Source organism: Panicum hallii, chromosome 7 (genome assembly GCF_002211085.1).
Source record: "Panicum hallii strain FIL2 chromosome 7, PHallii_v3.1, whole genome shotgun sequence".
Lineage (NCBI taxonomy): Eukaryota > Viridiplantae > Streptophyta > Magnoliopsida > Poales > Poaceae > Panicum > Panicum hallii.
In genome coordinates, this window is record NC_038048.1 from 12,862,054 (window position 1) to 12,934,142 (window position 72,089).

The window sequence follows — 72,089 nt, forward strand, 5'->3', positions numbered from 1 at the left end:
ACCGACGGGTCCCCAGCACAAATTGAAGGACCCAGCCCACATGGCAGAGCCAGGACCGTCCAGAGGCCGGTCTACTACGTCAGTGAGGTCCTTCATGAGGCAAAGGCCAGGTATCCTGAGACGCATAAACTCCTTTATGCTATACTTGTCGCGTCCAGGAAGCTCCGCCATTACTTTCAGGCCCACAAGATCGTGGTAGTGACCTCCTATCCATTGAGGGGCATCCTTCACAACTCCAACGCCACAGGCAACATCGCCAAGTGGGCGGCAGAGCTCGCTGGCTTCCAACTCGGCTTCCAGCCGCGTCATGCCATTAAGAGCCAGATTCTTGCTGACTTCATCGCGGAATGGACGCCTGCACCAGGTGCCCTCGGGGGACCGGACCAAGGGACGGACCCCCCATGTCCAGAGGTCAGGGCTCCGGTCTTCACCGGGCCTCACTGGACCCTCTTCTTTGACGGGTCCGCCCGTAGCAAGGGGGCCGGCGCAGGCGTGGTCCTCATCGACCCACGTGGCGAACAGTTAAAATACATGGTGCGCCTCGAATTTGAGGCCACCAACAACATGGCGGAGTATGAGGCCTTAGTCTTTGGGCTCACGGCGGCTCTGTCCCTAGGGGTCCGGGAGCTCCTGGTCAAAGGGGACTCCCAACTCATCATCAAGCAAGTCCGGGGGGAGTGTTGCTGCAACAACCCCCAGCTCGCAGCCTACCTCATTCATGTGAAGAGGCTGGAGAAGGACTTTGATGTGCTGGAACTGCAACACGTTCCACGCGAAGGCAACACAGCAGCTGATGCGCTCTCCGCGAGCGCATCGACTCGGGCACCCGTGCCTGAGGGTGTCTTCCTGAGACGTCTGCTGAAGCCTTCCGCCCAGTCTGCCGACCTGGGCGAAGGGGGTCGGACTAGCACCTCGACGCTAGCGGTCCCGGCGGCAATCCATCTGTGGTGCCCGCCAAGGGCTGTGTGCTCCCTTGAGGGTCCCGGAGATCCCAGGGCGCCGCACCCAGTTTTTCAGGAAGGTCCCGATGCATGGATCTCTAAGGTCCGGGACTACCTGAAAGATAATTACCTTCCTGAAGATCAAGCATCTGCTGAGCGCATTGTCCGGATGGCTAAGCGATACACAGTGGTAGAAGGGGATCTCTACCGCCGTGGCGCCAACGGCGTCCTCATGCGGTGCATCACCCAGGAAGAGGGCCGCGACTTGCTTGCGGAGATCCATGGAGGCGAGTGCGGAAGTCATTCTTCATCCCGCACGCTGGTTGGTAAAGCTTTCCGGCATGGCTTTTACTGGCCGACAGCACTCCAGGATGCAGCCGAGTTGGTAAGGTCCTGCAAAGCGTGTCAGTTCCACGCAAAGCAAATACACACTCCAGCTCAGGCTCTGCAGATGATTCCTCCCTCTTGGCCCTTTGCGGTATGGGGGTTGGATATCTTGGGACCTTTCCCTAGGGCCGTTGGCGGGTACCGGTACCTCTATGTTGCCATTGACAAATTCACTAAGTGGCCGGAGGCAACCCCAGTGGTCAACATCACCAAGGCGTCAGCAACTGCTTTTCTCAGGTCAATTGTGTGCCGGTTCGGGGTCCCGAACCGGGTCATCACTGACAATGGGACCCAGTTCACGAGCCAGTACTTCCAGGAGTACTGTGAGGATATGGGCATCCAGCTCTGTTTTGCCTCAGTGGCGCACCCCAGGAGCAATGGCCAAGCTGAGCGGGCCAATGCCGAAATCCTCAGGGGGCTCAAGATCCGGACCTACTGTGACCTAGAGAAGCATGGCGCAAGGTGGATTGAAGAGCTCCCAAGTGTGTTATGGGGGAACCGGACCACGCCCAGCCGGGCAACAGGGGAAGCCCCTTTCTTCTTGGTTTACGGGGCCGAAGCGTGCCTTCCCCCAGAAATCACCATGGGTTCTCTGCGGGTCCGGTCTTTTGATGAGGAAATGCAGGAACAGGAGCGCCGCCAGGATGTGGACCTTGTCGACGAACACAGATGGCGAGCAGCAGTCCGAAACGCATGGTACAACCAAGCGCTTCAGCGCTACCACCAACGGTTTGTGCGCAGTAGGGAGCTTCGGGTCGGGGACCTAGTCTTAAGGCGGATCCTGAACCGAGAAGGTATGCACAAGCTCTCCCCCAGCTGGGAGGGGCCCTTCAAGGTGACAAAGGTGTGCCGACCCGGATCTGTTCGTTTGGCTGCGGAGGATGGAATGCAACTACCCAATCCATGGAACATTGAGCACCTCCGTAAGTTTTATCCCTAGGACCCGGTTGAGAGGAAATTTTTCCTTTGTAGTTGGTAGCATTCCCGTGCGGATCAGGGCGGTAGAGGTCCGCCCTCATAAACCCGGCCCCTGGCGTACATCGCACAACTCTACTGTACCAATTCGTTAAGGAAAAATTTGTTCTCAAATGCGTCCTTGAAGTCTATGTGACCCTGTATTTTTTCGCTCCTTATTACGCTAACCCCCCACGTGTTCTTCACGTCTGTGCTTTGCCTAAGGCCTCCTCTAAGTTGCTACGCAACGTCTCTGCCCGGGACCTCTGTTTCACAGGAAAAAAGGAACCGGACCCCTGTGAACTGGCTTCAGGGAAACGCGCTCGTCCTATGCTGGGGTCCAGGGTTGTGTAGCCGCTTAGCCTGGTTCCGTACCCTAAGCCTACACGCCCTGCCCCCCTAGGGTGAGCGCCGTTGTACCTCAAACCATGCTCCAAGGGACCGGGACCCCTTTTAATCCTCGAATGTAGGTCCTAGTGCTCTGGCTTGCTACGTAACTTAGGCGGACTCCGCTGGCCAGACCGGGAACCTGTGGGGACGTCTACTAAGCGTCGATCCTAAGTCATGTGCTGGACCTCGGTTTTATGGCAGCTAGTCCCATCCTATCGCGACTACCTCCCAGGGGGCCACGGGACCTCGGTGTGCCCAAAAGTACTTTGGCACTGCACTTTGCAGATCGACAACCAGGAAAACAGTTAAGTTTTTCGCAAAAAGTAGACATATGGAATACTTAAATGCATCACTGATAATGTACACAACATTACATAAGTTATATTACAAAAGAAATAACAAAAAGATGCTGGCACTACTGCTCTGGTGGTCCCGAGGCACCTCCACTTCCCGTAGGTTCGGGGCGTCGCCGGAGGCGGGCCGCGACCATGTCCACCGCCTCCTGGACCCCTTCCCGCGCGGCGGCCGCTGTCGCCCGGAGGGGTCCGACCAGGACGGGAGTCAGTTGGACGGCGGGGTCATGGCTCCGGAAGCTGGTGAGGATGTACTCCGCCATCCCTCGAGCAACCGCTCGTCCCTCTGTCTCCAGGAGGTCCTGTATGCCGCCCTCCACGTCCTGTAGCCGCCTGGCGGTGGAGTCCAGTAGCTGGAGTGCGGCGCCGAACGGTGAAGGCGCCTCCGGTACCCAGATGGGGTTGGCTCCGAGTGCCTCTAGCAGAGGATTCACTGCACCAACCCATCTTGTTAACCGGTCGATGCCGGCGCGCTGCTCCGCCAGGAGCCCCTCCACCTTGGCATCCCTCTCCCGTAGGGCCGCCTCACGCTCCTGGAGCCTTCGGGTCCCGGCGGCCAGCTCCTCCTCCACGGCTTCTTCTCGCCTTTGGAGCTCTTGGAGCCGGGCCGCCTCCTCTGCTTCTCGGGCGGCCAGCCCCTCTTCTCTCTTTTCTACCGTCGCCGCCAGATCCGCAAGGGTGGCTTTTTCCGCCTCGACCGCCGCAGACGCTTTCCTGGCCTGTGCCACCAGCTCCCGGGCAGTCCGTTCTCTGTCTGCCACCGCCTGCTTCATCTCCTCCACAGCAATCAGCCCCTCCAAGGCTTCCGCTTCCCGCCGCGTGGCTGCCTTCTCCCGCTGGAGCGCTGCTGCCTCTCGGACGCGCGCCTCCTCCTGCCTCTCCTGAAGGATTTCGCGCTCCAACTCAAGTTGGGCGCGCTCCTTGGCGTGCCAGGCGGAGGCGGTGTTGATGCGGTCCCCCAGGCGGACCTCCCAGTCGGAGAGCCGCTGGCGCTCCGCCTCCAGCTTCTCCCACTCCCGGCGCATGCCAGCCTCTAGCTCCAGTTGAGCTTGTTGGCATTTGGCTATAAGCCGGGGGAGTGGGACCTCCGCTGTGCTCGGGAGGAGATACCTTCCCAATACCACCTCCGGTTCCTCCCCCTCTGCTGGTGGTCCGGCGCTACTGGCGACTTCGGGGGCCTCCGGAGCCGCAGCCTCTGCAACCTCCGGAGACGCCACCTCCGCTGCCTCCGGAGTCGCCACCTCCGCCGCCTCTGGTGCCGCCGTCGCCGCTGCCTCTGGCCTGGAAGCCTCCGCTGTGGCAGCGACCCCCTCAGCTGCCGGTTCGGCTGGGGAAGGCCCGACCTCGGCGCCCGGCGCTGTTGCCGGGGCCTCTGCCACCGCAGTGGGCCTGATCGCCTCCTCTTGGGGGGCGGCTTCCGGACGTGGCGGCATGGTAGCCTCCAGCTCCGGACCACTGGGTCCGGAGGCTTCTGAGGCTGCTTCTGGCGGAGGCCCTGCTGGAGCCGATGCTGAGGGCTCCGGCGCTGGCTGGGGGCCGGGTCCCCCAGTTGGTGCATTTGAAGGTTGCGCCCTGCCATACCACCTGTTTGATTAAGCACCTGAAGCCGAGAAATGAAATGGGAAACCCTGACAAAGCCACTTACGGGAAGTCGTACCACTCCCATCTGCCCCGGGCTGCGGGGGGGATTTTCCTCTCAGCCGAGGACCCCCCGGACCTTTGGTGGGTGTCCCTGGCCGCCGGGGCTTCTGGTGGCGGTGAGGGGGGTCCTGGATAGGCCTCGGGCGGTGGAGGCGGTGTCGCCGGACGTCGCCCTGGAGGCGGTGGCGGAGGAGACTGTCGTGTCCCCTCTCGCCCCCTCTCCGGTTGACGGTGTTGTGGCGCAGGAGGTGGAGTTCTTCTCTGCTCCTCCGCCGCTGCCGTCTTCTGGCGCTTCGGCGCCGGTTCCCCAACAAAGGAACCGTCGCCGCGCTGGAGCCTCCGGGACCTGCTCCCTTCGGCCTGGCTGTGCCACTCAGGTGCCGTCCCCTGAGCCTCACCGCACCTCTGGGCCGGGGCAGCACCTACACTTCCTTCTTGCCGGCGCTCTGGCGCCGACGTTTTCTCTTTTCCTTTTCCGCCGGGGGCCGGACCTCGCGGTCCCGGCTCCCCGGCACCTTCACTGGGGCGTTGCTGGCGACCCGGAGAGGCACCTGGGATCTGGAGCCCACGGTTAGGGTCTCCTCCCAGCTGCCGGACCGCCAGGCCGCCCTCGTCCAGGGTCGGCATCGACGCCAGGACCGATGACCGCAGTGCCTGGTCCTCGCACAGGGCCTTCACCCCGCTCGGGAGGACCAGGGACTCTGGAACGAACACCTCGCCGGTCATCGCCCGGACCGCCGCCTCCAGCTCCGCCCTGGTGAAGTCGCCGCCGGGCCCGCGCGCGATCCTGCAGCAGTCATTTAGTCCCGTGTACACATAGGCCATCCGGGATCGCTGCTGCAGGGGGGCGATTCGCCGCTTCAAGAAGTCGCCCAGCACCATCATGGAGGACAGGCCGCTCCTCGCCAGCTTCTTGATCCGGTTCAGTACTGGGTCGAGTTCTGCTGGTATTGTTGGCCTGGCCTTCCAGGTGCTCCGGTCGCTTTGGGGGGCCCCCGATGGCAGCTCCAGGCGGTCGTGAGGCTCGTCAGCCACGATGACCCAGCCTTCACGCCAGTCCTCCCACTTGGAGCTGGAGAAGGCGGCGATGTAGGCACCGGCCATCCCGTGCCGGAGCTGGAAGTAGTAAGCGCCGATCTCGCCGCGCTTCTTCCCGGTCCCGACCAAGGAGTAGAAATGTTTGAAGATGGTGGTGCAGGGGCGCACCCCCACGAACATCTCCATGAAGTGGGCGAAGACCGCCGCAAGGAGGACGGAATGGGGGGTGAGATGATGAAGTTGGAGGCCAAACTCCTCCAGGAGCAGGAGGAAGAAGGAGGAGATTGGAGGAACCAACCCGCACATAATGTACGAGTTGAAGAGGACGAACTCCCCCGCGGCAAGGTCGCGGAGGGGAACCGCACCGGCCCTGACCCTCCCAGCATTCGCCGGCGCGGTCCACCCCAGAAGGCGCCGCACCGCGTCCAGCTGATCCCGGGTCTGGAAGCGGCGCGGGCTAGGAAGTGAAGCCATGGAGATTGATGGGGACGGATCGCAAGGGAGCAGGAAGGAGAAAGAATGCCGAGCGCAAGGAAGCTGGATGCAAATGTGCGTGCGGAGACGATGGGGCGCTACGGCGTTTGTTGTTGGCAAGGGCGAAAAGGTAGCCGATCCCTTCGGAGCATTCCCTTTATGCAAAAGCTGTTGCCCTCTCGAGTTCCGCGGCGACCAAGGAGAAGTCGAACGGTTGCCTACACCGGGCCCCTCCTCTCACACCCAATGACTGGTGGGCCCGGGCCCGCCAGTCAACGGCGTGGCTGCTGGAGGAAGGGGAGAAAGGCGGAATCCGAACCGCCCGAGCCGCACGGCGGGCTCGAATAAGACAAGAATCTGAACCGTCTGACGCGCACGGTGCGCGCGGAGGACGGGCCCTTCGGGAATCCCGCGATGGGCAAAAGGACATCCATGCCCTCACCTGGCGGGAACGAGCTGTCCACCCGGCGCGATGCTGGGATTAGGCCCCACCTGCGGTTTCATTCCTCTCCCGAGGTGGGCCCGGGGGCCACTGTCGGTACATACTGATAGGGGTACCTCCTGCTAGGGTGTCCAGGCCCTTGGCTTCTCATAATTCACGCTCCCCCTCGTCTCTGAGACACGCGGCATACGACCTCTGGGCCTGACAGCTGGGGCCGCGGTCTCCGGACCCTCCCCCCGAGCTCTGTGAGGTCCGGGGTCTACCGCACGCCTAGGTGGACGGGGAGCCCTCGGATAGCCCCTGCGGACCCGGTCTCCCCTGGGAGGTCCGGGGCCGCCACGTGTGATGGCCAGGCCCATCACAGGCCAGCCCGCTTCAACCGGCCCCGGGAGCCCCGGACCCCCCTTTCCCCCGGGAAGGGGTCCGGTGCCACCATGTGCTGCCCAGCGGGAGGAGCGGGGCTGGCCCCGCCGCGTGCCTGCGGCCGGAGGCCTCTTACGGGTCTCCTCCTCACCTACCCGCATTCAATGCGGTAGCTGGGCCGGGCGCGCCAAAGTCAAAAGGTGCGGCCTGCCACTGACACACGGGGCAGGTAAGCTGACACCGCGGTAAGCCCGCCCGTTCTGGAGGCGGCGCGTCGTATCATCGCGCACAGTGCGCGGACTGTGTGCAGTCCCGTCACGGCCCTGCGCGCGTGATGATGGCCTGTAATAGGCGAGCCAAGGCGTGCGCTGTAACAGTGCGCGCGCCACTGGACGGCCCCGTGTCGCCCACTGACCAAAGGTCCCATCCCAACAGTGACAGCACGGCTTCACTGTTGGGTAACGCTGACGCTGGTCACTGTACAAGACAAGGCTGTGCACGGCCATATCCTGGCTGTGGATACGCACATCAACTTCTCGATTGAGAGGACTACGGAGAGGAGCTGGAGATGGAGGACTCTATATCTCTCGAAGAACAGCCCCTGCAGGCCGGACCCACATGTCGGGGTCCCGCGCAGTGTAAGCACTCCCCTTGGACTATAAAGGGGAGAGTGCACTCGTTAGAACGGGGGTTCAGACACACGAACACAAGACCAGGCTAGGTTCCATCCAGGGCTTGCACAATCAATACAGCTCCAAAGTGGACGTAGGGTATTACGCTCCGGCGGCCCGAACCACTCTAAATCCTCGTGTCCTTCCTGCGTTCATCTGTCCACCGACCGAGCGCTCCTAGTCTCCTCCAAACCCATCCTTAACTAGGATTAGGCGGGTGCTTTCCGCCACCCGGCTGGAGAATTCCTCCGACAATATATTTAATCGAATAAATAGTACTATGGAAATACATGATGCATAGTTTCTGTTTTGAATAGGGATGCAAGTCCTAATCATTTTGGGTCATTGGGTCGAACTAAAAAATTAATAAAATAAATAAGAATGGCATTTCACATAATCAGTCAATTATTAAAAGGAAAATTATCTAGATCGTAAGTCGTAACTAATCAGTTGGCTAAAAAGATACCATTGGGTAACCAGCCACTTGCATCCTTAGTTATTGTCACTGGTGTTTAAGTAACTAATGCATAATATACAAAACGTACTAATGCAGGTGAGTAATTCTCTAAAAATCTTTAAAAAACATATTAAGTTACAAATATTGTTTTGACTATCTCTTCATATGAAGTTGCAGAAAACAAACTCTATAGCAGAATAAAAGTGTTGCTTTGGTGGTATCTCAAGTTGATCGGCGCTTTTCTCGAACATCTCTAAAACCTTGGTCATTGTTGGCGAGAAATAGGACACACATGTATACACCACAAGTCAATCGAGGCCATCTTCCTTGTCATCTCTTCTGTTTCTCCTGCCATATCAAATGAGTGCAAGCTTCCTCCTTCAGCCAAATGGCTATAGATCAAGTCTGGAAAATATATCTCTCTAGAATTATCAACACTTGCTTTCAGATCCTTCCTTCCTCCCACCATCTCAAGAAGCATCATTCCGTATCTGTAGACATCTGATTTAGTAGAAACTACTCCAAATCTCCTTGCAAAAACTTCTGGGGCAATGAACCCAATTGTCCCTCGCATGCCCGCCATTGATAGGTAACTCTCCTTCGGATTGCATAATTTAGCCAATCCAAAATCAGCAATCTTGGGAACAAAATCATCAGCAAGAAAGATATTATGTGGTTTAATGTCAAAATGTATGATGCGTGTATTGCAGCCGCGGTGCAAATACTCTTGCAATACATATTGCTATACCATAGAGCCTATCCCATCCAAGAGTTGCTTTTGAATTCTCATCATAAATGAATTTGTCCAATGACCCATTAGGCATACACTCATAAATAAGAGCTCGTTTTAATCCCTCTAAACAAAAACCAAGCAGGGTAACAATATTAACGTGAGATGTCCTTCTCATTGATAAATTCTTCTCCATTTCTTGTGAAGTCGTGGAGGAACTTCACTGCAACAAACATGCCACTTGGTAACGTACCTTTATATACCATGCCATAGCCACCTTCAAGTTTTTCGCTAAAACATCATGTTATTTCCTTTAGTTGTGAATATTTATATCTCTTTGGAGCCAAGGAACCATAGCTTTCTAGTAGTTCCTCAATGTTCTCTTCAGGAATGGAATTCACTCCAATGATTGATTGAAACTTTCCACTCTTATGGATCTTGATGGCAAAAGCAACACAAACCATGACCAAGAGAATGCCCGCAATAGTTGAAACTAGTACAAAGAAAGTGTGTGACCAATTAGAAACAAACTTTATACCTTTCCAAATTAATATTATTTTATAACATAACAACAACCTACCATGAGAAAATGGATGCAATTATCATGAAACCATTAATATTTATCTTTGTTGAATAATCAACTTTAACTATCATGTTGAATATCTATCACAGAGTACTTAATTATTTCTCCTAACTAATAAAGCAACTGCGTGACTACAGTAATGCTTCTAGCATGGTAAGTCACTGCAATATGAATATATCATTACAGCAAATTTTCAACTTAGCAAATTAATATATGCATTATATTATCCTTACCAATATGTTAAATGCTGATCTCACACATGACCAACGGTATGTTTTATTTTCTTATATAAATTTCTTGCACTTACTTCCATCAAAAATATGTAAAAACGAATTGCTTTGACATCATGTTTAATAGTATGCTAATAAGTCATCAGAAGATTATGAGTAAATACCCACAATGCCGTCCTTGAGCGAAACTTTCTGAGCTTGGCTTCTGCAAAATGAAATATGTACACACAATATTAAACATTAAAATTATAGAGCCTGCCCATATATTTGAACTTCACGGCATAATGTGCAGGTGAGTAGGTGACTGTGTATACAACTAGGATTTTGTGGTGGCTAGGGTTTTAGCGTTGTAGGCATGTCTTGCCCTCAGCCACAACTCTCTTGGTGTATGCTCATTGATCCCTTATTAAAAAACTGTTAGGACCTTAAATTGTCATATATATTAGCGTCGTCCAAGATAACCTGGCTAGCTGAGTATCCAATCTAATAAGATCTTCAAAATTGTTAATTGTGTGATTCATGTGCCCATGTTTATTCACAATATTCAGGAAGAGAGATGACATCTTGACTCTTCACGCACTAGGGAATAACATAATCAATGTAAGGCATGATGTTGTCTTTTATATATTGCTGTTGCCAGCATTCCATTTGCCCACATGAAAGCATCTAGGCCTCTAATTTGGATTGTGGTAACTAATACTACTAGAAAACCCCTCATCCATCCACCACAAATATACCGGTTATATTTATGATGGATGGAAGGTCCCAAAGGCCTTTAAATATCAGATGGTAACACCAACCAGTATCAATGGACATGGTTTTCATGGCGTCACCTAGGCGACAAGGCACTCCCCTTATTTTGGGCTAAGGTGTCGCCTTAACCTGCCTAGGCAGCTGGGCTGTGGTGACTCTCCACGCCTCACCTTACCGCCATAAGAACCATGTTAATAGACCCACATAGTACTGGTACTAATGCCTATACTCACATTAGCACCAACCGCTACTAATGTGGACCCTTTAGTACTTGTTGTTGTTGCAACAAGTACTAAAGAATCCTTCACAGTTTAATTCAAAAGAAAAGCATCTCTCCTTTAGTTAGATGTATTGTGTAGGTGAGACGGTAAGAAAAGTACACGTGAGATAAGAGGTCCCAAGTTCGAAAATCACATGACTTCTTTTGAAAATCACGGATCTTTCCTAGATTTGAAATATTTGTTTTGGAAATTTTTAGGCGTCTTGTCCTTTTAGTACCGGTTGGTAACAACATTGGATACTAAAGGTTGAGACTTCTATTCTTGGCTGCCTAGTACAAGTTAGGATTCCAGCATTAAAGGGCGTTCCCAACCAGTACTAGGGCTGTTTTCTAGCAGTGTAATGACAACATTTGTAGACTAATAATTTTATTTATGATATAAGTATTGGTTAGTCCTGGAGATGAACCAAGCTTCAATGGACTATATATAGTGATATCTTGGATAACACCATCATGAAAAGCTCATGCTAAAGGTAAAGGTATATGATAGGCCTTTTTCTATTTCACGGATCAAGAGGTGATTGGAGCCCATATTCATTTGCTTGATGGTTCTATAGTGTCACTACTATGGGTTAGTGGCATTTGAAAAGGTTCAAAGAATGGCATTCAAAATGCTTTTGAAGATGGCTAACTAAGCAAGAATGGTGGATGGTCTAATTGTGCAACGACACCTTCTTATGACTTCACCAGTGCATACATCATGCCTGGCCGTGGTTGAGGTCTCATGGCTCTTTAAGAAGTTTTCTTGACATACTTCAGTCATCTTTCTTCTCTCTCTCACTTTGCTTTTGACATGGCATCTTCTGAGATTGAGAGCATGCTAATTACATTGCATATAAAGTTTGAGCTTTATGGTACTAGCGAGTCTTGAAGCAAGAATCATCGAGTTGTTACTCATAGAGGTTGCCGCATCCTAGATGGTTTGGATGTTGTGGGACCACGTTGCACTTCAGAAAATATTTGAAGGAGCCCCGGTTATTCTTCTGAGAGGTCCTTGTGCTCACATTACCAGAGTGTTGGTAAAGAGCAACACTAGTGGAACCAAGGTGTGGAGGAGTTCTTTGATCCAAGATGGCAAAAAACTCATGTAGTGCATTCATACAGAAGAGATTGGAACATTGAATCCACATTAGCATGAACACCCAACGAGTTATTGATAACATGGGACAAAATTCGTTTATAGGTTTAGTTATTTCATTATCTCAATTCCATTCTTGCAATTTACGTTCCTAGAGATTGAATTTTATGTCATCAACCTAGATTGCAAACCCACTCCAAATCTAGAAACAATAGACATAGGATTTCTCGTGTGATACTAATTCAATTTGCTTAGTGTTGTGAGTTTCTAAGTTAAAATTCCCCCCTAGTCAGTATCCTAAATCTTACACCACCCCGTGCACTGCCACTGCTAGCTCTTTTGCTATTGGGTGCTAGCAGTGCCCTTCTTTATTGCTCTGCCATCTACTCCCTTCGTCCCGAATTACAATTTGTTTTGACTTTTCTAAATACATATATTTTGCTATACACCTAGATGTACACTATATCTAGATATATAATAAAATATATGCATCTAGAGAAGTTAAAATAAATTGTAATTTAGGATGGAGGGAGTACCTCACTCTCCATGTAGGCACTTTTTCTCTCTTGGAGCCTTTTTTCCCTAGTATCATGATTTAGCTTTGCCATCCCCGCTCCCTTATCTTTAGCCCCGCTCCAACATCAAATTAAGTACGACTTTGACCACTTCACTAAGGTCATTCTTTATGGAGTGTTTCATGCATGATTACCTAGAATGCCACATCATCTTTAGAGGTTTAGATTGATGATGAAACCACCTCTCATAATGCATAGTTTTTACTATTTCATATGTTGGGCATAGCATTTAATTGTTGTATAGTGTTGAGCTTAAATGTACCACATGAATTGTGTAACCACTAGCAATTCTACCTAAAGTAATTACAAGCACATTTGGCATGGTCACATAAGATCAAGAAATGTTGTGATGATGAAACTAATTGCTCTCAGTGAGGAATTCATACTAGTTTCATGCTCTTGGTAACTGTGTACACCAAATTTATCCTATGAAACCCAACTCTTCTCTCACTTCATAAATTCTATGCCATATCATCAATTTTATCTATGTAACATGCCATTTAATGAGGGTGAAACTCCTAAAACTTGCATTGAGATTGGCCTAAGGTCTCAATAAGGACACGTCAGCTAGCTCATAGAAATTCAACTCATCATTTTGCTTACATAGAAAAAAGAGAAGGTAAGGAGAGAGAGTGTACTCTCTTCTTTAAGAGCTAGCTCATAGAGAAAAAGTGGGCAGCCCGCTTTATCAATGAGAGAAAAGTTGTGGGACCCAAGTACTTTAAACAATGTACTGTAAGACAAACCAATAGAGAGATAATTTTTTTCTATCTCTTATATGATATGGACAAACTTAGAACTAGTCCACTAGCTCAACAATTGGAGACGACCTCAACCAAACGGTAAGTTGTCCCAACAGCAACACCATCGTCACCAACACCTCATTCTCTCTAATCCCGGGACAGTAACTCCACTCATACCATATATAACTCTAACCTTGAACACTAAACGACTTGAAAACTACTACAAACTCGGTAAATAAGACATCAAGCAAAAGATGAATAGTAGTTTGATTAAAAAAACTGCCTCATCCCTAACCCTGGGAAGGTCTCCGTCCTGGGACAACCGGGACCCATAAAAAATTAAACATTTCTTTCAAAAAAAAAGCATTCTCAGCGTGGACAAAGACTGTAATTCTGATGCTCGCAGAATTGACTAGAGCAGACACGCCCAAAAGAAAAAATGACCGTTCATATGATCTCACAAAATGAAAACGGAAGAAGACAGCCTTGGTCACAATTAAAATCGTACATTCAAGCTCCCATCCGTGCGGTTGTTCATCGGCATCACCATCACCAAAGACTCAACTGGCCGGACCAGACCAGTGCGTCACCAAACAACAATAACAATAGATAACTAGTGAGCTAGAGTAACTGACCTCGGAACTCCACCGCCGTTGGTGCGCCTGGCGACGGCTCTGGAGGCGGCACCGGCACCACGACGATGGTCTGCGTGTTGGGCGGCGTGTAGAACGGCACCACCTCGAAGCGCGTGTAGCAGGTCTGTGAGTAGGCGCGCCCTCCGCTCGTCCATCTGCTTGCGTGCAGACAGCAATGGCGGCTCATCAGCTAGCTCATGGATGACAAATCAATGAAACCATATGTGACAGGTCAACAGTAGGTACGAGTTACATGGGCAATGACGCGGCGATGCGCTGGAGGCAGCGGTGGCAGTCGTCCGGCGACAGGTCCGCCACGCACTGTGCGAACCCGTACAGGCTCTGGTCGCCGGTGATGTTGGTGCGTCCGAAGGCGAAGAACCGCAGCGACGCGGCGGCGGCAGGGGGCAGGCGGTCCATGAGCCGCCGGAGCGCGGCGGCGTAGATGGCGGCGTCTCCAGCGCGCGTCAGGTTGTTGTAGAACGAGAACCTCTGCACCATGTCGGGGCGCGCGAGGAAGCTCGCGTTCGCATACCGGAGCAAGCAGTTGTTGTACTTCATGGCGGCGCCGGTGGAGCACGGGCACGCGAGGGTCACGTTCCCGGCGGCGATGCCGAGGCAGAGCCGGCACACCTCCGGGGGAGCGTCGGCGTAGCAGATGGCAAGACCGTAGGACTGGTCGGAGCCGCCGCCGGCCGTGTCATTCCCGTAGCCTCCGTAGGAGACCGCGACGGTGACCAGGTCCTTGAGCATGCCGCGCAGGTTCGTGTCGTAGGGGCCCCCAGGGGTGAAGTTCACCGGCAAGCACGATGACCAGACCTGCACCGTCTGCCCGAGCGCAAAGGCAGCACTGTGGATGGCGACGGCGAGGAGCAAAAGGAGCAGGGAGCTCACGGCAGCCATGGTAGGTGCAGATGGAGTAAGATCGAGTGACTGGTGACCACGCGGTCGCAGTAAAGACTGCGAAACCTTATCAACCACTACAACAAAACTGGTAACTTCCGACGGCTAAAACAAACTTTCGATGGCCCCGTCGGAAGATAATCCACTTCTGACGGCCGCGCAGAGAACCGTCGGAAGTTATTTAACTTCTGACGACTTCAGATAGAGCCGTCGGAAGTTACTTAACTTTCGATGGCCGAAGACAGAGCCGTAGGAAGTTAAGTAACTTCCAACAGCCTAGGGCGGGCCGTCGGAAGTTGAGCGGCCGCCGCCGTTACCCCCCGGCCGGGCTCATGTTTTCTCAATTCGATCCGTTTTCTTTTCCCCATCACGATCTCCCACCGCGCCGCCGGCCCCAGCCCGCACCGCCGCCTGGCCGCGCCACGTGGCCCCGCCGCCCGGCCGCGCTGCCGCCTCCACCCCCGGGCCGCGCCGCCGCCCGTCCCCGCCACCCGACCCCCCGCCGCTCAGGTTAGTGCAGCACCGTCGGAAGTTAAATAAAATATTGTATTTGATATGCATATTATAGTGATTAAACACTAATCGCTTAAGTTTAGTAACTAAAGCTTTATAATTATGATATATCTAATTTAAAACTAATCCCTCAAGATAACTATATTCTAACTTTGCAATTGTTTAACTTAAAAGTATGGGTGAGGATCAACGATGGATGTACGAAGGTTGGCCTAATTTGTCGGATAAATGGATAGCTAATACGGAGGAATTTGTTAAGCGTGCTTTTGCTATGTCAAAGAATGGAAATGATGTGAGATACCCATGTAGTCGTTGTCGTATTTGCCATTGTCAGACTAGGAAAGTTTTGTCCTCGCATCTGATAAAGTATGGTTTCATGCCTAACTATGAGGTATGGGTGTATCACGGTGAAGCTTTACCTCCTCAGAATGTACCAGAAGTCCCAATACCATTAGAAGTGGCGACTTCACCACAAGTTCTAAGTAATGATAATAGAGAGTATGATAGAATGGATGAGATGCTTCATGATTTAGGGGAAGCTATGGAGCTCCCATCCGAGTCTGAGGATCCACCTACGTCGGAGGCTAAAAAATTTTTCGAGCTCCTTAAAGCTTCAGAAGAGCTGTTGCACGAGCACACAAAAGTGACTGTCCTTACTTTCGTGACTCGACTCATGGCTATTAAGTCCAAATTCACATTATCTTAGAATTGTTACAATATGATCTTGAATTTGATTGGTGATATACTTCCGGCAAATCACAAGATGCCTAAAGATGTCTACCAGTCAAGGAAATTTTGTCTGGGCTTGGTATGACTATAAAAAGATTGATGTTTGTCCAAATAACTGTATGCTTTTTTGGAAAAATGATATAGATTTGAAGAAGTGTCGAAAGTGTCAAGAATCGAGGTTCGTGGAGGTTGTAAATGAAGATGGTGAAAACGTGACTACAGAGATAGCACAAAAGCAACTTCGCTACATGCCTCTTATGCCTCGGTTGAAGCGGTTATTTTTATCAAAGAATACTGCTAAGCACATGAGATGGCACAAAGAGAGGGTGCATGCAAACCCAGAGTTGATGGTGCACCCGTCTGATACTGATGCGTGGAAAGCTTTAGATGATTTTGATCCAAATTTTGCTAGTGATGAGAGAAATGTTCGGCCTGGTTTGGCGATAGATGGTTTCTCACCTTTCAATATGACTGCATCATCATATTCTTGTTGGCCGGTATTTGCTATTCCGTACAACCTTCCACCACATCTTTTCATAAAATATGATTTTATGTTCTTGTGTCTTGTAATTCCTGATCCGGAACATCCTGGAACACAACTTCATGTGATGATGCAACCTTTAATCGATGATCTAGATAAGTTGTGGAAAGGTGTTGAGGCATATGACTGTTACAAGAAACAAAGATTTACCCTTCGAGCTGCATTTCTATGGTCGATCCATGATTTCATGGCATATGGTATATTTGCTGGCTGGAGCTGTCATGGACTTTTAACTTGTCCGATCTGTGGTACAGATATAAATTGTTTCCGCCTTGAGTTCGGTGGTAAGATATGTTACTTTGATTGCCACAGACGCTTTTTGCCAGAGAATCATTCATTCAGATTTTAGAGGAACGCTTTCAGGAAGGATACTATTGTCACGAAGGGGCCACCGAAGCGTATGAGTGGGACAGAGATTCTAGCTATGTTGAAAGATTTAAAGATGAATACAGATGGAAATGGATATGTTGGTTTTGGAACTGAGCACAATTGGACTCATATATGTGGATTATGGGACCTTCCTTATGTCAAAGCACTAATTCTAATGCACAATATCGATTTGATGCACCAGGAACATAATGTTGGTGAAAGCATTATAAGTACATGCATGGAATTCACTGATAGAACGAAAGACAATGTAAAGGCTAGAAAGGACTTGGCACAGATTTGTAATCGACCGTCCCTAGAGTTGATTGAAAGTGGTGGTAAGCCACGGGCTGCTTTTTGTCTGAAATCTAAACAGAAAAAAGAGGTAATGAAGTGGTTGAAGAATTTGAAGTTCCCCGATGGTTACGCGGCAGGTTTTAGGAGGGCTGTGAATTTGAAGATAGGAAAAATAAATGTGTTGAAGAGTCATGATTACCATATAATTATGGAGAGACTTCCTCCTATTATGTTTCGCGGATTTCTATATGATGATGTGTGGAAAGTGTTGGCTGAGTCAAGCTACTTCTATCGGCAACTTTGTGCTAAAGAAATCAAGAAAGAGATGATGGAGAAGTTGCAGAAAGAGATACCAATACTTTTATGCAAGTTGGAAAAAGTTTTTCCTCCAGGCTTTTTCAATCGAATGCAACATCTACTTGTCCACCTTCCATATGAAGCTAAGATAGCTGGTCCGGTGCAGTATAGGTGGATGTATCATATTGAAAGAGCGTTAGAAAAGCTTAGTGCAATGGTTGGCAATAAAGGAAGAGTTGAAGGATGCATTGCGGAAGAATTTAAGTACAAAGAGATATCATCCTTCACAAGTGTATACTTTGCAGAGGAACACAATGTGAATGCACCTAAGTTGCGTTACCATGTAGATGAAGAAGTTCGATGCAGTGATCTTTCAATTTTTGAGTGCAAGGGAAAGACCGTTGGAGCCTCTACAAGATGTGACCCTGATCGTGAGCAACATTTGTCTGCTTTGCTCTACATGTATGCTAATATTGATGAGATGGCTCCATATTTCAAGTAAGATTAATTTTTTACTTAATTTATGTTGTTAGTTATCGTAACCCATATCTCATCCGTTTACTTGACAAACAGGGAATTTGAACTGCAAACTTGGTCATCTAGGCGTAAATTTTCTTCTAAGCAATATGAAAACATGCTTCGATGTGGTAGAGATGGGAAGCCAAATTTTCTTAATTGGTTCCGGCATTATGTAAGAATTTATAATTTTCTGTGATATTTCCTTACTATGTTTCAAATATCTAATAGAGTCATATAATTGACAGTGCGACAGAATGCCCCACATACACAAGGATTTATGTCAGATGTCGCTTGGTATAGTAACTGTTAGAAGCTATGGTCGGTATGATATCAATGGGTTTCGGTTTCGTTTGACAAAATTTGAATCTACTCATCCTTTAGTAGCCACAACAAATACTGGAGTTGTTTGTACGACAAAGGATGATCGAGAAAGGAGGATTAATTATTATGGAATTGTTAAGGACATACTTGTTTACGACTTCACGGGACCGAACAATCTTCAAGTAGTGTTCTTCCAATATGATTGGTTTGATCCCTATCATGGCACTCGAGAAAATCAATTCGGTATGGTAGAAGTACGACATGAGAACATAACACGTGCGTGCAACGAATTTGTGCTTGCTCACCAAGTCGATCAGGTGTATTATATGTCGTACCCATGCAGGGATTTGAAAAGACTGGTGGGTAGTGTACAAGGTCAATCCTCGTGAACGGATACACATCGCTGACGATCCGGTGTATTATCAAAGTAATTTGCAAGAAGGGTTTGAAGAAATTTATCAAGAAGATGAACTCCCGAGCTCTTTGAACATAGATACAGAGTTGTTCTCAGATGCATTAGTGGGAGATCAAAATGATGTAGTAGTTCCTCCAAAAAGAAAACTAGTGCCAAGGAAGAAAAAAGTTACTTGGCGTCCTTCGAAGCGTACAAAACAACTTGATCCTAATTTTGAATATGATTGATAAGTAAATACCTTATGTTTCCTTTATTTTATATGTACTATTAATTATACTTGTATTGATTTACTAACTTCTTTTTTTTAACAGGATGTCAAAAAGGCTAAAAAACCTAGCAAAGAGTTTCGTGAAAAGCACTAAGCTATCAAAGAGACAAGATGACGATCTGTTTGCAGGCACTTCTGTGAGAGCTTCAAGGCGTAGACAATTGCTGGAACACTTACCTCCAGAGATGCAGGGGCAGATTGCATTCCAGAGAGATGAGGTATATATGTAATGTTTATATGTTTATTCTAATTTTGAGATTCAATATAATTACTGAAATATTTTATGTATTTTGTAGAGTGAAGAGGAGACGGACGAGGAGACAAGTAGCAAGGAGTCAGACGAGGCGGGCCGGGAGAATGACTTAGGTGGTTGGGATAGATGGTCTGAAGGATCTGCAGGTGGAGGGTCGGCAGGTCAAGGGTCAAGAGTTGGAGGGTCAAGAGCTGGAGAGACTAGTGCTGGTGATGCGGGGACAGTAGCTGGTGATGAAGGGGCAGGAGCTGGAGAGGCTGGGGCTGGGGCTGGAGGGTCAGAAGCTGGAGGATCTGGAGGGCAGGGTCGGACACGTAGGCGGCGATCGAAGATTGGTTGGATTCAGCCGCCTAAACCTCCACGAGAAGAAGAAAAGTGCATGATCACACTGAATGGAGATGGGTTAGTATGTTTTTTTCTATGTTTTAGTACATAATCCTTATTCGGAATTGATTCTAATTGTTTTATATACTTGTAGGTCTTGGTTTGAGCCTAATTTCCCAGGTGTTGGACATTTAAGATAGGTGAACAAAATTTTAGGTAACATATGCCGTATGCTTTGGCCTGGAATGGTAGAACTTGTATCTGGTGAACGGATCCCTGCTACATCTTGGAATCATTATAGATATGGTGTCAATGTAACGTTCGGCAATACCCAAAAGGCAATTTGGGCTGAGTTTTGGGTATGATTGCTCTTATGTACTGATTTAATTTTCTACATACGATGGCTACTGATTGTGTAAACTTTTTGCAGAAATATTACAAGTTGCCTGAGGAGGGAGCTTATGATGATCATGCCAGATGTGTGTTCCACCATAACGCACACATTATGGTTAGAGATATAATTTCTTATACCAGAATTCAGGTCGTTGCTTCTTATCTGGAATGGACTCAAGGGACAAGATTTGAGAAGAAACGGGATGCTGGAAAATATTACTTGACTGAGGAGCAATACCGCGAGGTAAACTGTTAATAGTGCAATTAGTATGATTCTGTTTGTTACCTGGAAAATATTGTTGTGCAGGAAATGATTCCGTGGATGGCCACACGTGAGGAGGCTTATCATGCCTTATGTCACTATTGGACCACAGATGAGTTCAAAAGCATTTCCCAGAGAAATAGAGGAAATCATGGAACTGAGTCCTATCACACCTACGGAGGTGATGGGCACTTTCAATTGGCCAAACGCATTGTAAGTAAACTCTTTGAAATGAATTCCATTAATTTCATTTATCAATGCATGCTTCTTTAATTTTTTGTTGTATATATAGGAAGTTCGCACAGGTGTAGCGCCGAGTGATATTCAGGTCTACCTCGAAGGTCATAGAGGACGTGATCCTACAAATCCAGATCAGTAATGCTCTCAGGCGGCTACAGAGCCTCTGGTATATCTAAATTTACAAAATTAGCACTATCGAGTTGTCATGAAACAAGTTTATGTAATTGTGTGATTTTGTTCTTTGAAGGCGGCATATGGTGACCAAATGATTGCTCGATATGGAGATGGTTATGACCGGAGAAACGCGCCTATTGATCCTGAGGCCGTTTACAGTAGTGGTGGTGGAAAACCTCATGGCCGGTTAGATTTCTTTAAATTTCAATCTAATTTTATAATTTAAGTAAAAATACATATTTTGAATTTGCTATATTTGGTCAATATTTGTAGGTATCCATTATTTGACAAAGTCATTGACTCGACTCAGGTGCCGTCGCGTCAAAGAGCGGGATCGTCGCGGTCAGCAAGTCGTAGCATAAGTAGTGGCGACGACAACGCGGAGGTTGTAAGGCTGCGTGAAAAAATAAGACAGCAGGAGCGATAGCAGCAGTGGTTCCAAGCTCAACTTGCACAACAGAATGCAATACTGCAGGTAAATCTTAATTGTTACAACATAGGTTAAGTTACATTCTTACTAACAAATTTGATCTTTCAGCAAATAGCGACCCAACAAAATATACAAGTGCCACCACTAGTACCTCCACCTTTTGCACAGGCCGGTTGGCCATCAGCTTCACCTCAGGTACGATAGTCAAGGATTCAAATGTTAGTTCATAGTCATTGCAAAATATGGTCACTCTAAATAAATATTATCCAATTAGTTATCTTTCAAACTAATCTTGTCCATTTATCTTTTATAGCCTTTTCACACCCCACCACCTAATTTAGCGGCACCGGGAGACTCACACGTTGATCCAACTTCGAATTGGGCGGATCAATTCATTGGAAGTGGCGGATCAATTCAACCAGGTGATGGAGGTGGCCAAACTTAAGTGAAACATTATTGTTGTATGAATTTGTTCGATATGATACTTGTATGAAGTTTGTGAACTTTGATTATGAACCTGTGAAGTTTATGTATGTGGATATATGAATTGTGTACTTGCGTGCAATTTCTGATTGTGAATTATAATTGTGGATGAAATTTGATTATATATAATGTTTGTCGTTGGTTCTGGGGTTTCAATTTGGGCTGTTAGTCTGGGAAGCTTAACTTCCGACGGTTGTTGGGCGGCCGTCGGAAGTTTGCGGGGCTTAACTTTCGATGGCCAGGAAACCGTCGGAAGTTAAGAGATGGCCGTCAGTTGCCGTCTGCGCGGGTAACTTCCGACGGTTTTACCCGGCCGTCGGAAGTTAATAAACTTCCGACGGTATTGGTGTGAAGCCGTCGGAAGTTGCAAATTTCCGACGGGTTTGGTCCGACAAGCAAACTTCCGACGGCTTAGCGCTATAACTTCCGACGGTTTAGCCGTAACTTCCGACGGTTTAGCCGTCGGAAGTCACCAGTTTTGTTGTAGTGAACCTGCTACCTCTTGACCATGCAATGCAGTGCAATACGGGTGCGTCTTTCTTTATTTTTGGACCAGTGCCTTGCTAGCCATGTCCAAGGGTCAGATAGATCCTCATAGTGTGTACAATGGGTCCTGTTGTCATAATGATAGATCGTAAAGAAATCATGGTGGGTCTGAATCAATGCAGTCAGTTTACTAATGCGTCAACGTCAAGCTTTCAGAGGTAGGAACCGTGTTGCTGGTCGTCTTTTCTAATCATGTGTTGGCGTGTAGCTGTGGAGTGGGACTGGGCTGCCAAAGGTAAGGTAGGCCGGCATATGAATTGAATGGATGAGAAATTGCAAGTGTAAAGATACATATACAGGTTCACATTTTCTCAGGGACATGCTTTTATGGTCCTTGTAGACAGTTTCTACGAGACTTGTAGGGGGTAGTCAGGAAAATAAGACTCCCTTCGCTACTTTTGCTGACTCCTTATTTTTCAAAAAAAAAAGAACTTTTCCTGACTCCTTATCAGGTGTTCCGATGTAGGCAGCGGTGGAACCGGGGCATGCATGGCACTGCGATAGGCAGCACCACGGCCCCATGAACATTTCTAATATCCAAATTCTTGTTTCTCTCTGAGGGGTTTTCTTATTGAAATTATTGAATCTAGCGGTGTTAAAGCTACAGGAATTGTCGTAGTTAAACCTAGATGAAGGTAGTTGATTTTTTTCCCCAAGAAGAGATATAGGAATCGACGCAGTTTATCACAAAATAATTTGGTTGTTGATTGCATCTTCTTTTAAAAAAATCAATTCGTGAACATTTGTTTTATGATTTCATAGTTTGAACGTGATCAGGCTTATGGTTGTTTATGGCGAAGATGAAATAAAAAAAAGGGTAGTTCGTGCGAATTTTCCTTTTCTATCTTTTGCATTTAGGTATCTCAAAAGTTCAATATTTTTATTATCTAAATCCTTAATAAATACTCCCTCCATCCAAAAAAAATTATTTTAGATATTCAAAGATAAATTAACAAGTAAGGAAATTTTATCTGCTTGTTTATTTACTTGCTCCTATTTTTATGCCATCTTTGGCACTAATCGGTTGCTGCATGTACATGCATATACTAAATGACGTAAAATAATTTATTTTTTAAATTTTTGAATGACTTATTTTTAGGACGAAGAGAGTACATTGGTAATGAAAAATATGGCATATATACAAGAGATTTTGTAATTCACTAAGATCTAATTGTTCGATCTCTACCTCTCTACTACTAATAAAGCCATAGGGCCAATCGCGTCGCTCGGTTATTGGTCCGCCTCCGTCAAATACGGGTTCTCCTGCAATCAGTACCAACAAGTGGGCCTCCTGAATTGCGCCGTCTTCCACTCCCTATCCTGCTCCCCTTCATCCTCTCCGCACTTCCGTCTCACTCCAACATCGCGCTCCCCTTCAAATTGTTTTCGAGTTTGAAGCAGCTCCTCTCTGATGCCTTCTGGGCTCTCTCATGCTTATCTTTTTTTTTAGATAAGGGAGATGTTCCAGCCTCTGCATGCGCACACACTACTCTCATGCTTATCTGACGGAACTGCTAAGGTCAAAGCTGCCAGTGAATCTAGAGTGTTCCCTCGCCTCATGGCACTTGTGATGTAATTGCAATTTTCAGTAGTCAGTTTTCCTTATATCATTCTGATATGGCAGATGATTGAATTCCAAACTCCTACTATTTTTAATTTAGGCACCCTTCGGTCTCAGTGCTCATTCCAGCTCTGCGCACTGTGGGCAATATTGTAACTGGGGATGATTTGCAAACTAAGAGCTAAACTCAGTTGGCGAACCATAGTATATGCAGCTCTGCAGATTTAGGTCACATGGATAATTAGCTGACACCTTGTCTATTGCTGTTCAAGTTTATCTTGATTGGAATGGATATGCATCCTAATTCCAGCCACAGATAGGCAGTGGCACTATGGTTTCCTTTTGCACACCTGGATATACTTTTTTCTTGAAAATGTACATCTGAAGTTCCATTCAGACTGGTGTCATGAAATTTCAATGAGTGATCAAGCAAAGAAAAAAACATTGTATAAATAATTAATAGTGTGTTGACTGAGATTTAATTTCTCTGTTAATGACTGTAGTATCATTTAGTATTGCCCAATGCTTGGATCGGTTCCTGATTTTGATCAAGGTAGCTAAACTGGATCCAGGAATAGCAGATGTTCATATAACCCTTCTTTTTGGTGATTGGTGAAAATCTGGGATTGCACATGCAAAGATCTGGATATCAGATGAAAAGTATCTGTATATAGGGTCAGCAAACAATGATTGGAAATCCTTTATTCAGGTATATCTGACAAAAATGAGTTCTGTTACATTAATTTGCAGTTTAGCACTGAGAAAACAAAGTGGTACATTTGCAGTTCAGGTATATGAGCAATTGGATTAGAGTAAAAGAGAGGCGTACAGGAGGTCAATCAGCTAGCAAGGAATCCCCTTTCTGACTTGTTCACGGTAGACTATGTAGAATTTTTCCTTTTTGCATTATTCTACTTGGCAGTTATGCAAATGTTAGTGACAACGGTTGTTGCACTGAATAATAACACAATGAATATGAAGTGCGAGATTGTTCAAAATCTAGAGTGCAGTAGTGCTGGTTGGTTTTCAAGCAACTGGAAGTCTGGAACTCATTGAAATGGTACAGTACATACCTGCTGTGCTCAATGGCAATGTGGGTGATGCTGAGAGCCTGATGTTCATTTGAGTACTCATTCTAAATGTTCCGTTTGAATTTCTAAACTTTTTTTCGCTTTGTGTGGGTGCAGATCAAGCTCAGAAAGGAGCAGAAATCACTGGTGTGGACGTCCAAGACGCTGGCATGAGACCTTCAGTGAGTATTTGGTCGTGGTTCAGGAACAGAAAGAAACCGCAACAAGTTGGCCCGTTTATCCCTTTTATTGCTTTCCTTGGTAGCCTGGAATTGAACTTCATAAGAACGCATAGCTTTGTGTAGAAAGCAATTTAAGCTATTAATGAAGTTTTATCCGCACGAAAAGAAAGCTATGAATGTTGTATGATCCGAGGAAGTTATAAAAAAAATCCTTGGAAGAGCAACTCGACAGTTAGACCCTTTTGTCAGTTCAGACAAGAAAAAAGAGTCTGCCTTTTCTACCTACATGTCCAGACTGAGACTGTACCCGTCATATGAATCTTGAACAGTGGAGATGCATCCTAAGATGTTAACAGAGGCTAACTGATGAGGACATCACTCCTTTGGATACAAACAATAATCCTCCACGGAATGTTCAAGGTCCAATCACTAGAGCTCGAGCACGACAATTGAATCTAGAGGTGAGCTCGTTCCTAAACTCCTCTTCATATGATTATGAGAATAGATTGCTACCGAATAATTATATTGTGATTAGGAACCATGGAGAAGGCCAAGGAATACTTGGAGAAGGGCTTGGAGGCGTGGAGAACCAGCAAGGACATACAAGTCAAGAGGGAGGCCCAAACCAACTGACCTCGGGTCTGTTTTTGGGCTCCAAGAGCAGTCTGCGCTAAAATGGACGCCCAGGTCACATATGGACTCGGATTTGGGTGATCTTTACATGGATGGAAAGCTAAGAAGATAACCTTTCAAATGGCGCTGGTCCCAGGCCCAAATTCATCAGGAGTCAACGGGAAAATATTCCACAAGTTGATGTCCAGAATCTTTCTCAGTGTTGCGCCACTGTCTTTGGTCCTTTGGGCCGTGTATCTTGTCTTGGCCCACTAGGGTTGCGACCAGGGGGTCTTGGCCGCCCCAAACTCCTCTTATCCAGCCACAACTCCCCTCCTCTAGGGTTGGGTTTTGCTTAGTTCATTTCTGTCAAGAACAGGACGCCGTTCTTCGGTTGTGGAACCCCACTCGTGAGTTGAATCAATTGCTTTCTGTGATTTGGTTGCTTCTCCGTGCACTTGCTTGTGTTCTTCGATTCACAGGCAAGAGTAAGCCTTCTTGGCGAGGTCAATCGAGCAGCAGCTAGGTTGATAACCAGAGGATTCGTGGTGCTAAGATTGCAGGGTTCATTTCTTTGGATTTGAAGCCGGATCGGTGTGTCTCGAATCCGCCCAAATCGATAGTTATCTGAACCTTTCGGAAGATCGGGAATCCAAGTCTTATCATGTGGTAATCAGAGCAAAGGTATACCGTCAGGTTCGCATCGAATCCCTCTAGTTCGAGTATTTTTTTTTCAACCTACAGTCCACAGCCATATTGTTTTTCCCCTTCCTAGAACCTTCCGCGCCATAGCCTCTGCATTTGTTAGTTTCAGAGTTCGTAGTGTTGAATTTGTGTCCTTGTCAAAGTCTTGTTGCTGGTTGGGGTCGTGTTAGAGTCCAGTTTATGTGTTTTCCCCTCCTTTTGCATCAAACCCTAGCTGCCACCACAATTTTTTGTGCACGTTATTTCCTTTCTATCCTCCAATTTGGAGTGTATCTTAAAGCACGAATAAATTTGGTCTTTCACTTGCTGGAGCTCCAGTTTTCTGTGTTACTTCTTGTGTGCTCCTGAATCAAGGAAAAAATATCCAAAAAAAGAAACAAAGAGAAAAAAATAACAGCCCAAAAAAATTGAAAAAAAAGAGGGCAAAAGAGGAACAACATCTGCAGGAGCACATGGAGAAGAGCATAGTGAGCTGTGTTGGTGTGTGATGTCTTGTGCTTTGTTTGTGGCCCTTTTTGATCAACATATTTGTTCTCTACCTTGTTATCACAACTCTGGTACTTGGAACACTTTAGACCAGCAACAAGAACAATAACTTGGGACTATAATTCAGCATTGCTATCGGTTACTAATTTTTGTGCCACATATATATTTATCTCTATGCCTTCCCAAGCTCCACATATTCCTTCAGATCAGTACAGAAAGAGGACCCTTGCAATCTTGGTGTCACCTCCTCACAAGCATCACGAACCAGCCGCCGATTGCACCAACTCTTGTTTTGTGATTGGTAAGAACTTTTGCAAGTGCTTGTGGAGGAGCTGCCATTTTGCATGATTGAGAGGCACCACTACAGCTTGTAGTCTTTTATTAGGGATAACCTTCACTGCTTGCTGCCGTGTTGGTGTTTGTAATGGCAGGGGATGAACAGGCAAACTCTCCCAAAGATTTCAATGAGTGTGTTAGTAGAGCTCAACTTCAAGCTGCCATGGAGGGATGAATGATGCAATCAAGAAGGCTGTCACCGATGCACTAATTGATCTCAAGCTTGGTAGCAGCATAGAGAGGTTGGATAGGCGGATATCTACTTTAACCGATAAGGTTACAGAGTTAGAAAACCATCTACCAAATGAGGAAGATACGGGAGGAAACAACTCGAATGAAGATGCTGTTTTTGATGAGGATGGAAACATAGATGCTGCAGCCACCCGAACAGCGATGCTACGACATCGTCTACGTGAGAACAGGAGAGGTATGGGTGGTCATCGACATCAAGGTCACGCCCAACATGCTCCCGATGATCCTTATGCTAAGGTAAAGTTCACAATTCCATCTTTTTCGGGCCATTATGATGCTGAGGGGTATCTTGATTGGAAGATGACAGTAGAGCAGAAATTTAGTGCCCACCTTGTTCCTGAAAGACATAGAGTTCGACAAGCCTCTAGTGAGTTTAAGGATTTTGCAATCATTTGGTAGAGTGGGTTAGCTGTAGAAAATGCTTTACCGACCATATGGGAACAACTTAAGGTAGCTATGCGTGATCGTTTTGTTCCCCCTTCCTACCATAGAGACTTGCGTAAGAAATTGATGCGCTTAGAGCAAGGAGAGAAATCTGTCCAAGATTACTATGGGGAGCTCCAAAAGGGCGTGATGCGTTGTGGTGTTGTGGAGGGGCCTGAGGATTCTATTTATCATTTTTATTCGGGTCTAAGGCGTGAGATTCAGGACATTGTTGATTATAAGGAATTTAACACTATCAACCGGTTGTTTCAGTTTGCTATACTTGCAGAGAAGGAATTGCAAGGATGTGAGCAGCAAGGCAGGGGCAAGTCCACCACCTCCTACACGCCACGAACAATGACATCAACGGGGCTGAACAAGTCTGCAACTTTCCGGATGCCACCACCACCAGCTAGCAAGCGACCAGCAGCTTCGGGAGTTGCTGCAGTGCCCACACGGTCCTCCGATTTAGGTAAAAATTCTGCGCAGGTACCCGCAAAGAGTTCATCATCCATGGCATCAACGGGGCGCACCTCTGGCATCCAATGCCACCATTGCCATGGGCTTGGCCATGTGCAGAAGGACTGCCCAAGTCAGCAAGCATACATTGCTACAGAGGATGGCTACATCAGCACCTCTGACATTGAAGATGAAGAAGAGAAAGAAAATGATGATGGTGAAGAAGAGATCCTTGGCGGAGAGGATACAACGACCTATAGGAGCGCCATTGTTCAGCGGGTGCTCAACACACAAGTGCAACAGCCCGACCAGCTGCAACGCCACAATCTATTTCAGATTTTCTTCATCATCAACAACCGACGTGTGCGAGTCATTATTGATGGAGGTAGTTGCAATAATTTGGTAAGTTCTGAGTTGATCAAGAAGCTTGGCTTGACCACACGGCCACACCGACATCCATACCATATTCAGTGGCTAAATGATTTGGGAAAGGCTAAGGTAACACAAACTTGCAGAGTTTCTTTTTCCATTGGGTCATATTCAGATTCGGTTGATTGTGATGTGGTACCTATGCAAGCTTGTTCACTTTTGTTGGGTAGGCCTTGGGAACATGATAATGATGCCACACACCATGGTAGAAGTAACAAATACACCTTTGTGCATAAAGGAAAGAAATATACTTTGCTACCTTTGACCCCTGCTGAAATTGTACAAGCTGAGAAAGAGCGAGCTGCTAGTTTGAATGACACAAAATCTGAAAATCAACAAGTAGCAAAATCTACTTTTCCACATAAAAGGGATAAACCTGCACCTAATTCTAAGAATGAGGGCATTAAATTGAAGGGTGGAGTTATGCTTGCAACAAAATGTGACTTTGCTGAAATTTTTGTAGATGATGTTTGCTATGTCTTGCTTTACAAACAAGCTTTGTTTTCACTTGATGATATCTCTAGCTCGATACCTCCTGCTGTCACTAACCTTTTGCAGGAGTACGAGGATGTTTTTCCAGCTGAGGTACCACCGGGGCTGCCACCTGTGAGAGGAATAGAACATCAAATCGACTTGATTCCGGGGGCAACTTTGCCCAACCGAGCAGCCTACCGAACCAACCCCGAGGAGACTAAGGAAATTCAGTGACAAGTCCAAGAACTTTTGAACCGTGGGTATGTACGTGAGAGCCTTAGTCCTTGTGCTATTCCTATGATTTTAGTTCCGAAGAAAGATGGTACTTGGCGTATGTGTGTTGATTGTAGTGCTATCAATAATATTACAATTCGGTACCGTTATCCTATTCCTAGGCTTGATGACATGCTTGATGAGTTGTGCGGTTCTATAATTTTCACAAAGATTAATTTGCGAAGTGGCTACCACCAGATTAGAATGAAACTTGGAGATGAATGGAAAACAGCTTTTAAAACCAAATTTGGGTTGTATGAGTGGTTAGTAATGCCTTTCGGTTTGACTAATGCACCTAGCACTTTCATGCGCTTAATGAATGAGGTTTTGAGGGCTTTCATTGGATGATTTGTGGTAGTTTACTTTGATGATATCTTGATTTATAGCAAGTCTTTGGATGAACACATGGATCACCTACGTGCTGTTTTTAACGCTTTACGTGATGCTTGTTTGTTTGGTAACCTTGAGAAGTGCATCTTTTGCACGGATCGAGTCTCTTTCCTTGGCTATGTTGTTACTCCACAGGGAATTGAGGTGGATGAGTTAAAAATTGAAGCAATCAAGAGCTGGCCGGTTCCCCAAACCATCACGCAGGTGAGGAGTTTTCTTGGTCTTGCAGGATTCTACCGTCGTTTCATCAAAGATTCCAGCACCATTGCAGCCCCCTTGCATGAGTTGACAAAGAAAGGGGTGGTGTTACATTGGGGAAAGGCACATGATGAGTCCTTCAATCCTTTGAAGGGCAAGCTTACACACGCACCATTGCTGCAACTTCCGAACTTTGGTAAGACTTTTGAGCTTGAATGTGATGCTAGCGGAGTTGGCATTGGGGCTGTTTTAATGCAAGATGGTAAACCCGTTGTATACTTTAGTGAAAAACTGCATGGTCCTATTTTAAATTACTCCACGTATGATAAGAAATTGTATGCTCTTGTACGTTTTTTAGAAACGTGGCGTCATTATTTGTGGCCTAAGGAGTTTGTTATCCATTCCGATCATGAATCGCTTAAGTATCTTCGCTCTCAAAATAATCTGAACCGTCGACATGCAAAGTGGGTAGAGCTGATTGAATCTTTCCCTTATGTTATCAAACACAAGAAAGGGAAGGATAATGTGATTGCGGATGCTTTATCTAGGCGATATACCCTGTTGTCCCAACTTGATTGTCGTCTTTTTGGACTTGAATCGATAAAAGAACAATATGCACTTGATCCTGATTTTAAAGATGTGTTGCTGAATTGTAGAGAGGGACGTACATGGAACAAGTTTGTGATCAATGATGGGCTATTGTTTAGAGCTAACCGCCTATGCATTCCAGTTGGTTCCGTTCGTCACTTATTGTTACAGGAAGTGCATGGAGGAGGGCTGATGGGACATTTTGGTGCTAAGAAGACGGAGGATGTTTTAGCCTCACATTTCTTTTGGCCAAAGATGAGAAGAGATATTGAGTGATTCGTGGCGCGTTGCACCACATGTCAAAAAGCTAAGTCACGCTTGAATCCGCATGGTTTATACATGCCTCTTCCCGTTCCTTCTATTCCTTGGACAGAAATTTCAATGGACTTTGTTTTGGGATTGCCTCGAACTAAGAGGGGGAGGGATAGCATCTTTGTGGTGGTGGATCATTTTTCTAAGATGGCACACTTCATACCATGTCATAAGAGTGATGATGCTGTTCATATTGCTGACCTCTTTTTCAAAGAGATTGTTCATTTGCATGGTATGCCTTCAACTATTGTTTCAGATCGCGATGCTAAATTCTTGAGTCACTTTTGGCGCACTCTGTGGAACAAGTTGGGGACAAAGCTGCTGTTCTCTACAACATGTCACCCACAAACCGATGGACAAACAGAGGTGGTGAACCGCACCTTGGGCACCATGTTGAGGGCTGTTTTGAAGAAAAATTTGAAGGTGTGGGAAGAATGTTTGCCTCTAGTGGAGTTTGCATACAATCGGGCAACACATTCTACCACCAAGGTAAGTCCTTTTCAGGTAGTGTATGGTTTCAACCCCCTTACTCCAATTGATATATTGCCTTTACCTGCTAGTGAGAGGATTCATAGTGATGCCAAGAAACGTGATGAATTTATTTTGCAAATGCATGAGACAACTAAGCACAACATTGAGAAGATGAACGAAAAGTATAGAATTACTAGTAGTAAAGGTAAACAAGAAATTAAACTTCAACCAGGAGATTTAGTTTGGTTACACCTTAAAAAGGATAGATTTCCAGAATTGAGAAAGTCTAAGTTGATGCCCAGGGCAGATGGTCCTTTCAAAATAATTGAGAAAATAAATGATAATGCATATAAGCTTGAGTTGCCTCCCGAATTTGGGGTTAGTCCCACCTTTAATATTTCAGATTTAAAGCCATACTTGGGAGAAGAAGATGAGCTTGAGTCGAGGATGACTCCAATTCAAGAGGGAGAGGATGATGAGAACATCACTCCTTGGATACAAACAACAATCCTCCACGGAATGTTCAAGGTCCAATCACTAGAGCTCGAGCACGACAATTGAATCTAGAGGTGAGCTCGTTCCTAAACTCCTCTTCAAATGATTATGAGAATAGATTGCTACCGAATGATTATATTGTGATTAGGAACCATGGAGAAGGCCAAAGAATACTTGGAGAAGGGCTTGGAGGCGTGGAGGACCAGCAAGGACATACAAGTCAAGAGGGAGGCCCAAACCAACTGACCTCGGGTCTGTTTTTCGGCTCCAGGAGCAGTCTGCGCTAAAATGGACGCCCAGGTCACATATGGACTCAGATTTGGGTGATCTTTAGATGGATGGAAAGCTAAGAAGATAACCTTTCAAATGGCGCTGGTCCCAGGCCCAAATTCATCAGGAGTTGACGGGAAAATATTCCACAAGTTGGTGTCCAGAATCTGTCTCAGTGTTGCGCCACTGTCTTTGGTCCTTTGGGCCGTGTATCTTGTCTTGGCCCACTAGGGTTGCGACCAGAGGGTCTTGGCCGCCCCAAACTCCTCTTATCCAGCCGCCACCCCCCTTCTCTAGGGTTGGGTTTTGCTTAGTTCATTTCTATCAAGAATAGGACGCCGTTCTTCGGTTGTGGAACCCCACTCGTGAGTTGAATCAATTGCTTTCTGTGATTTGGTTGCTTCTCCATGCACTTGCTTGTGTTCTTCGATTCGCAGGTAAGAGTAAGCCTTCTTGGCGAGGTCAATCGAGCAGCAGCTAGGTTGATAACCAGAGGATTTGTGGTGCTAAGATTGCAGGGTTCATTTATTTGGATATTTATTTGGATTTGAAGTCCGATCGGTGTGTCTCGAATCCGTCCAAATCGATAGTTATCTGAACCTTTCGGAAGATCGGGAATCCAAATCTTATCACTAACCGTGTCAGATAAGGCAAAAGCATCTCACCTCACATATTCAGGGGCCATATAGTAACTTTCATCATATTCCCCTTGGCCGCATCCTATATTCCCCTTCCATCCAGAAGACATGCTTGACCACATGCTCATCTCCTACCTCTAACTAACCGTGTCAGATAAGGACGAGGACGAAGCATAACGATGAAGCAGCTCCTACATCTAGCACTGCTAGCTCGTGCATCTCTATAGCCACCGCCGCGCCACGCTAGGCCATGCGCCGTGGAGCTGCTGACTGTTGTTGCCGCCCAGCAATAGGACCTGATTGGTTGCCGCCAGCGAGCGACGCACCCGTTCTGTTGCAGTGGAGCACAGCATGTTGGCCTGTAGTCCGGGAGTGATGGACTTCTACACGTCGTAGTCTGTGTCCATGGCCCCCTGCGAGGGGCCTGCAGCCTGCTGGAGTGCAAGGTTGGTGGCGGCGCGGTGACACCGATGGAGGAGAGGCAGAGCATGAATTCTCTCTCACGCATCTAGCTAGCATTCTCATCTCAGTTGCCAGTGAGGCAAAGAAGTACATTTCTATTCTTGGATTTGATTTGTTTTGGATTTGAATTTGGTGTGGTACAATAGCTGAAAATCAATTTGGACAGAAACTTTTTTTCTAGACAGCTAAAAATGAATCTGCCAAAATCTTCCCGCTTGTCTTGCAGGTACAAGTCTGGCAAAAGGATGTCTAAACTAGAAGTCTAGATAAGATATTTCTTTTCCTGGGTTTTCCCCTTTTTCTGATGGTTACCACCCCCTTGTTTTCCCTTCATCCATACTCTAGGCTACAGTAGCAATCTGGAATAGATCGAGATTCTGAAAATCATGAGAAACTTTTACTTCTTATTCTTCTCTTTTTTTGTCTCCTATTCAAAAGTCTAGGAATAGGTCTAGCTCATGTATAGGATTAAATAACAAGCAAATGTGTGAAAATGTTTTACTAAAGTAATAGGTTGTTTTTTGTCCGATTATATGCTGTCAGATCGTGCTGATTCTTTTTCTTTTTGGTCTTGATTTTTGTTTGATTCATTCATATATTTTTCCTTTTGGATTGGAAATTTCGCACAAATGGAAGTGGAGCAATATGATTTGTTATCTTAAATACGTTCTACACTTTCTGACAAATTTTGTTTGGGATTTTTCTAAATTGATGTCTGGATTCGTTATTTCTTGCAATGTGTTGCCATGGCTAAAAGGAAGCTTTCAATCACTTTATGTTGATGTTGTTTTAGCTTGAAACATTATTTTTCAGCTGCATCCAAATTACATTGGAGTGAGGAATCACCTATGGGTTTAACTTACTATAGAAATAATATTTATTTGCTAATTTGGATGGAACGTATTGTCATGGATGTTGGAGATAAGAGAGAGAACATGAGATGGAGATGAACTAGCAACTCCCCTATGCATTCTCTCCGTGAACGGATGCTAACGACACTAGGGGTGGTCACCTGCCGCCGACCCGCTGTATGCACCAATTGTTTTCCGAAAATCAAATCCTAGGTTTCAATAAATTGCACATACAACTCTTAAACTTGACCTAGAATTTTGTACATTAGCATGTTATTATTTTTATCAAATGCATTATTTTTTGGATATTCAGCAAGTAGTATCTTAAACTTTTGGAACAAGATCCATATACTTATATCTTTTGCAAACCTAGCCATGCTCTTCTCTTGTTGCTTTAGGTCTCTCCATTGCCTAGGTCATGATGCATTTTGACCGGGAACCCACGGACATAGACCTAGTAAAGATAATATTTGTTCAGCAACCTCATGTTTATTTCCTGGTTCCACCACTGACTAAGAAGAGGCACCAAACAAACTATAATTGCTCCTCACCATTAAATGCATGATGGGTCCAGGCAAAAAGAAGCTAACCGGACCCGTAAGTTTACTTCGGCAAATTTTGGGGGCAATTAGGTGTCGTAGAGTTCACTTATCGAGATATGTGATAAACAACGAGATAGTTTCACTAGCGAGTAAGGAATCACACCGGGAGTGCTTCAATACACTGCTTCATAACGGTTCATCATAGATGGCTACTAACCCCTCATCCTAGACGGATTAGCTAACATTTGAGATTGAGGGTCTATGATGATCCGTCGGATTTCTCATGGCAAAAAGAACAGTCTGCAACAGTATGTCATGATATCAAGATCATTGACGTGTGTTGCCAATCATCGTCTCTTACTCATCATTATGATATAGGAGTATAGTATATCTGGGGCCAAGCAGGCACAGGAAATTGCTAACAATGACTTACGGATGTACATACTTTGCAAGATTACCATCCTAACCACAATATTCTTGATGCCCTCTTTGATCAGTGAATCTGCATTGGAGTAGTAAAATTTCTCCTTTGTCCAAACAAGCTTCAGATATAATTATGGTCCCAACGAGAAGAAAGAGAGCAATTCATCGCCATTTTTTTTTATAAAAAGCCACTCCCCTCACCCATTAGAACAAGGTTCAACAGCTCACATGTATTCCTTTACTCTATGGTAAACAAAAATCATTTCATCCTCCAGCAAACAGTGTGCAATTAATTTGCGTTTCACCAATCCAGTACATAGGGAAAGAATGCGTCCAAAGAGAGGGAACATGGATCAATAATAGCGCAACGAAGAGGACATGATGGCCAATCACGCAAATAATCACCTGACAAGATTGTTTTATACACTCATTATTGTTTTTATGCTTACAGAAGCACAGTACCGGACCCACACATGTTATAGCACCGGAGATGATAGGATAGCTAGGTAAAGAAGCAGCTAGTGTGATGGCTGTACCGGGATAAGGAGGATCTTCTCCTTCCGGTGCACCGTCACCCCAAATGACTCTGTCATGTCTACATTCATGGATCCAGCAGGTAGCTTCCAGTCGAAGCGGTACATGAGGTTTGCCAGCATGATCTCTATGGTGGAAATTGCAAAGTTCATACCTGGACACATCCTTCGCCCAATTCCAAACGGCAAGAACAAGAAGTCATTTCCATTATAGTCAGCAGTGGCAGTGCTGCTACCTTCCATAAATCTCTCAGGCACAAACTCATCTGCCCTTTCCCAGGAGCTAGCATCCCGGCTAATAGCCCAACCATTAATGAGGACGCGTGTGCCTGCGGGGATTGTGTATCCCTCTGTATCACAGTCGGCCAAGCAAAGATGAGGCACCAAAAGCACAAGGGGTGGGTGTAGCCGGAGCGTCTCTTTGATCATCTTCTGTAACCATGTGGTTTCCACTTGGCACCGTCCTCCTCACCTCAGCTTGTAGCTTTGTCATGAGCCACGGTTTCTGTATCAGCTTAGCCATTGCGAAATCCAGCACTATGGATGATGTGTCCGTGCCAGCTTGAAACATATCCTTCATATACATGAGGATCAGTAGCATCAGGTATACCTTGTATATAATAGGCATTATAATCTTTCATGGATTTTAAATAAACCCTGGATATACTGAATAGATTATAGAATGTATCGAGATGATTTACGGGCATACCACTAATATTGCTTTAATATTGTCTCTGGTGAGTCCATATTCTTGTTCAACTGAGAGCAAAACGTCGATGTAGTCGCTGATCTTGCCATCACCGTGATTCACTAATGACTTGCTAACATGGCCAGCGATGAGCGTATCAAGAAAGTTGCCCCATCTCTTGATCACCTTCTCTGCTTTGGCACAGACCACCCTCCGCACCACGCCCAGCCTCGCCATGCTTGGGAAGTAATCTTCCAGGTTGAACCCTCCTAGGAGCTTGGAGTTTGCATCGGTCAGCTCGCGGAACAGCTTGTTCCGGCCTTCCTCCTTGAATAGCTTGCCCGACACGATGGTGCACATGATATCATTGGTGAAGAAGGGTAATAGCCCACTCAAGTCGACAGCCTTACCTATGGTAGATGTCTCTCCAATTTTTTCCATGACCAGCCGCACCTGCCAATTGATGATCATTATATACCATTCAGTATTTCAGTCTCATTAGTTAAAATTCAGATTCTCTTAAATTTAAGCGAATTCCAATTACACCACTAGGAAACAAAAATTGCTGATATTGATCAGAAAATCCAGTTATAACATGAATTTTCTGTGATGAATAATATAAGTGGAATGCCTTCAAAAGAACCAAGAAAAAGCCTATGGACCAGTGGTTAGCCTCTTGCTTTGCACGGAGGACAATCCTTGGGTTGAAATCTTGCCTCAAACTCGCAACATGACTCTTGGCTGAATAGAGATTATGTAGCCGGTAGGCTCGAGAGGTTGTTTTGTGTGCTTTCAGAAACTGTGCAAATTTAAAATTCATTCAAACTGTTCGACTGGATTTTGTTAACAAAGGTTTGTAATTCACAAATTCTTGATATTCTTCTGACAAAAAATAATGAATAAAATTTTTAAATCTTGATCATGACTACTACAAATACTGACTAAAAACAATATTATATCCAACAAATTTAACATTTAAGGCATGACATCATTTTTTCTGAAGGTGTAGATAGAGTTCTGTTGTTTCTATGTCTAGAGATTCAGGCTAATTCCTATCTTGTCAAGCTTATCAAAAACCCTTTTTTTAGTTATATAAGCTTCGGATTGTGCATTACCTAAAGGTACGGGTTGTACTTTTGATATATGTCCAGAGATCCGGGCCTATTACTATTAGTATGGAAATTTATGGGGAAAATAACAATTTAGATTATGGCCCACAATGTAGAGTTGTAAATTAAGTGGTACCTCGTGCTCACGGATGAAGCGGTAGCTGCGGACCTTCTTCACCGTGAGAAGCTGCGTGGTGACGATCTTCCTGATATTGCGCCAGTGCTCGCCGTAGGGCGAGAAGGCGATGTCCGACGAGCCGTAGAAGAGGATGTCCGTGACGGCGGAGCCCGGCCAGGACGCGAAGACGTGGTCGTGCGTGCGCAGGACGGCCTGCGCGGCGCGAGGGGACGACACGACGAGTGTCGGGACTGAGCCGAGGCGGAGCAGCATGAGGCCGTCGCGGCCGTGCTTGGCGGCCAGGTCCCGGAGCGAGACGTGGGGGAGGGAGCCCACCAGGTGGAGGTGCCCGATGACGGGGAACCTGCTGGGAGGCGACGGGAGCTCCGCGAGCAGCTTCTCGCGAGGCGTTGCTGGTTTGGCCGTGGTCGCGAAGCGCGCGAGCAGGAGGAGGAGAGGGCAGATCACCAAGAGCGGCACGACGAGCGGCGGCACTTGCGAAGACGATGCCGTGCCCGGTTGCTCATGGAGGCCACTCTGCGCTAGCGCTTGAGCCATGACTGATGCCACTGCACGGCTCGTGAAACTAACGGGCCGGCTTCCACGCTGCTTTATTGCTGAAGATCTAGCACGTCCGGTCCATATGTACCGTGTCCTTATGTGGTCAGAGCTCTGTTGAGAGAGCGGGCCAGGTGACAATGACATGCATCCAGCTGTAGTGTAAAGAAAGCGGGATGGGCACTACTGTGGGTGGATATGATTAGCAATCGATCACTGTAGTGTAGTGTGACCAACAGCATATCACATGGCTTTGGATTTCTTAGTCCCGATCGGTAATGTGTCGTGGTGCGTGGTGCCGTGAAGGGAACCGAGACAGGGACAAGCGCCAGAGTCAGCCATGCGGAGCTAGGCGAAGCACGAGGATCGCGCGGTGATGATGAGGGGCCAAAATTAAGTGATCTCCGCAGGCAATTAGCCAACAGGTCCATTGTCAAACATGACCACATGCATGCTTTCGCAAAACATATATATGAACTGGTGGAGAAGTACGTGGCACCGGCATGTAATTTAAAAATCTAATAAATAAGAACTTTGTATTTATTAAAATTAAGTGAATAATAATTTTATATTTATTGAGAAGACAAATTCTAATTAATAATGTACAATTTAGCATTGTCAAACACTTAACCCAGACTACAATTATTTTTATTTAATAATTTAGCACATGATTCATAAAATCTAGGAAACAAAATTTATATTCGTATATAGAAAAACCTTGGGCCTCGTGTATGACGGGGATAACATAGGAACTTTGTAGGATTGAATTACTAAAAAGGAATACTCATGGTCCACATATGTCGTCCATGTACGCTAACATATACATCAAACGTTTTTACTATTGATTATGCAATAATTATTCAGGCAGTAATTATGATGCTAATTGAGTTTCCATACTTGTAGATCCATTATAATAGACATCGGCTGAAAGAGTAATCAGAAATTATAAAGAACAAATATTCCATGCAAGCCCGAAGAATCCGGAAGTTGATGCCATACATACCTGCATCAATCAAATATGAAGCAACAATAATTTTGTACCCTTACCATTTTGGGTCCTGGCTCTTCGTAATAGGACACAAAATAAGTCCTATTAATACCCTCTGACACTGAACCATCCATTTCACTAAATTATCTCATTGTTATTTCTTTCGTAAAATATAGGCAGAACCAAGCAAATAGAAGCTCTTTTTACAACTCTCAACCAATTACCAATTAAAAACATAGAAATTCAGTTACAAGGTCGGTTATCTCATTTTACACCAGAAGACTGTACCATTTGGTTCTTGAATTTCCTAGCAAAATGAATAGAAATAGATAAATCAGGTTGAGGTGCACATTGCCATGACACACCATCCCAAAAAAGGATAAAAGCTTATGTGATGTGTCATCGATCTTGTGCAAATGGTCAGTTCACAAATGCGATCTTGCCAGCACCTCTTGGGTCCACTACCAGCAGATTAGTGATCTCAAGCAAGATATAATCCCCAGCTTTTGTGCCGCCAGCTCGCTCAATGATATTCCCAGGCTTATACCTGCTCATAGACTGAGTTTCTAACAACAACAATAGAGTGAACTTTCTTAGGGACTTATAGTGCATCGCAACACTGTTCCAGTAATTAAATTTGGTGGTTTAGTTGACAAGCCCAGAAATCTCAACAAGTCGTGGTTGGTTGATAAATAGATACAATTCATCCTCGACAGGTTATTTAACTCTGTATAGCAGCAAGTTGACATAATCCATCCATCATGATGAACTCATCCATCTGTCCAAATAGGGAGAAAAGGGGAAATGTAGTACCTTTGCCTTGGGCGCGTCGGTGACACTAACAAATTCATTCAGTTGATGATGTTGTTAGATAACTAGGCAATTTTTGGTATATTTTAATTCCAAATATTACTAGCAATTTTATGGCATAAATGAGTGATAATGTGTGAATAAGATATGTGCATGTGTTCATGTTATTCTTACTAATAATAAGTATGAATAAAAAGTTAAACCAGAATAGGTTTAGAGTGTACCCCAAGGCGGGACCAGTGCTGGAGGCACCGGTTGCGCCGTTACCAGCTGGAATAGACATGCTATTCGACTACCCTTGCCTGAAGTAGCCGAACGATGTCGATGCAGGAAGAGGTTCGCAGTGCAGTCCCACGAACGGTCACTAGGAAGCAGACGAAGTAGTCATTCGTTCACGCCGGGAAGTAGACGAAGTAGTCGATCAGGGAGCGAGCAGTCGCATCAAGACGCTCCCCAAAAACCTGATTGCCCGCGTCCCGTGTAGGACCTTCAGCGAGCAGAGGTTCCGGAGGCCTGCTCTCGCTAGAGCTGTGCGCGCAGCACTAGCGATGGGAATGGCAGAAAGCAGCAGAGGGAGAAGGGAGAGGTCTCCTAAGCAGGAGTACCTGGATCAAGTGCTGAATTGTGTGTATAGATGCGAGGAGGAAGGGGTGGTTTATATAGGCGTGGAGGTGCCTCAGGTTCAACGAACCTGGACGTTGTAAAGAGCTTTGATGAGCGGCAGTTAATGAGGTTCAACGAACCTGGACGTCGTAAAGAGCTTTGATGAGCGGCAGTTACTGGTGTGATTCTCCAGTCATTACTGTCAATATTTATTCTCTGTTTTAATGCTCTTAACGGCAAAATGTTCTTCTCATCTCAGCACATCACGTCGCACCGCACCGCACCTGCACATCACGTCCGGCCGCGCACGCACACTGCACCGCCCGGCCGGCCGCGCCGCGCCTCGCCCACGCCAACGCCCACGGCCTCGGCCCGGCTCAGCGAGGCGAGCAAGCGCGCGCGCGTGGTTCACCGACCTCCTCTTACCGGCTTCACAAGTGGTATACACAAAGTCCACACTTTAAGCCGGTTGAGATCCTCCTCAAATCCCGGTACGGAATTAAGCAATTGATTTCCTAGCATTTAATAGTGGGCTTTAAATTCTTTTATTGTATTGATTAGAATAAATGGACCAAGCCCATAATTCCAACAGATGTCCAGCGTATGATAGCCATGTGGTGATACATCTGAAAAGCAATGATCTAAAAAGAAAATGATAAAACAACTGATCAAAGAAAGTTTCCCTAAAAAAACTGATCAAAGAAAGTAGTGTCAGACCCAGAGCCACGGGACTGGGTACATAACGTAGTTTAAAGAGATCTAAGAGATTAAGTCCATCTCATCTCTTATTCATCTTGTTTATCTCTTATTTATTCCATTTAAATAGGAGATAAGGCTAACCGATACAGGAGGAATCTACTCGAGATATGTTCTGGTACGATTCCTCAGCCGGTGTTGGTTAGTATCTTTGTAACCCTGGCCTCTCGGATATATAAGGGAGGACAGGGACCCCACTCAAAACAGACGATCTCCAGATCATTCTACACCAAAGGAATACAAACCACCATACAGGACGTAGGGTATTACGCACCTTGCGGCCCGAACCTGTCTAAATCTTGTGTTCCTTGCACCTTCGAGTTCCTGATCTCGGCGTCTCCTCACCCAAAACTTACCACCTTGGGTATATCCCTCGGTGGGTAGCCGGTTAAACATAGACAGCTAACGTGCCAGGTAGGGGAGCGCGTCGAAGATCCACCGGCAAGCTCGATGGCATCTTTCAAATTCACCAAGTCAGTTCCCTCTCAGGGTACGACATTTGTTTTTGGCTCGTGGGTCTGCATCGCAGATGGTGTGGGCGATTTTCGACGGTTCCTTGTTGACATGAAGCCAAAGACTTTCGCTGCGGATCCCCGCAGCAGCCTTGACAAGTTCGTCGACGGGCTCGACAACTTGTCGATCCATGCTTCTGCAACAAAGATCAAGGCGGAGACTGCTCCAGGCTCGACTTCATCTAGTGTTGCAGCAATTTCTCTTGGGTTGGATTCGTTCCAATCTAAGAATTCGCGTAACCAATCTCAACCCAGTTCACGCGATGTGGCCACTGATCGTCAGGGGGCCAACATCTCTAGGTCTCTCTACACGCTAGAGAGGGACCTGGACTCTTTGCTCCAAGCTAGAAGGCCTGAAGCCACCGCACGTCGGGGGGCTTCGGGTTGCTTTGGCGCCAGTGATCTGATGATCACCTCCATGCCGGATGGGCACATTGTCCATTGGAGGGGCATGGCGTCCTCCGATCTACTCGAGGTTGAGGGTTGACTTGTGGCCCATCTCGAGCCTTTGCCTTTCCAGGAAGGTAGGCCGTTGGCTACCGTGGCGGAGGAGTCGACAGAACTAGTCGACACGGGCTCCGATGAGCTCGCCTCCTGCCAGGTGCTAATGGCAGAAGAAGGCGAGGACGATGGAAATCTTCCCATCGTTGATTTTGAAGCGGTCTCCGAAGATGAGATCATAGCCAACGCCGGCGATGAGAACGACGCCGATCGTGAGGCGCGAAGGGCCAGGAACAGGGCCCGCACAATCCAGCGAAAGAGGGCCAACGAGCGTAGGCAATCTATGCATCGCGAGCTTGACCCTGAGTTTGCCGCCGTAAGTGAACGGGGTTTCAGGACTCCGGTGGCCAACATTGCCAGGGTGACAGCCATTCTTGAGCGCAGCCGTGATCCGGACGTGCATCAAGCACTTCTTTACACACAGAGGGCCTGGATCCAGCTGGATCAGCACAACTCGGCGTCTACCATTAGGGAGGAGCACGTGGGAGAGAGCCGGAGCCAGGCTCACAGCCGAACGGCTAGCGGTCACCCTCGACATCAACACAGCCACAACAATGACAACGCTCACGGGAGCCAGGCCCCTGGCGGGAGGCAGCAGCCACCTCCAGGGGGTAACCCGCGACAGGTAAATCATCGGCTCCCTACAGTGGACCTGCGCCAGCATATTAATGAAGGCCGTGATGCGCGGACTGTGATCTCCTCCAGGCGCAAGGTCTGCGAAGAAGTCGAAACCGAAGGTACTGACTGTAGCGACCGATTTCCAGCTTTCTCTACACGTTTCAGCAGCTACAAGTACCCAGAGGGCTTCAAGTCGATCGGCATCACCAAGTACGATGGCAAGCAAGCTCCTCAGCAGTGGCTCCGTTGCTATTCCACGGCCATTGAGGTCGCAGGGGGTTCCAACATCACCAAAGTTGTCTACTTCCCGATGGCTTTGGACCCTGCGCCGCTCACGTGGCTGGAGAGCCTCAGCAACAACTCCATCGATTCCTGGGAGCGGCTTAAGAGGGTCTTCATTGACAACTTCCAAGGAGCGGTTGCTCGTGCAGGTACTAGTCACGATCTTGCTCAGTGTAAACAGGAACGTAACGAGCTTCTGCGGTCCTACACGCGTCGCTGCTTCGACGTCCGCACCACCATCGTGAACATTTCGGAGGACGACATCATCGACTGTTTCTACAACAGCATCACCGACCCAGGCATTTACAGGGACTTTGGGCGGAACAGGCCGAAGACTGTTGCGGGCCTTCGTGATATGATGCACGATTGGTCCGAACAAGAGGAGAAGATGCAGGAGCGGTTCCCGCGACGCCAAGATAGCAATCTGAGGCGCCCAAATGACAACCGCAACGACAAAGGCCAGCGGGACTTTTCGGGTCCACCCCGAAAACGCAAGCCAGATGATATCATCGCGGCTATGGATCGTCCTTCGCGGGGCAAGAAGTCGACCACGCAGGAGGAGTTCGAGAAGCTCCTGCAGAAGAAGTGCCCATGGCATCCAGGTGCCAATCATGCTGCCATCGACTGCTACCATCTTCGGAGGACATTCAGCAACTCTGTTGGTGGTAAGAAGAATAAGAAGCCTGCGGACAAAGAACCCGAGGATGATGATCAAGAGGACCACGGGCGCAACCCGAAGTTTCAGGACGCCTCGAAGGTTGTCAACGTCATCTTCGGGGGCGATGAGGATTTTGGCTCCAGGCAGGACCAGAAGCTGCTTTTTCGGGAGATCATGTCCGTCGAGCCGGCGGTACCACGACCACTCCGTTGGTCGGAGGTCCCCATCACGTTCTCCCGCGACGACCAGTGGATGAGCTTTTCGGAGCCCAGAAAGTTCCCCTTGGTCCTGGATCCCGTGGTGGCGGAGATCAAGCTCACCAAGGTCCTCATCGATGGCGGGAGTGGGCTCAACCTCATCTTCGTCAGCACTCTGAAGAAAATGGGCCTGGACTTCAAGGACATGCTGGTTCCCAGCAAGTCCCCCTTCTATGGCATTGTCCCAGGTAATGCGGCACACCCGCTTGGTACGGTAGTTCTCCCAGTCACCTTTGGCACGAGGGAGAACTATCGCACTGAGTTCATCAAATTCGAAGTGGCTACCTTCAAATCCTCCTACCATGCAATATTGGCTCATCCGGCACTCGCCAAGTTTATGGCAGTGCCGCATTACGTTTATCTGCTTCTCAAGATGCCAGGACTCAGTGGAGTACTCACTCTCCATGGTGACTTGAAGAAGTCGTACGACTGCAATCAGGAGGCAATCCAGTACGCTTCGACTATTCGTGTGCCAGATGCTTCGGGGGAAGTACTCGTGGCCGCGCAGCAGCTCTCTCAGTCTGGGCTGGAAATTCCTTCGAGGAAGGCCAACAAGTCGAGCATCCAGTCGACTGATGATGTGGCCCTCAAGACGATCCAGCTCCAGGAGGGAGATTCATCCAAGACCGCTGTTATCGGCGCGGGCTTGGGTGAGAAATAGGAATTCACGCTCGTCAGCTTTCTTTGGGCTAACCGAGACATTTTCGTATGGAAACCAGCGGATATACCAGGGGTGCCCAAGGAGCTGATCGAGCATAGCTTAAATGTACATCCAAAGGCTGTTCCTAAAAAGCAACGCCTGCGAAGGTTTGCTCACGATAAGCATGAGGCCATCAAACGGGAGATAGCTAAACTTCTCGCGGCTGGATTCATTAAAGAAGTGATCCATCCAGAGTGGGTGGCTAATCCTGTCCTTGTACGAAAAAAGAATAATGAATGGAGAATATGTGTTGACTATACTGATCTCAATAAGCATTGCCCAAAAGATCATTTTGGGTTGCCGCGCATTGACCAAGTTGTCGATTCAACGGCTGGTTGTGTCCTTCTTTGTTTTCTCGATTGTTACTCAGGTTATCATCAGATTGCGCTCAAGGAGGAAGACCAAATCAAGACTGCATTCATCACCCAGTACGGGACATACGCCTACAGGACCATGTCCTTCGGGTTGAAGAATGCAGGAGCAACCTATCAGCGTGCGATCCAGATGTGCTTGGCGGATCAGCTACACTGGAATGTTGAAGCCTATGTGGATGATGTGGTCATCAAGACCAGGGATTCCGACAACTTAATCGCAGATTTGGAGGAAACGTTTAGCAGTCTGCGAAGGTTTCGGTGGAAACTCAATCCTACCAAGTGCGTTTTTGGAGTACCTTCAGGGAAATTGCTCGGGTTCATCGTTAGCAACCGGGCATTGAAGCCAACCTTGTAAAGATCACGGCCATCACTAATATGGGGGCTCCGGCCACAATCAAGGATGTGCAGAAACTAACGGGTTGTATGGCAGCCCTGAACAGGTTCATCTCCCGCCTAGGGGAGAGAGGACTACCCTTCTTCAAGCTCCTGAAACATCAAGACAAGTTCCAATGGACGGAGGAGGCCGAGCGGGCTCTACAAGATCTGAAAAGTCACCTTCAGTCTCCCCCAATTCTTACTGCACCATTGCCGGAGGAGGATCTGTTACTTTACATTGCGGCAACAACCCATGTTGTCAGCAGCGCTATTATAGTCGAGCGAGGTGAGGAAGGCCATGCGTTTGGAGTGCAGAGGCCTGTCTACTTCGTCAGCGAGGTCCTCTCCGAATCCAAGGTACGATATCCAGCTATTTAGAAGCTTCCATATGCAATTTTAATCACATCAAGAAAGCTACGCCATTACTTCGACGAGTACAAGATCACTGTGATTATGGACTTCCCGCTGGCGGATATTCTTCATAATCAAGACGCCACGGGATGTATATCTAAGTGGGCAGTGGAACTGGGGGCTTTGTCAATCGACTTCAAGCCACGCACTACAATCAAATCTCAGGCTCTAGTTGATTTTATGGCTGAATGGAGGGAGAATCAAGTCCCAACTCCAGTCGACAAGCCCGAGCACTGGACCATGTATTTTGATGGGTCCCTCAAGCTCAATGGCGGCGGTGCCGGAGTTCTGCTTATCTCTCCACGGGGCGAGCAATTGAAGTATGTCCTTCAGATCCTGTGGGCGGTATCCAACAACGTAGCCGAGTATGAAGCCTTGCTTCACGGGCTTCGTTTGGCGATATCACTAGGGATCAAACGACTACTTGTGTATGGTGATTCTCTCCTTGTCATTCAACAAGTCAACAAAGAGTGGGTCCTTAATAAGGAGACGATGGACGCTTATGTCCAGGAAGTCCGCAAGTTGGAAAGCAAATTCTCCGGCTTGGAGGTTCACCATGTGTTACGGGAGCATAACGTTGGCGCGGATATCTTGTCCAAATTGGGGTCAACACGTGCTCAGGTTCCGCCAGGAGTTTTTGTCCAGGAGCTCAAGCAGCCATCCATCAAGTCTTCCCCGCAGGTAGCCATCGATGCGGGTCCCCAACAACCCGATCGAGAGGTTATGGTGCTGAGGGAGGACTGGCGAGAGGCTTTTATCGATTTCATCCGAGATCAAAGGCTTTCGGCGAGAATTGATGCCAGAGGCACAGAGGCGGCACGCGTCATGCGCAGAAGTAAGGGTTTTATCCTAGTCGACAGCAAGCTCTATCGGCGTGGCGCCCGGTCAGGTGTTCTCATGAAGTGCGTCACAAAGGAAGAAGGCTACGACATACTGCGGGAGATCCACGAAGGTCTCTGCGGTAACCACGCAGCCTCAAGAACGCTGGTGGGGAAAGCATACAGGGCAGGTTTTTGGTGGCCCACGGCAGTATCCGATGCGGAGGATCTCGTGCGCAGGTGCCAAAATTATCAATTCTTCGGCAAGCAGTCTCATGTTCCAACCCACAGTCTCATCACCATACCTCCATCCTGGCCCTTCGCTTGTTGGAGCCTCGATATGATAGGGCCCTTCACAACGGCGCCAGGTGGTTTCACCCATGTGTTGGTGGCTATCGACAAGTTTACCAAGTGGATCGAGTACAAGCCGATCGCCAAGCTCACACCAGATCAGGTTGTTGATTTCATCTCGGATATCTTGCACCGTTTCGGCTTCCCTAACACCATCATCACAGATTTGGGATCCAATTTCACGGCCAATCAGTTCTGGGAATTCTGCGAGAATGCATACATGGAGGTTAAATATGTCTCTATCGCACACCCAAGGGCCAATGGACAAGTCGAACGGGCGAATGGTATGATAATCGGCGGCCTCAAGAAGAGACTTTATGATAAAAATAGCAAGAAGGGAGGCAAATGGTTGCATGAGCTGCCACTTGTCGTCTGGGGGTTTCGGACTCAGCCGTCCAAAGCCATAGGACAAACGCCTTTCTTCCTTGTATACGGATCTGAAGCTATTTTACCAGCCGATATCATGTGGAAGTCTCCAAGGGTCGAAATGTACAACGAAGGCGAGGTGGACGAGGCGAGGAAATTAGAGCTTGATTCCGTTGAAGAGGCTCGCTGCACCGCTCTTGTTCAGTCAGCCCGGTACCTACAGGGGATCCGTCGGTATCATGATCGCAACGTGAAGGAGCGGTCATTTAGCATTGGTGACTTAGTCTTGCGTCGCATTCAGGACGAGTCCGGCTTACACAAGCTCAACTCAAGGTGGGAAGGACCATTCATCGTCAAACAGGTCACAAGACCAGGGTCATATCGACTACAATATCCCGAAGGCCAAGACGTTCCGAACTCTTGGAACATCCAGAACCTCCGCAAGTTCTACCCGTAAGAAGACGCCCGGTGATAGTTGAATCCCCGGGGGCTTAAAAGATCTCTTTTCCTCGAATTAATCTGAAGGCTATGTGCCACAAGATTCGGGTTGTACACCCCCTTACGAACACAAAGAGGCTGCTGTCATGAGCAGTACTTCTATAAATCGACATCTTGTCACAAATTTTACGGAGGCTACGGCCACGTTCATATTTCCTCGACTTCGTGTTTCGACGGAGGCCTCGGCCCCATCCTCCACCTCCATGAATCGATCTCTGCCGCGGCCTTAGATGGTCGCACGCGACAGTAGTCACATTTACTCCAACAAAATCAATCCGTTCGATTGGTTTACACCCGGTTTGTTGGAAGAGCTCGCATAAAAGCTACCTCGACTACCTCCTGAGTATTGCGCTCAGGGTAGTCTCGATTCTTGCCAAAAGCACGGCAGACTCGCAGCAATGCCCACACCTGCTCCTAACAAGTTCGACCCGTCCGTTCGGGTCCTACCTAACTTGCGGAGCACGTTCGCAGGAAGAGCGATTTTCGACTACACTCAGAGTCGGCGTACTCGGGGTAGTTTTGTTTTTCTGCCTTAAGCACGGCAATTCCGCGGTGATGCTCGCGTTCTTTCCTAACAAGCTTAGACCCGCTCAATCGAGTTGTGGCTATTCTGTTAGATGAGTTCCTACTTGGAGCTATGGCTACCTTCAGGGTCGATGCACCCAGGGTAGTGTCCACTACTTAGCCTTTTAAGCCTGGATCCCAATTCAGCTAAGGCACGCAAACAAGTAGAGACATCAAATGCAGTGTTTACATAAGGGAATGATTACTTGTTTCTTACATCCTAATCCTGCAGAACATTGTGTACAATTTGTTCTGCTACAGGTTGGGCCTCTCGAAGGTACTCGTCGAAACGTTCATCCGTGCAGTCCGCTGCCATTCCCTATACAAATATGTCTAGCTGCGCGTTTGGCAAGAAGGATTTCACATACGCGAGGGCATTGCTAACGCATGCGACCGGAGCCTCAGATAGGAATTTGAGCACTTTCTTCGGGGCTTCACGGAGTCGCTCTAGTAGGGGCCGCGGGCTCGTTTCGCCTTCTTCAGGGGGGTCCACCATGTCCAATAGCTCCTGGGCAGCCCCCCTGAGGTCCTCCAGCTCCTTCCGCTGCTGCTCGTCCTTCTCACCTAGCGTCTTGATTCACCGAAGGCAGTCGGTGAACTGTTCTTCAGTATCGACGACTACCTTCTGCAGCCTCTCGACGTCATCTGTACGGTGATATAACATATTCTTCACGTCAGTAAGCAGCTCTTCTTTGTATTTTATGATTTTCCTAAGCTCTGTGGTGAAGATGTTTCAGCAACCAAGGGAAATTACTAAGGAAAAGTACTCGAGGGAAGCGAGGGTCTACCTTGGTGCGCTTTCTTCTCTTCCTTGAGCTGCTCCTGGTACTCTGCCTGTTGCTCCTCGAGCTATTTTTGGAGCTCGGAGTTGGCCTTCTCGAGGTTTTGCAGGTCATTCTTGAGTAGCCAAGTCTCTCGAGTTCTTTCCTGCTTCAGCATGTCAAGCTCCCTCCGCAGATAGCAATTTTTCGTCTTCTCGTCAGAGATGCGCTGGTCAAGGGCAGCTAACTCCTGATGACCACTCACAACCACGCTCAGCTTCTCCGATTTTTTCTGGGAGTGAGTGATCACATGCTGTGCAAAAGGAGGATATTGGGTCAAAACAGCTCATCAATATGTACAAGTGGAACATTACTCAAGTCTTACCATGGAAAAATCGTATAACTCCTTGAAGGTTCTCTTGAAGGTCTTTATATTCTCGGCTGACAGCATGGGGTCATCCACCAGGTTGGTGTTGATGACGTTCTTGTACCCCGACCCGGCCTTCAGTATCTCACGGGGATCCCCAACTGTCCCCGCGATTTCTTCGGTCGGTGGTTGCCGGGCACCTGCAAGTACAAATGTTGTCAATATATTGCGCCCCGGACCCCGGTAGTTAGCCGCAGGCGGTTAGACACTTACCTGTGCCATCAGCAAGAGCGGCATCAGGGGCCTCGACTTGTTCTCCGCCACCAGCTTCGGCTTCGTCTTGTTGGAGCTCGGGAGGCGGCAAGTAGGGGAGCGTCGCATCTGCTTCAGGGGCCAGTTCCATGGGTGCTGGCTCCCCAGGCGCCAACGGCTCGGAGGCTGGAGCGGCTGGGGCTGGTTCCGCGCCGGAAGGTTCAGTTCGGGTTAATGACTCTGGGGCTGCAGTAGCCGTGTCCGGATCCAGCTGGAGCTGCACCGCGCTTGCAGCCCTAATGATGTCGAAGTCATTGGTATACAAGTCGAAAAGAGCAAGATATTTATGTGACCAGAGGTAAACTCACAGTGTAGACTTCTTTTTGACGGCCTTTTTCACCCGCAAGGCCCGTCGTGGAGTCTCTGTTGCTGGCGGCGGGGCTTGGTCAACCGATTGGGCAGTCCCCGCCACGGCAATGGTCACCGCCGCGATGGCGGATGGACCTGTTTCCATCTCTTCGGGTCCGGTCCCGGGTGAAAGAGCAGGAAGACTACAAGTGGACACTGTCAGTACACAATACTATTGATACTTGGCAACTCGTCAAAGCAGCAAACCAGTACCTGGAAGACTCGACTTCTTGCGCCTTTCGTTTGCGCACTACCCGACGACCTTGTGGCACCAGAGGCAGAGCTGTGGCTAACTCCACGGCTAGTCCGGGGGAGTTGTCCCTTCTCACCTCCCCTTCGGTGCCCGTCTCCGCCAGGGGGCTCCCGCCTTCCGTGGACTCGCTGCTGTGCAGGGCTGCAGCTTTTTGAGCCCTCTTCGCTTCGACAGCGGCGCTGGGGAGAAGGTGGTCTGGCCGAGGGATGTCTGGCTGCGGCGGGTAGCTGCGGTACAACTCCGTGTGTCCCTGCAGAAGGTGTTCAGTTAGCATGGGCGAAACGGAACTTGTTCCCAGTATAAAGTAGTCGAACACTTACCAGCTTCGGAGGCTTCTGAGCAATGTAAAGCTGTGGGACGTATGGGACTGCATCCACATCCAGAAGTACTCGACCGACTCGACGGAGTGCGGCTTCATCTGTCAGTTCCTCTGCGCACATACGAGACGGATCTTCAGCGCCTGAGTACTCAAATCCAAGTTTGTGGCGCTGTTGGATCGGTTGGACTCAGCATTTGAAGAAGGAGAACATAACGGACGCGCCGGTCACTCCCATCATCTTGAGTGCTTCTATGACATCTAAAAGCTCCTCAACTTGGTCCAGGTCTCCTCTGGACAGTTCAAGATTCCACTCCGGCCTCACTACAGGTGGTTTATTTGTTTTTCCGGGGAGCTGGGGGGCATGATTTTCAATATAGAACCAATGGTTCTTCCAACCGGGGAGGTTGGAGGGGAATTTGTATGAAAGGTATCTGTCATCGGCCTGCTGACGCAGTTGAATACCGGCATCCCATACAACAGAAAGTTTCTTCGTGGTAGGCTGGGGTTTGACACAGAAGAGGAAGCGGAATAGATCCCAGTGGGGTTCGATTCCGAGAAAGGCTTCGCAGAAATGGATAAAAATGGAAATATGGCAGATGGAATTCGGGTTGAGGTGATGGAGCTCAAGCCCGTAATAATAAAGAAGGCCACGAAAGAAAGAACAAGTGGGGAGGGCCAATCCCCGTTCGGCAAAATGGAGGAATATGATGATTTCGTCAACATTTTCCATGGGGAAAGGTTCACGGTAAGAGGGGCGCCAGTTGACAAGGTTCTTCTCTTGCAGCAACCCCTCGGAAACTAGCTTGTTTAGATCGTTGAGGGAGCACTTACTGTGTGTCCACTCCGCGGTCGACGGCTGCGCTTCCTTCTTCTTCCCCTCGATCTCTGACTTCTTGGGCGCCATCTCCGATTCGCTTGCCACGAGATGCTCGGGGGCTGCGGGGAGAGGGGCGGGGAGATCGGAGTGGGGAGATTTCTTTGGGGGGGTGGCGGCGGCGTTTGGCTCTGATTAGGTATTTTGGTGGTTCTTGGCAAAATGCAGATTGAAAGCACAGTTTTTCTCACTGTTGCCGCGGGGTTAAATAACCAGCAGGGTGGGGAAAAGTTACAGTTCCGAAGTTCAAGAGTCATTTTTTGGGAATATTCCGAAGATGAGGGGTCATTTGGTGGATTGTTTGGATTAAATATTCGATTAATCATTTTTTCAGGGCTAATTAGCCCGAAAAAAGAGGTTTTCCGAATTCATGATCTAATTTCTATCATTTGTATCATCATTTTGGTAATTTCTCAAGTTGTCATTTTTTAGACTGCATGCCACGGTTTTCGGATCCTTATCTCCAAATTTGTGGGATTTGGATCTAAGGCTCGGGGGCTGCGGGATACGTGGCATCGACTACTTATTTTTTAAATTTCTTCGAAGGATAAGGAGGATTACAGACTAATGGGACCCTCAGCCTGATTCTCCGATTCAACCTAAGGCTCGGGGGCTAGTCCATATGGAGTGCGATTTTTCAAATCGCACACCATGACAAAAATAAAATTCGGGGCATGAGCACCTCATAGCTTCAATGTAGCCAAGCAAGTACTCGAACGAGGACTTCAAGATGAAGCTTCAGAAGAAGTCGAAGACTACTTCGAAAGTACTCGATAAGCCTGCAATACTCAGCTACGAAGAGCTCGGGGGCTTGTCAGACCCGGGGCCACGGGACTGGGTACATAACGTAGTTTAAAGAGGTCTAATGGATTAAGTCCGTCTTATCTCTTATTCATCTTGTTTATCTCTTATTTATTCCGTTTAAATAGGAGATAAGGCTAACCGATACAGGGGGAATCTACTCGAGATATGTTCTGGTACGATTGCTCAGCCGGTGTTGGTTAGTATCTTTGTAACCCTGGCCTCTCGGATATATAAGGGAGGACAGGGACCCCTCTCAAAACAGACGATCTCCAGATCATTCTACACCAAAGGAATACAAACCACCATACAGGACGTAGGGTATTACGCACCCTGCGGCCCGAACCTGTCTAAATCTTGTGTTCCTTGCACCTTCGAGTTCCTGATCTCGGCGTCTCCTCACCCAAAACTTACCACCTTGGGTATATCCCTTGGTGGGTAGCCGGTTAAACACCGACAAGTAGATAAAGAAAAAAAATGCAATGATAGCAACTTAAACCAGAAGCTTTTATGCAACTTAAAACACAATCAGTAAAAAGCACTCTTTAATTCATATAGTAAATGTTATCCGACCCAATCTTAAATACCTTAAAACACGTGCATGCACTCTTTAATTCAGTAAAAAGCACTCTTTAATTCGGAACAGTAAACCTGTATCCGGCCGCTGGTTATTTAACCCCCGCAATAACTTAAGGTAAAATCCGTGCTTCCAATCTTCAATCCGCCGAGAAATTTCCGAATCCCCAGTCAGATCTGTGCTCCGCCTTCACCCCCTTTGTCAAGCCCCCAAACTAGCCGAATCCCTCTGCCCCTTCTCTGCAGCCCCCGAGCAACTCGTGGCAAGCAGATCTCGAAATGGCGCCCAAGAGATCCAACGAGAAGGATGGGAAGGGGAAAGAGTCGCAGCCGCCATCTGGGGACTGGACTTACAGTAAATGCTCCAACAACGAACTCATGAATCTTGTTTCCGAGCGTTTGCTTCACGAGAAAAGTCTTGTCAACTGGCACCCCTCTTTTTGCGAACTTCTTCCCACGGAAAATGTGGATGAAATCGTCTCATTTTACCATTTTTCTAAATGGGGTTTGGCTCTCCCCTCTTACTCTTTCTTCCGTGGCCTTCTTTATTTCTACGGGCTTGAGCTCTAGCACTGTAATGCCCCGGTTTTCATCTTCTAATTAAGCGAGGTCAATCAAGATCAGATCAGCTAGTTAATCAACCAGCTAAGCAAGCAAGTAAATAAGAAAAGATGAATGATTTCCCTTGGGCTAGGCCCTTCTGCTCTCTCTCTCCTGCCGACCAGCCTGCTCCGCCTTTCTTTTTCCACAAGCAGCTCGATGCTACTCCATTCATGCGTCGTCTTCTTCCTGGCAACTTTGATGCATGCTGCTGCTTCTGCTACTATCATCATTGCTGGCCTTTCTTCTTTCTTCCTCTCGTAACAGCACAGTGCTGCCCATGTCGCTTTCCTCTTGCTCTACACCGACATCCTTGCTGCTGCTGCAAATCAACGCTGGCTCCTCGCTGTTTGCTGCCTTGCTGCCCTCCATTGCAGTGACTTTCTCCAAGTCCAACACCCTGCTGCAGCACCAAGCAATGCCACTTGACCTGCTGCCGCTCGTCGCCGTTCGCACGGCACGCCAAGGCAAGAATCCCGCTGCTGCCCGTCACTGCTGCATCGCCTCGCTGCCCAGCTCCTCGTGGCCGCCGCCCGTCGTGACGCCGCGTGCGCGTGCCGGTCAGCGACCAAGCCGAGCATCCCGCCGTCACGATTCTCCACGCCGCCGAGCGTCTCGCTGCCCCGCCTAACCCGTCACCTCGCTGCTCCCCGTCTTGTCGCGACGCCGCGTGCACGCGCACCTCGAAGCTACAGCGGCAAGCCGCGCCTTTCGCCGCTCGCCCACGTGCTCGGTGCGCCGCGGGTCCCCGCTACACCGGCGACCAGCGCTGCACGCCGCTGCACTCCCGTCTATACAAGCCGCCGGGAGCTGCCATAGAAACCCCCTGTCGCGCCGTTCTTGTTCGTTCATCTTGCTGGTAAGAGCCGAGCCCTTGTTTCTTTTCTTTCTTCCCCGTTGAGCCACCAAGTGCACCATCGATCTCCCTGCTGGAGCTGCGCCGGCCAGCCCAGCAACCCAGCGAGCCTTCCCTCTAGCCGAGCCACCTGCCCAGCCTGCAGCCGAGCCAAGAGCCCTTCTTCCCCGCGCCCTCCGCGTGTGCCCATGGCGCCGCCCGCGGCGACTCGTCGCTGGCCGACGGCAGCCCCTCCCTGCCTCAGCCGAGCCTCCCCACACGTTCCTTGTGCCCTGCACCACGTCCTAGTGCCGAAATCCCAGCCGGAAACAATCCGAAACACGGACTCCTATGCGCAGCCATTCTGTTCCGACCTTCGGCGGTGAACTGACACTGTTCCGGCCATCTTCCGGCCAGGCCGACCCCACCAATAGCTCCGCATCGTCGATACCTTCCCAAGCATCATGTCCTCTTGACCCCTAGAGCCCCGCGTTCGCCGGCAGCGAGCTTTCCGGCGAACTCCTCTGCTGCCCGACCCACCTCCAGCGATGAGCTGGCACCTCTCCGTTCATCTTCCGGTGATGCCGAACCCACCATAAGATTCGTCTCTTCGAGATCTACACCGGCATGTAGTCCTCCTTGACCCTAGCCCCCGGACCTCGCCGGCAGCGAGGAAATCGGCGAAATACACTGCTGCACAGCCAATCTCTGGTGACCAATCCCCACGCGGTGCACCTGGTCCGCGGTGGACCACCCTCACACCCCCCACGCTGGTCCATGGCCCGTGAACTTAGTCCGCAGCACAGCAGCCTTTCTCTTTTTCTTTTTCGCTTTTCTTTTTCCAGAAACCTTGAGAAATTCATATCTTCTTCATTTTAACTCCCATTTCGACTATTCTTGTTTCTAAATTCATCTAAAATCAAACTCTATCATATGATACCAAATTTGTGCAATTTTGTGATATTTGATTGTATTGTTTGCATGGATTCTCGTGCGCTTGCGTCGACCCGAAGCAGAGCCCGTCCCGGAGCAGGACCAGGGGCCAGGAGACCAGGAGCGCGGCGACGCCGGCGACGATGAGAACGAAGGCAAGTTTCACCGACCCTTTGATCACGTTGAACCCAAGTGAGGCTACCTGTAGAAGCCTGCATTATAGGATCCACATGAGATATTGAGCCGAGTGATTGAGTGAACCCCCTGCATGAGGTTTGCTTGCATATTGCTATGATGTCTTGCATGATCATACGTGGTGCCCTTGGATATTTGATGATGGAATGGTATGGGATGTGAGACCAGGGCAGATGGGTGAGATGGGAGTAAGCGCTACCATGGTGGTAGACTTACGTGCGAGTGCTACCTTGGTGGTGGACTCGAGTTGGTATGTTGAGTTGGAGGCTGCCCTGGTGAGCCTAAGGACCGAGTTGTTTTGACATCTCACCTGACTTATTTTAGTGCGGCCACACGTCCCTGTGTGGGCAGGGTTTAGCTTAATCCCACTAGCTCACCTGACAGTCGTCTAGATGAGGTTGCTTATGATATGGGTGTAGACTGAGCGTGGTCAGGATCCGAGGGATTGGGCGGCTGGGCTGGGGTGATGCTATGGCTGGGTGTCAGCTATGTCGGGCTGTTCGCTAGAGCAGTTCGAGCGTGTGTGTTTGTGCGACCTCTGCAGAGTGTACAATCCATTCGAATGGTCCGTGTCCTCGGTTAGGACAAGTTGTGGTGTGGTCCTAACAACTAGATTGAGCTACCTGAGATGAACTGGTAAGGGAAATATCTCAGGGTGAGGCATTTGGTTTGCATTTTGCATGTTATTTCTTGTGCATTGCATTTATTCTGGCAATCCCCTCCGTGGCGAGGTGGAACTTGTTGAGTACGGTTGTACTCAAATGTTGTTGATACCCTTCAGAGGAGCCCGATCCAGACTACGACCCGGAGGACTACGAGTAGGGCGCGTCCGCACCCAAGGTGGTAGATGGAGCACTCATTGGAGCTAGAGCTGCTGCTACATGTGTTTTTAGTTCTTATTATCATAATGTTGTTAGCTGTCGCGTATATCGTTCGTTTTGCACCGTTGTAATCCCATGAACTATGTAAGCTATGTGTGAACTCTGTCTCCATTTGAGTAATGTATGAGTACTTTGTGTCTATTCGAGTACTCGTACATTGTTAGCACCAATCTTTGGATTGGGGCGCTTCAAGCACCTCAACCTAAATTCGATCTGCCACATTGCTATCTTCATCCATTTTTGTGAAGCTTTCCTTGGAATTAAACTCCATTGGGATCTTTTCCGCTATCTTTTCCAAGTAAAGCCGCAACCCACCTCCAAAAATCCATCCGTTATAGGGGGTGCCGGCATCCAGATTAGACAACAAGCTGGCGGCAGATACCTTTCCTACAAATTCCCCTCCAACATTCTGGGAAACCCCCTGTCGTGAGGCCGGAATGGAACACCGAACTCTCCAGAGGAGACATGGATCAAGTTGACGAGTTGCTAGCCATCATAGCAGCCCCTAAAGAAATAGGAGTGACTGGCACGTCTGTAATGTTTTCTTTCTTCAAACACCGGATCCAGCCAATCCAACAGCGCTATACGCTAGGCTTCGAGTACATAGGTGCTGAACACCCGTCTCGGATGTGCGCAGAGGAGCTGACTGACGATGCCGCGCTCATCCGGGTCAAGCGAGTGCTGCTGGACGTGAACGCAGTTCCCTACATCCCGGAGTTATTTTCTGCACAAAATCATCCAAAGCCGGTAAGTGTTCGACTTCTTTGGAATAAGTTATGTTTTTCTGTAACCGCTGACTTAAAAATCCTCTGCAGGGACACAGAGTTGTACCGGAGTTATCCACCACAACTCGACATCCCCCGACCGGACCACCTTCTTCCCAGTGCAGCGGCTAAAGCGAAAAAAACTCAAGCATCTGATGCTCTGCCCAGCAACAAGACGACCGAAAGCGGGAGCCCCCTGGCGGAAGGGTAACCGAAGGGAAGGCGAAGAAGAATAACTCCCCAGATCATCCGTGGAGTTGGCCGAAGCCTTGCCATTGGTCCCTCGGGGTCGTCAAGTAGTGCGCAGACGTAAAGTGCATGTAGTCGAACCCCCCAGGTATGAAGTTGCTGTCCTGTAGAATTGCCAAAAATTGAAGTTGTTGAATGCTTACACTGTCTATTTTGCAGTCCTTCTGCTTCTCCTCCTGACCCCAAGCGCCAAAAGTTGATCGGGGCCGAATTCGCTGGGGATGATGTTCCAGCAGGTGGTGCTGCAGAAACTGCTAGGACGGACCCATTGACTACATCAACAGGGATTGTAACCATTGCCATGGCGGGTACCTCGCCGTCGGCTGGTGTGACCCCACCACCGGCAACGAGTACCGTGGCTATAAAACCACGGGCCCTGGGACTAAAGAAATCCGCCATGAAGAAATCTTCGCTATAAGTGCACATCCTTTTTGCATAATGCATATCCTGTTCTTTTCGACTTGTTTAATGATATAACTGATTCTGCTTCATTAGGACTAAGTCGGCCTTGGGGTTTAAGCGAGGGCCTGGCTCAGCTACTCCAGCCACGAAGCCGCCAGCCCCCAAGGAGGACACGACACTGCCCGACCCGCCACCGCCCGAGCCCCAACAACCTGAAGCCAGCGCTGGTGGTGATGAACAAGTCGAGGCCACTAATGCCACTCCTGCGGATGGTATAAGTAAGTGCCTGTCCTCCCACGGCTAATTGCCTAGACCGCAGACTTCATGTACTGAATGCATTTCGACTTGCAGGTGCCCCACAACCATCAACTGAAGAAGCTGCGGGTACCTCAAGAAAGCTTGAAGATCTGCTGGTGTCCGGAAGTGGATACAAGAACATCATCACCATAGATCTAGTGGATGATCCTCACCTGACGGTCAACAACATGCGATACTTCCAGAAGACCTCCAAGGAGATGTACCAATTTACCCTGGTAAGGCATGATTACTCTTCTGCCATTATACTTTATCAAGTTGCACCTTGTGTTGCCTCCAGGATACAAACGGCATGCTTGTCTTAATCTTTCCCCTTATGCAGGATGTGGCCAAACTCTCACCAAAAAAAAATCCGAAAAGCTGAAAGCAGTCGTGAGCGGCCTCCAGGAACTCCAAGCAAAGGATCAATGCATATCAGAGGAGCATAAGAAGAACATGTATCTTCAGAGAGAGCTCGATAAGCTGAAGCTAGAGCAGACGCGAGAAACATGGCTCCTCAAGAATGATCTCCGCAACCTTAAGAAGTCCAACTCAGAGCTCCAAGAATAGCTCAAAGAGCAAAAAAAAGTGCACCAAGGCAAGCCCTTTCTTCACTCGAGTACTTTCTCTTAGCAATTTATCTTGAGTTCTGAAAACTGTCTTCACCGTAGAGCTTAGGAAAATCTTAACATATAAAGAAGAGTTGCTTACTGACATGAAGAATATGCTGTATCGCCGCACAGATGACGTCAAGAGGCTGCAGAAGGTGATCACCGACTCGGAACAACAGTTCATCGACTGCCTTTAGCAGATCAAGATGCTGGGCGAAGAAAAGGAGCAGCGCTAGAAAGAGCTGGAGGACCTGAGGAGGGCCGCCCAACAGCTTATTGACATGGTGGATCCGCAGGAAGGTGGCAAAGCAGACGGGCGATCCCAGCTGGAGCGACCCCTCGGAGCACCGCAGAAGGTCCTCAGTTTCATCGCCGAAGCCCCCATCACATGTGTCAGCCACGCGCTTAGTTTTATAAAGTCCTTTTGGCCTCAGGCTCGACTAGAGGTATTCGCACAGGGTGCGGCTGCAGACTGCTCCGAAGAGCAGTTCAGCGAGTACCTCCTGGAAGCCCGGCCTGTAGCTGAAAAAATAGTAGAAAGTGTAATACAGGATTGAGATGTAAAAACAAGTACTCTTCTCCTTGTAATATATCTGTCATTGACGTCTCTACTTGTATTTGCCTTGTGACTTCTGGATTGTCATCCATGTTCATAGGCTAAGTAGTAGACACTACCCCAAGTGCAACGACCCTGGAAGTAGTCGAAGTAGCTCCTCATAGGAACCCGTCCAACAGGTTAGATATAACCCGATCGAGCGGATTTAACCAGTTAGGAAAGAACGCGAGCATCGTCGCGTGACTATCGTGCCTAAGGCAAGAAGTCGAAACTACCCCGAGTGCAATGACTCTGGGTGTAGTCGAAATAGTTCCTCATGTGAGCCCGTCCAACAAGTTAGATAGAATCCGATCGAGCGGATCTAACCTGTTAGGAAAAAATACGATCATCATCGCAACGACTGTCATGCTCCTAGCAAGAAGTCGATTCATATAAAACATGAACGTGGTTGTAGCCTCCATATTTAACGACCGTCAAAGCTCATGGCAAGAAGTCGATTCATATAAAACATGAACGTGGCTATACCCTCCGTATTTTAACAGAAAATTTACATTTCGGATTCTGTGGCACATAGCCTCCAAATTGAATCAGAAGAAAACCGCCTAGGCGCTCGGAGAACAGCTATCCCTGCACGTCTTCTTATGGGTAGAACTTGCGCAGGTTCTGAACGTTCCAAGAATTTAGGACGTCTTGGCCCTCGGGGTATTGTAGTCGATAAGACCCTGGTCTTGTAATCTGCTTGACGACAAACGGTCCCTCCCGTCTTGAGTTGAGCTTGTGTAAGCCGGACTCATCTTGAATGCATTGTAGGACCAAATCACCTATAATGAACGACCTTGCTCTGATGTTGCGATCGTGATATCGCCAGATCCCCTGCAGGTATCGTGCTGACTGGACAAGAGCGGTGCAGCGAGCCTCTTTGATAGAGTCAAGCTCTAGCTGCCTTGCTTCGTCCGCCTCGCCTTCATTGTACATTTCAACCCTTGGGGATTTCCACATGATGTCGGCCGGTAAGATAGCTTCAGAGCCGTAGAAAGGAAGAATGGTGTTTGTCCTAAGGCTTTGGACGGCTAAGTCCGAAGCCCCCAGATGACATGTGGCAACTCGTGTATCCACTTCCCTCCTTTCTTGCTGTTTTTATCATAAAGTCTTTTCTTGAGGCCCTCGATTATCATGCCGTTCGCCCTCTCGAGTTGACCATTGGCCCATGGGTGTGCAATGGAGACGTACTTGACCTCGATGCACGCATTTTCATAGAACTCCTAGAACTGGTTAGCCATGAAATTTGAACCCAGGTCCGTGATGATGGTGTTTGGGAAGCCGAAGCGATACAAGATGTCGGAGATGAAATCAACAACTCTATTTGGCGTGAGCTTGGCTATCGGCTTGTACTCAATCCACTTGGTAAACTTGTCGATAGCCACCAATGCATGGGTGAAACCACCTGGCGCTGTTGTAAAGGGCCCAATCATATCAAGGCTCCAACAAGCAAATGGCCAGGATGGCGGTATGGTTATAAGATTGTGAGCTGGGACGTGAGATTGCTTGCCGAAGAATTGGCAGTTTTGGTATCTCCGCATGAGGTCCTCAGCATCTGATACTGCGGTGGGCCACCAGAAACCAGCTCTGTATGCTTTCCCCACTAGTGTTCTTGAAGCCGCGTGGTTGCCACATACGCCCTCATGTATCTCCTGCTGTATGTCATAACCATCTTCTCCCATGATGCATTTCATGAGCACACCTAAACGTGCGCCACGACGGTAGAGTTTACTGTCGACTAGGATAAAACCTTTGCTTCTGCGCATGACACGAGCTGCCGCTGTGCTTCTTGCATCCACCCCCGCCGGTAGCCTTTGGTCCCGAATGAAGTCGATATAAGTTTCTCTCCAGTCCTCCCCAAGCATCATAACCTCCCGATCGGGCTTTTGAAGGCCAGTATCAGTGGTTATCAGATGTAAGGACTTGATGGATGGCTGCTTCAGCTCCTGGATGAAAACTCCCGCTGGAACCTGTGACCGGGTGGATCCTAGCTTGGACAGTATGTCTGCACCAATATTATGTTCCCGTATCACGTGATGAACCTCCAGGCCAAAAAATTTATTTTCTAGCTTGCGCACTTCTTGTACATAGGCGTCCATTATCTTCTTGTTGCAGTCCTACTCTTTATTGACTTGCTGAATGACCAAAAGTGAATCACCGTATACAAGCAGTCGCTTGATGCCCGGTGATATCGCCAAACGTAGCCCGTGAAGCAAGACTTCATACTCGGCTTCATTATTGGATACCTCCCAAAGGATCTGGAGGACATACTTCAATTGTTCGCCTCTCGGAGAAATAAATAAGACTCCAGCGCCACCGCCGTCGAGCTTAAGAGATCCATCGAAATACATGGTCCAGTGCTCTGGCTTGTCGACTGGGGTTGGAATTTGATTCTCTCTCAATTCAGCCATAAAATCGACTAGAGCTTGAGACTTGATTGTAGTGCGTAGCTTGAAGTCGATTGACAAAGCCCCCAGTTCTACTGCCCCCTTTGATATACGCCATGTGGCGTCTTGATTGTGAAGAATATCCACCAACGGAAAATCCGTAATCACAGTGATCTTGTACTCATCGAAGTAATAGCGCAACTTTCTCGATGTAAACAGTATTGTATATAAAAGTTTCTAAACTGCCGGGTATCATACCTTAGATTTGGAGAGTACCTCGCTGACGCAGTACATGGGCCTCTGCACTCCAAATGCATGGCCCTCCTTGCTGCGCTTGACTACAATGGCACTGCTGACAACATGAGTTGTCGCCGCAATGTAGAGTAGTAGATCTTCTCCCGGTAGTGGTGCTGTAAGGACCGGAGGTGACTGAAGGTGTTGTTTCAGATCTTGCAGGGCCCGCTCAGCCTCCTCCATCCACTGGAACTTGTCTTGGCGTTTCAGGAGCTTGAAGAAGGGTAGTCCTCTCTCCCCGAATCGGGAGATGAACCTGTTCAGGGCTGCCATACATCCTGTTAGCTTCTGCACATCCTTGATTATGGCTGGAGCCCCCATGTCAGTGATGGCCATAATCTTCACAGGATTAACTTCAATTCCTCGATTACTGATGATGAACCCGAGCAATTTCCCTGATGGTACTCCGAAAATGCATTTAGTTGGGTTGAGCTTCCACCGAAACCTGCATAAGCTGCTGAACATCTCTTCCAATTCAGCAATCAGGTCGTCGGGATTCCTGGTCTTGATGACCATGTCATCCATGTGGGCCTCAACATTCCGATGCAGCTGATCAGCGAAGCACATCTGAATTGCGCGTTGATAGGTTGCTCATGTGTTTTTCAACCCGAAAGACATAGTTTTGTAGGCGTATGTCCCGAATGGGGTGATGAACGCGGTTTTTATTTGATCTTCCTCCTTGAGCGCGATCTGGTGATACCCTGAATAGCAATCAAGGAAGCAGAAGAGTACACAACCCGCCATCGAGTCGACAACTTGATCAATGCACGGTAGCCCGAAGTGATCCTTTGGGCAATGCTTGTTGAGATCGGTGTAGTCAACGCACATTCTCCGTTCATTATTCTTTTTCCTTACAAGGATGGGATTAGCTACCCACTCTGGATGGATTACTTCTTTAATGAAACCAGCCGCGAGGAGTTTAGCTATTTCTTATTTAATTGCCTCATGTTTGTCGTGAGCAAACCTTCGAAGGCGTTGCTTTTTGGGCACAGCCTGTGGATTTACATTCAGACTATGCTCGATCAGTTCCCTGGGCACCCCTGGCATATCCGCTGCTCTCCACGCGAAAATGTCTCGGTTAGCCCAAAGAAAACTGACGAGCGTGAATTCCTATTTCTCATCTAAGCCTGCACCGATAACGGCGGTCTTGGATGAGTCGCCGTCCTGGAGCTGGATCATCTTGAGAGTCACGTCGCCGGTCGACTGGATGCTCGACTTGTTGGCCTTTCTTGTAGGGATTTCCAGCCCGGCTTGGGAGAGTTGTTGTGCAGCCACGAGTACTTCTCCTGAAGCATCTGGCACACGCGCAGTTGAAGCATACTGGATCACCTCCTGGTTGCAGTCATACGATTTCTTCAAGTCGCCTCGGAGAGTGAGTACCCCACTTCGTCCTAGCATCTTGAGAAGCAAATAAACATAATGCGGCACTGCCATGAATTTGGCCAGTGCCGGTTTGTCCAGTATGGCATGATAAGAAGATTCGAAATTGGCAACTTCGAATTTGATGAACTCGGTGCGGTAGTTCTCCCTCGTGCCGAAGGTGACTGGAAGAACCACCGTGCTGCATTACCTGGGACAATGCTATAGAAAGGAGACTTGCTTGGAACGAGCATGTCTGTTAAGTCCAAGCCCATCTTTCTCAAAGTGCTGGCGAAGATGAGGTTGAGACCACTTCCTTTGAGTACTCTGGTAAGCCTGACTTCTACCACCACCGAGTCCAGAACCAGGGGGAACTTGCCGGGCTCTGAGAAGCTTGTCCACTGATCGTCGCGTGAGAACGAGATGGGGACCTCCGACCAACGGAGTGGTTGTGGTACCGCCGGCTCGACAGACATGATCTCTCGGAGCAGCAGTTTCTGTTCCCGCCTGGAACTGAAGTCTGAGCTCCCCCGAAGATGACATTGATGGTTTTTGAGGCATCCTGGAACTTCGCGCTGTGCGATTTGTCCCCTTGGTCATCCTCTTCGGGTCCTTTGTCCGCTGGCTTGTTCTTCTTGCCACCACCGGGATTGCTGAATGTCCTCCAGAGGTGGTAGCAATCAATTGCCGCATAATTGGTACCTGGATGCCATGGGCATTTCTTCTGTAGGAGCTTTTCGAACTCCTCCTGCGTTGTTGTCTTCCTGCCTCATGAAGGACGATCCATAGCCGCAATGAGGTCGTCTGGCTTGCGCTTTCGGGATGGACCCGAGTAGTCCCGCTGGCTCTTGTCGGTACGGTTGTCATTTGGGCGCCTCAGGTTGCTGTCATTATGCCTCGGGAACCGCTCCCGCATCTTTTCCTTCTGCTCGAACCAGTCGTGCATCATGTCGTGAAGCTCTGCAACAGTTTTTGGTCTGTTCCACCCAAAGTCTCTGTAGATGCCTGAGTCAGTGATGCCGTTGTAGAAGCAGTCGATGATGTCTTCCTCTGAGATATTCATAATGGTGGCACACACATCAAAGAAACGCGCGTGTATAGGACCGTAGGAGCTCGTTACGTTCATGTTTACATTGAGCAAGATCGTGACGAGTACATGCACGGGTGATCACCCCCTGGAAGTTGTCGATGAAGACTTTCTTGAGCCGCTCCCAGGAGTTGATCAAGTTGTTGTTGAGGCTCTCCAACCACGTGAGCAGCGCAGGGTCCAAAGCCATCGGGAAGTAGACGACCTTGGTGATGTTGGAGCCTCATGCGACTTCAATGGCGGTGGAGTAACAACCTAGCCATTGCTGAGGAGCTTGCTTGCCATCATACTTGGTGATCCCAATCGGCTTGAAGCCCTCAAGGTACTTGTAACTGTTGAACCGTGCGGTGAACGCTGGAAAACGATAGCTGCAGTCTGTACCCTCTGTCTCGGCTACTTCACGCTCTCTACGCCTGGAATCAATTATGGATCGCACATCATGTCCTTCATTAATTCGCTGGCGTAGGTCTTCTGGAGGATTCCGATGATTGGCCTGTCGCGGGTTGCCTCCTGGAGGTGGCTGCTGCCTCCCGCCAGTGGCTTGACTCCCGCGAGCGTTGTCGTTGTTATTGCTATGCTGAGGTCAAGGACGGCCTCCTGCCGTTCGACTGTGAGCCTGGCTGCGGCTTTCGCCCACGTGTTCTTCTCTGACGGTGGACACCGGGTTTTGTTGATCGAGCTGAATCCACGCCCTCTGCGCGTAGCGAAGTGCTTGACGCAGGTTTGGATCGTTACTACGCTCGAGTATAGCGGTTACCCTGGCGATGTTGGCCATGGGAGTTCTGAAGCCCCGCTCGCTCAAGGCGACGAATTCGGCATCTAGCTCACGATGCATAGATCGCATGCGCTCGTTGACCCTCCTTCGCCAGACTGCGCGGGCTCTGTTCCTGGCCCTCCGTGCCTCATGATCGGAGTTGTTTTCGTCGCGGGCGTTGGCTGTGGCCTCATCTTCGGATATCATGTCAAGTGCGTCGTTGGGTGCAATGCCATCATCCTCGCCCTCCTACGCCATCAGCACCTGGTGTGATATGAGCTCATCAGAGCTCGCTTTGACTAGCTTGGTTGACTCCTATGCCACGGTGGCTAATGGCCTGCCCTCCTGAAAAGGCAAGGGCTCAAGGTGTGCCACAAGTCGGTCTTCATCCTCGAGTAGATCAGAGAGTTTCATGCCCTCCCAATGCGCAAAATGGCCCCCTGGAGTGGAGGTGATCATCAGACCGTTGTCACCAAGACAACCCGCAGCCCCCTGTCGTGCGGTGGCTTCGGGCTTTCCGATTCGGAGTAAGTAGTCGAAATCCTTTTCCAATGCGGAGAGGGACTCGGAGTTGTCGGCCTCCTGATATTCAGTAGCCGAATTGCGTAGACCGAGTCGCGATCGGTTACTCAAGTCCTCAGATTGGAGCAGGTCCGATCTGAGGGAGGTTGTTGCAGCGCTGGGCGGAGTCGCATTGACAACAGACTCCTCCACGGTCTTCCTGGCGGAACCATGGGCTGGCAAGTCGTCGAGATTATCGACGAACTCGTCGAGGTCGCTATGAAAACTCGCTATGAGAGTTTTTGGCTTCATGCCGATGAAAATTGCCCGCACCATTTGCAACGCAAACCCACGAGCTGAAAATGAACGTCGTGCCCTGAGGGGGCACAACACTGGTGAACTTGAATGATGCCATCGAGTTCACCAGTGGATCTTCAATGCGCACCCCTACTTGGCATGCCAGCTGTCGGTGTTTTACCGCCTGCCCACCGAGGGGTATACCCGAGGTGGTAAGTTTTAGGTAGGGTGACACCGAGATCAGGAACTCGAAGGTGCAAGCAACACAAGGTTTAGATAGGTTCGGACCGCGATGTGCATAATACCCTACGTCCTGTTTGGTGGTTTGTATTGCCTTGGGTGTTGATTGATGTTTTGAGGAGGTCTCTGCCCACCCTTATATATCTGGGAGGATAGGGTTACATGAATCCTAGTCTGACACTAGTCTAGGAATCGTACTCGAGTACAACTCGAGTAATTTCCTTCTATACCGGCTAGTCCTACTTCGCATGCGAGTAGAGTACAACATAGATAAGGTATAGGACATGTCTTATCCCCTAATCCTGTATGAACTACGTTATGTACACAGTCCATAGTCCTAGGTCTGACACCCAGGCGTCTTCATCGTCTACGAGGAAGGAGTCAAGGCCTAACAGGTGCTGGACCCGCTGACACAGCATGTGCGCACCACACGCAACGTAGTGTTTGATGAAGATCGCGGCTGGAACTGGCCGCAGGAGAAAGATGGTAACACCGGGTACAACTCTTACTTTGTCATCGAGTACCTGGTGGAAGCTACGGTAGCTGCGGAGGAGTCAGCTACCCCTCGAGTACTTCTCCGACTACCCCTGATATGTCTCCGAGTACCACGAGCTCTGCTTCAAGTACTTCTGGGGGTGAGGCGACCCCCTCACCCCGACTGCTTTCCCGACACCCTCCGCTCCTACTGGTGCGACTCCAAGTGCCCGAGAGGGCAGTCCGAGTACTTGTGAGGCCCCTCCAAGTGCTCGTGAGGGTACCCTAAGTACTCATGAAGCCACTCTGAGTGCTCGTGCGGGTACTCCAAGCACTCGAGAGGCCACTCCACATACTCGGGAGGGTACTCCAAGTACTCGAGAGGCCGCTCCAAGTGTTGATCCACTTGCGAGCACTTCTCCAAGTTCTTCCCCGACTTACGGCAGCAATTACTCGCGCCTCGACAACGACCACAACGATGCCCCATTGTGCTATCACACAATGGAAGACTTGCTCAGTGAGCTGCACCCAGGCCTTGAGCAAGTGGAATTCGAGGAGTCGGAGTTGATGCTCACCAGCACGGGGGAGCCATGCTCCTTTGCTGAAGCGGAGGGGGAGGAAGACTAGAGGGCGGCAATGCACGATGAAATCAACTCGGTTGAGCGGAACATGACTTGGGAGTTGGTTAAACTCCCAGCTGGGCACCAGGCCGTTGGGCTAAAGTGGGTGTTCAGCTGAAGCGCGACGAGGGGGGAAAGTCATTAAGCACAAGATACGACAGGTGGTGCGCAGTTTTGTTCAGCAGGCCGGCATCGATTTTGATGAAGTATATGCGCCTGTGGCTTGCATGGAGTCGGTGCAAGTGCTTCTAGCTCTTGCAGCTCAGGAGGGCTGAACTGTCCACCACATGAACGTCAAATCGGCCTTCCTAAATGGAGACCTGAAGAAGGAGGTCTACGTCAAGTAGACCCCCGGGTTCTTCATCCCAGGGGAGGAAGGAAAGGTGCTGCGACTACGTAAGGCCCCTCTATGGCTTACGACAGGCGCCGCGGACCTGGAACGCAAAGCTCGACTCGACGCTCAAAGCACTCAACTTCAAGCAGAGTGCGCACGAGCACGCCATTTACAGGCGGAGTGGTGGCAAGCACGGGGAGCCACTACTAGTCGGGGTCTACGTCGATGATCTGGTGATCACCGGGTCATCCGAGCAGGCTATCGACAAGTTCAAGAATGAGATGAAGGGTCAATTCCAGATGAGTGATCTCGGGCTTCTCTCCTTCTACCTTGGCATTGAGGTGCATCAGGAGGGCGGGCACATCACTTTAAGCCAAGCACAGTACGCCACCCTAGTCGTGAATATTGGCGGGATGGAGGGGTGCCATCTTGCCCAGACGCTCATGGAGGAAAGGCTACGCCTGAGCCGCGACAGCACTGCTTCGGAAGTCGACTCCACCGAGTACCGGCGACTAGTCGGAAACCTCCGGTATCTCCTCCACACGCGACTAGGTCTGGCCTTTGTGGTTGAATTTGCAAGTCATTTCATGGAGAGGCCGACTAAAGAACATATGAAGGCGGTGAAGTGCATCCTCTGCTACAACAACGGCACACTCGACTACTGCCTACACTACAAGAAGTCGACCGAAACAACTCGGTTGACTAGCTACAGCGACAGTGACCACGCGGGTGACATCGACAACCGCAAGAGCACCAGTGGCAACCTCTTCTACCTTGGGAAGTGCCCGGTGAGTTGGCAATCACTCAAGCAACGAGTGGTGGCTCTATCATCATGTGAGTCAGAGTACGTTGCAGCTACCATGGCAGCAACTCAAACAGTCTGGCTCGTGCGACTACCCGGTGAACTCATGGGAAGGAAGGCTGAGTGCGTGGAGCTCATGATGGATAGCAAGTCGGCACTGGAGCTGAGCAAGAATCCCGTCTTCCACGAGCGGAGCAAGCATATCGAGTTGAGGTACCACTTCATTCGTGGCTGCATTGAGAAAGAATTCATTGACGCTGACTACATCAACACCAAGGACCAACTCGCTGACATCCTAACAAAGGCACTTGGGCAAGTAAAGTTTTAGAAGCTGCGATCTAGGATCGGGATGATCCAAGTACCCTCGAGCAAGGCACACAAGGCTTAGGGGGAGAATTGTTGGGGTTTTAATCCTTGTGTAGGCAGTATCTAGACCAAATCGACTAGTCGTAGGTAGCAGCACGCTGCATTTACTGCTTGCATGCAGTCCATGCACCAAGGCTTCTTTTCCTTGTAACTTGCGCCTGGTCTTGTAGCCAGCGCCCCTTTATTGTAACTTGTCTTTCTTGGGATCTCAACTTAAATCAAAGCTCACAGTAGCAACTGGGATCCAGTCGGAGCCCTAGGACAAACAAACTCAAAGGTGTTAGTGTGTTCGTCCCCTTCCAGTGTAGGCAAACCACTCGATTGTGCCTGAGAAAACACTCGGTAGGTGGCGGGTTTCCAACATAGTGTGGCGGCGGCGACGCATAAAAGAGCTTCTCCATGGCCGAGGAGAGACCGATGAAGTCCTTGTGGCGGTCGAGATGGCAGATAACTAAGATGGTGAGCGTAGAAGAAGGAATGAATCTCTGAGATCGTGTTTCAATTTGACTTAATCGATTGATGTTTTGTGTCTGAAATCTCGGGCGGGGATGGAGCTAGGGATTGACGGCGATGTTGGGTGCAGTGGGTACACGCGGCGGGTAGAAGGATCGACGCGGTGAGAAAAAATATGAAAAATTGGCAGAAATATTTTTCTTTTATCAGTTTCGTAAATCTACACCCTCTTTCGTCAAACCATTAAGCTGGCAAGCGAGATCTTCGCGAGGAGTACGGTGAATCTAATCTTGATGAGAAAGGATTTTAATTGTTTCAACTGTTATAATATAGATTATAGTATAGATACCAGCCAGAACGAGACTACTGCAGCTTCGGGACTCTGTGGAAGTGTGAATGCACATTTAGCTGGAAACGCCACACGGTCAGAATCATCGTTCCATCTTTTAAAGTGGCAAAGACGACGACACCGTTTTGTTTACCTCAGCATTCTTATTGCTCCATTATTTCCTTTGTTCTTCCTACTTTATTAGCGTATAAGTACATCACACAATCATCAATGCCTTCTTAATTCGTACATTGCAAGTTAAGGATATATAGTTCTAGAGTAACACAACTCAAACTTTCTCTGAATTCAGAGCCGGAAATCGTAAATAGCCGCTTTGCGACCCAAGCCAACCGCGTAGTAATGAGTAATGTAGTCTTTCGCGAGTGTCTCCCTGTACAATGGGGGGTTTCCATCGGACAGCAGCTCCTTGATGGGGCCATACATCCTTGTCGAATCTGAATGGCTGGTGAAGCACGCGATCGAGACCCTTGGTCCAGCCTTCTTGGCCACCACCCTGTGCTCGGCGCTTATGAACTTGTCGTTCGACATCATCTGTGCATACACACAACAAAATCTCAGTTCTGTAAAAACAATGATTAAGATCTGACGCAGAAATCAATGATGAGCAAGGCTCCCCGATTTGTTAATTTACAGTCAGGATCCAGTGACAAGCAGATACATACCTGCATGAGATCGCCGATGTTCACTATGAACGCTCCTGGCGTTGGCGGGACGTCGATCCACTGATCGTCGTGGAGGACCTGCAGGCCGCCGGTGTCGTCCTGAAGGAGGACGGTGAGGAAGCCGGAGTCGGAATGCCGGGTCGTTCCGATGGCGAGCTCCGGCTCGGGGCATGGAGGATAGTAGTGGAACAGTATCATCTGCCCTTTGTTGCACTCCATGTCAGCTAGGTAGGTCGGGGCAAGCCCAAGAGCCTCCGACAGCAACCCGTACAGTGTGTCCAGCAAGAGCTTGGTGTGTCTAGCGTAGTCAAAGAACGCATCCCTGAAAAATCAACACAAATTAACAGCAGGTAGCGTTCACTGTTCTGCCACTATCTTTTGTGCTTCCCAATCATATCTGTCGAGTACTTGAGTCCATGTTTAGTCAGAAGTAGCAAAGGAAATAGATGCCTATATCTGAATATTCTGCCGTCCACGATGTAGACAGATAAACAGTGTACTCACAAAGTCTAAAGCAGACGTGTCATGGATTATTGATACTCAGTGCTTCTACATAAGGTCGGCATAACTGATAAGCTACATATAGTGTAATTGTCATTAGACAACTTATCTGTTGCAAATTAGTATCCAAAGAAGGTCGAGGATGGGCATAAGCTACATACAGTGTAATTGTAATTAGACAACTTATCTGTGAACAATAGAACAGAAATTAACTGATAATTTAGTTTGTACTTCAGTTGATACCAGTCATAGAACTCCATTTAGAAAACAGTTACTTTGATTGTGGTCTGGGATTTTTATTTTTCTTTTCTTTTTTGGTGTGTGAGAGAGATAGGGAGAAGCAGAGAAATTAAGAAATGTAGGCAACTGGTCTCTGCCAACGATAGAGTGGCGCCATGTGAGGTCGTGACCAGTCAAGTTTGGCACAGTATCGGCATGCACTTTAGTCAAAATTTGGACAAAAGTAAACATGAGGATAGGCATGTTATGACTTTGCTTTGTCATAGATTTAGAAGTCTACATTTTTAATCAGCAGAGGATGTGGTTGAGAAAAAAAAAATGCAAATCCTGTATACAAGGCAACTTAGCACTTGCCAATAACAACAAGCTGATGTCTGATAGTACTCTATGCTAGTGACTTGCCAATAACAAGAAGCTGATGTCTGATAGTACTATATGCTAGTGATGCACTTCGTGTACAGCTGGTCTAGCTGTGAACAATAGAACAGAAATCGAACCTTTCTGTGAGAAATCATAGCAAAAAGGAACTTCAAATTATTTACGGCAAAAACGATACTACTACACTTATCAAGCTACCAGACCGGACAAAGAGAGCGCTCACCGGCAGTTCTCCGGCATCTCGCCGTCGGTCGGCGGGTTGGGCGCGATGCGGAGGTATAGCGTGTCGCGCCAGTTGGCCACGGACGACTCGTACAGGTCGAAGTTGCAGTTGTACTTGACCGCCTTGGCCGGGTCCCGCGAGTAGAGCCGCGCCTTCTCGCTGCCCGCCCCGCCGTCGGCGTCGTGGAACGCCCGCGCGGCGCCCAGGGCCGCCGCGGCCACCTCCCCGGGCACGCCGTGGCCCGTCACCAGGAAGAGCCCCCACTCCTCAGCGGCGCGCCGCACGGCCGCCACCACCGCCTCGTGGTCCGCCGCGGCGAGGTCGACCGCCGGGATGCACGGCGGCCGCTGGCCGGGAGCGCTGGGCTGCCGTGTCGGCTGTTCGTGGTCCGGGACGCGGCGGAAGATGCGCGGGACGCGCGTGGCGCCGGACGCGACGAGCCCGCGCACGCCCGCG

The 72,089-nt window shown here is 48.5% G+C and overlaps 1 protein-coding gene, 2 long non-coding RNA genes and 1 pseudogene across 4 annotated transcripts in view; 2 read left to right on the top strand and 2 right to left on the bottom strand.

Moving 5' to 3' along the window:
• Positions 1–23,243: 23,243 nt before the first annotated feature.
• On the top strand, positions 23,244–25,854 carry LOC112899857. 2 transcript variants are annotated; one of them, XR_003230121.1, is made up of 4 exons: positions 23,244–23,564; positions 23,654–24,262; positions 24,339–24,646; positions 24,741–25,854. It is a non-coding gene; the product is annotated as an uncharacterized LOC112899857 (long non-coding RNA). The 2 variants fall into 2 exon arrangements; XR_003230120.1 differs by having other exon boundaries at positions 23,244–24,262.
• A 6,849-nt stretch (positions 25,855–32,703) lies between these two features.
• LOC112899858 lies at positions 32,704–33,610 on the top strand. Its single transcript, XR_003230122.1, has 2 exons — positions 32,704–33,165; positions 33,305–33,610. It is a non-coding gene; the product is annotated as an uncharacterized LOC112899858 (long non-coding RNA).
• Positions 33,611–35,273: 1,663 nt separating this feature from the next.
• Positions 35,274–37,935, bottom strand: LOC112899856 (annotated as a pseudogene).
• A 31,840-nt stretch (positions 37,936–69,775) lies between these two features.
• Positions 69,776–72,089, bottom strand: part of LOC112900087 (1-aminocyclopropane-1-carboxylate oxidase homolog 1-like) — a 2,434-nt gene continuing 120 nt past the window's right edge. Inside the window, exons 1-3 of the mRNA XM_025968819.1 lie at positions 71,634–72,089; positions 70,292–70,613; positions 69,776–70,160 (exon numbers count right to left, since the gene is read on the bottom strand). The exon at positions 71,634–72,089 is cut by the window's right edge and continues 120 nt beyond it. Coding sequence (XP_025824604.1) covers positions 69,915–70,160; positions 70,292–70,613; positions 71,634–72,089 — 1,024 coding nt within the window. The 3' untranslated portion in view covers positions 69,776–69,914. The remainder of the gene's footprint in view (positions 70,161–70,291; positions 70,614–71,633) is intronic.